At 31.3% G+C, this 72,089-nt stretch overlaps 4 protein-coding genes, 2 long non-coding RNA genes and 1 other non-coding gene across 13 annotated transcripts in view; 4 read left to right on the top strand and 3 right to left on the bottom strand.

Annotated features, from left to right (window-relative positions):
• LOC131660537 (uncharacterized) overlaps positions 1 to 2,101 on the top strand; it is an 18,867-nt gene extending 16,766 nt beyond the window's left edge. Inside the window, exon 4 of the long non-coding RNA XR_009300955.1 lies at positions 1,520 to 2,101. This is a non-coding gene — a long non-coding RNA (uncharacterized LOC131660537). The remainder of the gene's footprint in view (positions 1 to 1,519) is intronic.
• A 5,867-nt stretch (positions 2,102 to 7,968) lies between these two features.
• Positions 7,969 to 10,043, top strand: LOC131660534 (cinnamoyl-CoA reductase 2-like). Its single transcript, XM_058929789.1, has 4 exons — positions 7,969 to 8,362; positions 8,718 to 8,871; positions 8,968 to 9,154; positions 9,392 to 10,043. Exons 1-4 carry the CDS (start codon positions 8,285 to 8,287, stop codon positions 9,810 to 9,812), a joined length of 840 nt encoding a protein of 279 aa, XP_058785772.1. The 5' UTR covers positions 7,969 to 8,284; the 3' UTR covers positions 9,813 to 10,043.
• Positions 10,044 to 21,820: 11,777 nt separating this feature from the next.
• LOC131660531 (cinnamoyl-CoA reductase CAD2-like) lies at positions 21,821 to 23,878 on the top strand. Of its 3 annotated transcripts, none has more exons than XM_058929788.1 (3): positions 21,821 to 21,979; positions 22,123 to 23,057; positions 23,138 to 23,878. In XM_058929788.1, the coding sequence occupies exons 2-3, from the start codon at positions 22,917 to 22,919 to the stop codon at positions 23,426 to 23,428; spliced, it is 432 nt and encodes a 143-aa protein (XP_058785771.1). In that variant the 5' UTR covers positions 21,821 to 21,979; positions 22,123 to 22,916; the 3' UTR covers positions 23,429 to 23,878. The 3 variants fall into 3 exon arrangements, with proteins under 3 accessions (XP_058785771.1, XP_058785770.1, XP_058785769.1); XM_058929787.1 differs by having other exon boundaries at positions 21,821 to 22,289; positions 22,798 to 23,057; XM_058929786.1 differs by having other exon boundaries at positions 21,821 to 23,057.
• LOC131660530 (probable 2-oxoglutarate-dependent dioxygenase AOP1) lies at positions 23,552 to 54,907 on the bottom strand. Of its 2 annotated transcripts, none has more exons than XM_058929784.1 (4): positions 54,822 to 54,907; positions 24,455 to 24,872; positions 24,014 to 24,323; positions 23,552 to 23,924 (listed from the first exon to the last, which is right to left on the bottom strand). In XM_058929784.1, exons 2-4 carry the CDS (start codon positions 24,829 to 24,831, stop codon positions 23,682 to 23,684), a joined length of 930 nt encoding a protein of 309 aa, XP_058785767.1. In that variant the 5' UTR covers positions 24,832 to 24,872; positions 54,822 to 54,907; the 3' UTR covers positions 23,552 to 23,681. The 2 variants fall into 2 exon arrangements, with proteins under 2 accessions (XP_058785767.1, XP_058785768.1); XM_058929785.1 differs by lacking the exon at positions 54,822 to 54,907 and having other exon boundaries at positions 24,455 to 24,615; positions 24,708 to 24,834.
• On the bottom strand, positions 28,849 to 28,955 carry LOC131593693 (small nucleolar RNA R71). The gene has a single exon (XR_009281078.1). It is a non-coding gene; the product is annotated as a small nucleolar RNA R71 (small nucleolar RNA).
• Positions 41,335 to 41,837, top strand: LOC131660533 (uncharacterized). The gene is made up of 2 exons (XR_009300948.1): positions 41,335 to 41,463; positions 41,540 to 41,837. It is a non-coding gene; the product is annotated as an uncharacterized LOC131660533 (long non-coding RNA).
• Positions 54,908 to 65,239: 10,332 nt separating the features above from the next.
• On the bottom strand, positions 65,240 to 68,835 carry LOC131660529 (uncharacterized). 4 transcript variants are annotated; one of them, XR_009300947.1, is made up of 3 exons: positions 68,048 to 68,345; positions 66,824 to 67,243; positions 65,240 to 65,680 (listed from the first exon to the last, which is right to left on the bottom strand). XR_009300947.1 is itself a non-coding variant. In XM_058929783.1 (3 exons), the coding sequence occupies exons 2-3, from the start codon at positions 67,200 to 67,202 to the stop codon at positions 66,713 to 66,715; spliced, it is 393 nt and encodes a 130-aa protein (XP_058785766.1). In that variant the 5' UTR covers positions 67,203 to 67,243; positions 68,361 to 68,835; the 3' UTR covers positions 66,521 to 66,712. The 4 variants fall into 4 exon arrangements, 3 of the variants coding, with proteins under 3 accessions (XP_058785766.1, XP_058785764.1, XP_058785765.1); XM_058929783.1 differs by lacking the exons at positions 65,240 to 65,680; positions 68,048 to 68,345 and adding exons at positions 66,521 to 66,726; positions 68,361 to 68,835; XM_058929781.1 differs by lacking the exon at positions 65,240 to 65,680 and adding an exon at positions 66,521 to 66,726.
• Positions 68,836 to 72,089: the final 3,254 nt, after the last annotated feature.

Genomic DNA, 72,089 nt, shown 5'->3' with positions numbered 1-72,089 from the left:
AATAGATTATGTATATACAGTGAGGCATTAATTTCATTTAGCTCACAAGCACGTGAACTAAGCTCATGTATCCTAAAGATGATTATGGAGGGCTTTGGCCTTCCAGAAATTACATTTTTGAAGTTAACGAGTTGTGTAGAGGTAATGATACACGGCTGACAAAGTATCCACTTCCTAAAGAAGCAAATGATTCTGTGATTACTTTTGTGCCTCACACCGACAAATCCAATCTTTCCATTATATTAAAAATAAATAATAATAAGAATAATAAGAAGAAGAATAATATAAATACTATTAATCCACCACTATAACTAAATACAAAATAACACATAAATCTTTAAACTATACTTTTTTTTCTATTTCATAACTCATATTATTTAATTATGACTATTCACCTGCTTAATAAATTGATATACATTTTGATTAATAACTTAATTAGATATTATTTTTTATTTTTAATTATTTTTCTATGCATAATCACACCATATATATATATATATATATATATATATATATATATATATATATATATATATATATATATATATATATATATATATATATATATATATGTGTGATTTTAACTTATTATCATTTAATTTATATTTTTATATTTTATAGTAATAATATTGAATAGAATAAGAATGAATTGAAATTAATACATAAATAAAAATTTATGGAGAATAAATAGTGAAAGATAGTGAAGGGTTAAAAAATAAGAGTAAATAAAATATCACAAAAATTTATGGAGAGTTTATAAAATATAATGGTAATAAGATTTATAAAGTAATAAATTACTTAAAAGAGTGTTAATTGAAATATTAATTAGACCAAATAAATATTTAAACTACGTCTTACTAATTTGATTGGTTATTATTTTCTTATTTGTTATTGTTCTACTCATATTTATATGTTTGCATATTGCGTGCGTGCATGTGAGATTGAGTTAAGAGAGGTTTATAGGAAGTGATTTTTTTTTTCTATTTTTGGGTTACAAGTGATACCTCTCCAAAATCACCAAATTAGGTTTGATTTTCGTGTTATTTAGATGATTGAAAGGGTCAATGAGGGGTGGTTTTATTATATATTTGATGAGTCTAAAGTTTGTTTACTATTTATATATATTCTGAATCTTTTAATACAGAGCATAACAGGAGTTTATTATCTGCAGCTAACATAACGGCACAACTGGTATAACTAATCGCTAACTACTTTAATAACATGACTTGTTAGGTTACAAAGCTTATTCATAAATCTAATTCCCATCCACTGATACAAACTAGTATAAAACCTATATACTATATAAATTTTGAATTGTAGGTTTATAGATAGCATGTATATTATAGTTTTATTGGGGTTTTTTTTTTTTGATAAGCGACATATTATATTGAATACGAGTACTAGGAGTACTCAATGGGGCTTTTGATCCAACTAAAATCTAAGTTGCTTATGAGCATAATTATGTTTCATTAATGACTTGATTGGGTTGTTCTTTTTTTCTTCTTTCTTTCTAAAACAGTTTGATACGGCGTGAAAACCGTTCTCGGAAACTAAAGAAAAATGGACAGTGAGAGTGGAGTCCCAATTTTAGATTTTCGTAAGAGCACTGGAATTATTTTAGAAGAAGGAGGTCAAGGATGGAAAGAAATGAGTAAGAAAGTGAGAGAAGCACTTGAGAGTCATGGTATGTTTCTCTTAAGGTGTGATGAAATACCGAAAGAATTACAAAATAAAATGTTCCCGGCATTAAATCTTTGTTTGATCTACCTGAGGAGACAAAGACGAAGTTCATTGGCAAAAGAGCTTATAGGGGTTATTCGTCCAAGAACCCTACGCTTCCTAATAGTCAAACATTCGGTATTGATGATACTTTTGATCCAAATGAGGACCGAAGCTTCACTAACCTCATGTGGCCTGAAGGAAATCCTAATTTCTGGTATTTAATTATTTTACTTTGTTAATATTTTGGCTTACTTTAATAACTTTGCTTTAAAATATTTTATTATTTTGCAATGAGATGAGGCATAATAGATTATGTATATACAGTGAGGCATTAATTTCATTTAGCTCACAAGTAGGGGTGTGCAAAAAAACCGGTTATCCTTAACCAAATTGATATCCAAATTATATCACTTTTTAAAACTCAATCCAAATGCTAAAATATACAAACCGGTATCCATTTTGTTATTCAAATATAAACCGGTACCCATATCCAAATTGTCTTTCTTTTACCTTTTGCTACTGTTAACGTACTACTATCAATTAGTATTGTCAATTGTCATATTCAGTATCACTCAAACTAGAATAAAGTGAAAATTCCACAACTTCACTTTTTTTTTTATCTTCACATTTTTTGGTCATGTTTGTTTAAATAATTGGTTTTATTTTGTACGTAATTGTGTGCACTTTATGAAAAATATATTTGTTGTTGAATAATTTTGTAGTTAGCTTTATCACGAGAAAATAGTGATAGTACATGTGTTTAGAAACTAAAATGACAATTTAGATAATGAAATTCGTGAGTTAGAGACTATTAGTCACAAAGACAAATTAAAAATTAGAATGGATGTATTTGATGTCCAAGCAGCATAAAGAGAATTCAAAAGACCATTTGCTTGTGAATGAAGACATCACTTTTTGTTATATGCTATCCCATAAGAATCTTATCAAATCATGCATGTTGTTCCTTTGACACCGAAAGAGACACAAATAGTGGCAACATACATTCTTACATAACTCAAACCCTTTGTGATACTACATATTAATATTATTTTTAAAAATTATATATATATATATATATATATATATATATATATATATATATATATATATATATATATATATATATATATATATATATATATATATATGAGGATTATATTTACTCCAGGAGTAAATTACTATAACTTACTCCAAATCTAGACCATTGATTCTTTTCAATCTAGTGGTTAAAAATAATAAGTAATTAAATATGGAGAGAGAAAACTATTACTTATTATTTTTAACCTTTAGATTGAGAAGAATCAATGGTTTAGATTTGGAGTAAGTTATAATAACTTATTTCTGGAGTAAATATAACCCTCCTCATATATATATATATATATATATATATATATATATATATATATATATATATATATATATATATATATATATATATATATATATATATATATATATATATTCGTATTAATTATTGGTATTTATAAATAAATACTTTTTATGAAAAAAATTAAAAATTATTTCTCATTATTCTATAAAAGTGCAAGAGTTTTCAGTTAATTTAAAAAAATATTCGTTTTCTTCCACGTCTCTTATATATACTATAATTCAAAACTAACAATTTTATTGTTATTCCATCCGCTTATTAACAAAAGTTATGTTATTTTGAAACTAAATAATACATTTACACCGTATTTTTATACCATAAATACATGTTTCTTATTTTTTAAATAATTTTTTGACTTACCTAAAATACCGTGTAAGGCTAAACCATTATCTTACTTAGGTATAAATGGCTTTGTGTCAAAGTAGCATAACTCTATTAACAAACAAGCACTTAATTGCATATTCAAACTCAGGCATCTTATATCAAATGAGTCGCACATAATTATCAATTGAATTATCTAATTGAATAAAGATATTATATGGATCTCTTTTATCCTATTAATAAAATATTATATATATATATATATATATATATATATATATATATATATATATATATATATATATATATATATATATATATATATATATATATATATATATATATATGAGGAGGTTATATTTACTCCAAGAGTTAGTTATTATAGCTTACTGCACATCTTAACCATTTAGGCTCTTTTTGGTAAGCCATTTTTTCGAGCTTATAGCTTACGTCTTATGTCTTATAAGCTCATATGATAATTTAGACCTGTTTGGTAACGGTCTTTTCATCCCGAGCTTATAGCTTATTTTACTAACTTATAGCTTATTTTACAGACGCTATTTCAAATAGCGTTTTAGCTTATGTCTTATAACTTATCAATTTTTCTTCCTTTTTTATCCTTATTATTTTAATTAAAATCCATTTTTAACCCTTATAATTTATTTTAATTTAAAATAAAATAAATATATATTAAATATCTTTTATGTCATTTTACATTTATAAGTTAATTGAACCGTTAATTTTACCAAACACTTCAATTAGCTTATAAGCTATCGGTATCAACCATCCGCTATAAGCTATAAGTCATCACTCATCAGCCATCAGTCATAAGCTATAACTATCAGCTAGCTTATCAGTCAACTGCTATTTTTACCAAACAAACCCTTATTCTTTTTAATATAATGGTTAAAAATAATAAGTCATTAAATGTGGAAAGAGAAAACTATTCCTTATTGTTTTTAACCATTAGATTGAAAAGAATTAATGGTCAAGATGTAGAGTAAGTTATTATAACTTACTCTTGGAGTAATATAAAGTAATAAAGCTTTGCTAGTATTAATTAAACTAGTACTTTACCCCGTGTGATGCACATGTTTAGGCGATGCACATGTTTAGGCGGGATTTTGGTTTAAAGTTGACGCCTAAACATGTATCCTGTTTTAATATATTAAAGATGTTTGAATATAGAATGGTGGAAGTATTAATTAAATGTTTGAATATGGAAGTTGTATTTGAATTGAATTTTGTTCTTGACGGTGGTGGGGATAAAAGCTGAAGAGTACGTTTTGCATAAAGGCCTCTTGTATTGGGTATCTAAGTGATCATAATCTGAATTTAACCGTACACATGAAAATGACTTGCAATTCTTTTTTGTTTTTTTATTTTCTTATGTCAATTCTCAATTACCATCCATTGTTTGAAATTCCATTGATCCCAAGTTAGATTAGGTGGTGACTGTTATAGTTCCTTCTATTTGTTTTGCTCCTCCATTGTTTATTATTGTGAATTGTTAAATTCTTGGTATTAGTTTGCTAGTACTTTGATGGTAGGTAAACTCACTTGTAGCATTACTTCATCTAACATTAGAGAGCCTTATTTGAAAATGTAAATTCACTTTGCTAGTATTTTGATGACAAAATTTAATTCGAAAATGTATTTTTAAAATTTTTTAAGATTAGTTCAGAGATGTATCTCCGAAAAATACACCTCTTTCTCCCTCCTCTTTGATATTCCTCTTCCCCCCACCCCTCCTCTTATAGGTGACAATTGTTACATTTGTCTTGAAATTAAGATCTTTGTGTTTAGGAATATTTGAGGCTTGAATAAAAACTTGATAGGCGGGAGAATTCTTTATGGAAGAGAGAATTTTGTATTTTTGTTTGATACAAAAGTGTGAAATTACATCCCTATTTATAATATTCTAAGGAGAACTCTAGACACACTAATTCTAGAGAGTTCTCAACCCTAAAAATTCAAAGAGTATTATAGAAAATATTACAACAATAAAAAATATCTATACACTCCAAATACTACCAGATTTATCTAGAAATATTACCTAATCCCAAAATAACTATGCCCAAAAAACCAAATAATAAATTTAGGCCCAAATCAATATTAATATTTCAACATCCCCCGTTAAACTTGATTTATGACTCTTTAGCTTCACGAAAGTTTCTAAATTGAGTGGCTCGGTGAAAATGTCGGTAGATTATTCTTGAGACATCACATACTTCAACTTTACCTCATTCTTCTCGATGCATTCTCTTACGAAGTGGTAACAAGTGTCAACGTGCTTACTACTTTTATAAAAAACATGGTTTTTTGCCAAAGCAAGTGCTTATTTATTGTCAAACACATATTTAACAAGTGGTTTTAAAATATATTTTTGAATAATAATTGTGTGGTTGGTAAGAGTTGAATTCAAGAATAAAAAAAAAAAGAGGCTTAAATTTTATCAACTAAACTACAATTATATATGTGACTAACGTATCTTTATATATTTTTATAACTAAATAAAAAAAATTTAAGACCTTTTTTAAGTCTAGACTTTTGAGACCTAAAGTCGTAGCCTTGGTGGCTTGACTTTTGGGTCGACCCTATCATATACATACGGGTCATGTTAACGAGTGATCCAGGGATATTTTTTAAAAATTCTAAATAAAAAAAAGATTCTTTCAAAAAACAATTATTTATATTTTCAATGTATTAAATATAAGTATTTTCAAAAAATATATATATTTTTTCTTTAAAAAGTTAATTATTTCTGCATTGAATACAAATATTTTAAAATAAAACATATTTTTTTAAACTCTTATAAAATACTCCAAAAATACTCGTTAGTATTTTTCAATACATATTCAAACAATTATTTATACCGTCCGATGGGTATGTTTGTTTATTAAAAGAAAGGTACTACTGATATATTTGAAGCATCGAAGAAATTTTAGTGGGAATTGAAAAGTAATAAAGTTAAGAAAAAATGTTTACTTTTTTATTTTTATTCTTCAAAGAAATTTTAGTGGGAATTGAAAAGTAATAAAGTTAAGAAAAAATGTTTACTTTTTTATTTTTATTCTTCAAAGAAATTTTAGTGGGAATTGAAAAGTAATAAAGTTAAGAAAAAATGTTTACTTTTTTATTTTTATTCTTCAAAGAAATTTTAGTGGGAATTGAAAAGTAATAAAGTTAAGAAAAAATGTTTACTTTTTTACTTTTATTCTTCAAAGAAATTTTAGTGGGAATTGCAAAAATCATTGAAGTGAATAGTGGAAGTGCTTCATCTTTCACTTTCAAAGGCAAGGAATAATTTAGAGCAATGTTTGTTTTTTAAGCATTTGATATATAAAATCATCACATAGTTGATTTATGTAATTGAGAAACATATAAATAAAACATTTCATAGAGGAGTATATAAACTTTTCAACCACAAGTGGTGAAGGCATTTTTCACTTTGTGTTTACTTTGAATTACTAGTGAATACAAATCTAATCTTTACTCACGTACTATTCTGTCCTTGATTTCTAAAAGGCCAAGAATGTAATTCGGAGGCATAAATTAACAATAAGATCATCTTTAGGGCAAGGTGGACTACCCTCAAATTTATTACAGTCAAATCGTAATAAATTAAAATGTTTATAAAATATTTGTCACAATTACTTGGGATGTAATTTTTTACTCTCTCATCTGCAAGATAATAACTAGTGAATAAAATTTATCAAAAAATAATAATAACTAGTAAATAAAATTTATAAAATAAAGAGAATATAAGAGATAAAAGAGAGAATATTTTTTAAAAATTGGTAAATTTAATTAACGCAAAATATTATGTGCTATGTACTGGAAACATAATTGGTGTTGATTGGTGATAGGGGATCCTAAATCAGAGGGGATCCTAAATGTTATGTCTATGTCAATACAAGAAATTCTTTCTTAGATGAATCCAATTTCATTGATATAGAGAAAAATCAATGAAAAAAATTTGGCCAATTTCTTTGTACATATGTTGTAGAAGAGACAGACAACAATTTAATCCAAAGTCCAACTTCCAACCTAGCTCATTGTAAAAAATACCTATGTTCTTCAAAAAAAAAAATTCGTTAATTTTTTCAACTCATCATCCCTTATTCAAAATTGAGTTATCCTTTCTTTTATTCAAAGTTGTAATTATGTGTTTTGATTCCTCTATCTTTCAATTATGCTTTGTTCAATGTGGTTTGTATAAAGCATATTAAATATTATAAATCATATTAAACTTTGTTCAAAGTTTCAATATAATAGTAGTGTGATTGACATTATAAATTATATTAAACTTTGGTTCCTATAATGTTTCTTCCGCAACTTTCTTCAACTGGAAAATGAATTCAAGCCAGATGGGGTAATATGATTTGTTCATACAGTATTTTTATAAAAAGAAACCTATTTCATAAAGCCAAATGAATTCAAGCCATTACGTACCATATGACATCATCTATAAAGCAAAGACATCCAAAGAGAAAGTAAAATTTATTTCCCGTACTATAAATAATAGTGCTGCTCTCGTCTTTCTTCATTCAAACACAACACTACACACATTTGTTCATATATAAATATTTCTCTTTAACTCTCACCACCAATTTACAAAACAAAAGATAGAAATTGTCACCTTTTTCTCTCATTCAAGACATATGCTTATTATATGATTTATATGCTATATATGAATCTTAGAAAGCTATCTTCAAATTCTTCACTTACTTCATCATAAAATCAAGCCATATTTGAGGATTCCTTGTGAGAGCATTCACAACAGGTTCATACCAGTCTCTGGTACATCAATGATTTCTTCTGGTTCCCTACAACAATTATGATTCCCAAGCAATGAAACTCAAGAAGAGAAAAAAACTATATTCAAAAGGGAAGCTCCATACAACAATTATGATTTCCTTGATTAATAAGGTGAGAAGACTAAGTCTCTACCTTAAATCTGATTGATTATGTCTTGTTTTTTTATTCAGTTTGATTTTTGTTGGTCATGTATTTATTTTACCAATTTTGAGTTCATTGGTTGTTTAATTTCCTTCGTCAAACCATTGTTCCTTCTTTTCTGTTGATGCAATTGAGCATATAAACCATAAATTCACAATCTCTAGGTATTTGAATTCATCGCCTATTCTGTCCTATTAATAAAATTCTATTTTAGCCTTTTATTTAGTCAAATGTTGTTATTGATATAAGGTTGTTGAGATTTTATTTTTACATATAAAATAATTTTTATGTAAATAAATAAACCAATACGTTGCATATCTTTCAGAGGTGGTATTGCTATGCCAAGACAATGGCAGAAAAGAATGCCGTGGAAATTGCAAAAAGAGATGCCCTTGATCTAATTAGCATTTGCCTTACTCATGTTATGGGACCATTGTCAAAGTCACCCACTAATGCTAATGTTGCATATAGAATTTTTGGTACACTTTAACTTATGCCATATAACATTGCCTTTATATAAATAAAATCAAAATTTTTGTGTTATTTATCTTGGTTTTATTTGTTTAAATTTGAAGGTGGTCAAATGAAGGGTAAGTATTGGCCAATTGTGGACGTGAGGGACGTAGCAAATGCATTACTTTTGGCTTACGAGAATCCTATAGCTAAAGGGAGATACATATCCACGTCCCACACTATAACCGAAAAAGATCTGAGAGAGAAGATGAGGATTTTAAATCCCAACTTAAACTTACCCCTCACAATGTAAGTTTTGAATTAAAATTAATTTATAAATATTTGTTTGATTGGAATCTTATATATATATATATATATATATATATATATATATATATTAAAAATTTTAATAATTAAACTTTTAACTTTTATTTCACAAAAACTAAAATTTATAATAAAAAATTAATACAAAAACATTTTATGCTTAGTAACTGCGTTGCGCGGGTCCCAATCTAGTATATTTAAGTATATAAGTTTCATTGATAGGTGCGTTGAAGATGATGATATCTATGAGGAGGTGAATAGCTATGTTGATGAGGAGGATGTTAAACGGCAGCTGAGCTCTATGAAACTGCAGATAGATTTGGATTGGAGGTTCAAGCCGATCGAGGAGACATTGGCTGATAGTTTTAGAAATACTAACATAATGCGGCGCTATAAACCAGAGAGAGCGCTATGTCGTATATTTCATAACTTAATTTTTGTAATAAGGATTTATGTTTGGTTTCCAAACAGTGTCTGTCTGCTAGTGACAGGTGCTACAGCAGACCCATTCATGCTTACTTATGCTTGTACGCAATCCTCATATCTTAGGGTTAATATGATTGAATCCCATATATATTTCATGGTTATACATGCTATACATTTTCTTAAGCAAGTGTTTGCGCATATCAGATTAATTATGTAGCCAAATTTGGTATTACGAGTCGGAATTCTCTCAGAATTCAAAGCGAAGGTTGAAGAGTCGGAATTCTCTCAGAATTTAAAGCGAAGGTTGAAGATGTTGCTTGTATTTTGTATATTAAACTGTAAGTTACTGTTAGCTTGAGTCTACATAAACAAATTAAATTATTATAATATATGTAGCATTATGAAATATGAATATTGTGTTAAGAAAAGCATAGTGGGGTTTTGTTTCGTTTCTGTTCTCCTCTCTCCACTTTTGTAATTTAATCTTGCAATTTTTTCTTCAGTCTAATAGAAAATATTGCTCAATTATATTTGAGACAAGAATAAATTTAACTTAATCATTCAAGTAAAACATCTTTGGAATACATCATGCGAAATCAGAAATTTGAAACTACAACATCAAAACATCTTTAAAATTCAAACTAATCTTGAGTCAAGGCATTGTTGGATTGTCGAGATTTCATGAGCCACTTGATTCCCTTTTAGGAAAAAAAATCAAACAGTTTAAGCATAAAACAACAGTCATATTTCTTTAACAAATAGAAACATAAATTCAACATGAAAATAAAAAGAGAATAATATTGATATCATTTATCGCTTCTATTCCCATCTCAACCCCCTTGGTTAGCAGTTTTGTGAGTTGGTATATAGGATATTGAAGAATGTCGAAGAAATAATCAGCGCCATTTAAGTTGTTTCAGCTAATATAATTTTTAGATTTGCAGCTAATATGACTTTTAGATTTGTTGCGTGAAGTAGAAGATTGTGGGAACCTATCTACTCCATAGGGGTGTCTTAATAAATTAATTTTGTTGGTGGTCTCTTGTAGAATATATAATAGAATCAAAGAGATGTGTTATGATTTGCTCAATGATTATCAACAGATTAGACTTAGAGATGCACAACCTACCTCATCCATTGGTACAACTATTGTTGTTGATGACGAGGCTGAATTTGATGCATACGTTGAGACGGTTGCAGAAAATTCAAGTTCAAGTGTTAAGTATGAGTTGAATCACTATTTAAAGGAGTCAGTTATAAAAAAAACTCTAGATTTTGACATTTTGAATTGGTGGATAAATAGAGTTGTGTATCCAACACTTCAAACAATTGCAAGAGCTGTGTTAGATATTCCTATCTCTACAGTAGCTTCTGAATCGGCCTTCAGTAATAGTGATAGAATATTAAGTCCTCATCATAGCCAACTTAACTGGACTAATGTAGAAGCTTTGATGTGTGCTAGGAGTTGGCTATAAGCTGCTGAGAATAATGGTATATCATTGTCAAATAATCTTTACTTTCTAACTTGTTATATAATGTATTGCTATTTTTTGTTATTATATATAGATATATAAACCTCAAAAGTTGCAGAAGAAATTGCTACTGTGTTGAATAAAATGGAGTCTGACGATGAATGTATTTTGTACATTTAGTGTAAAAGTTTTAAGCTTTTGGTGTTTTATTTAACTTCAATTCACTTCTTAATACAACTGAATTGATGGAAAGTTCTTTGGGTTACCATTTTAAAGATTAGAAGTTTTTGTTTCTTGCTTTAACATGGTGAGCATTATTGTTTCTATCTTCCAAATTCACATCTTCCTCAACCGCATAGAAACATCTTATTATCAATTGTTGAGTGTTCTTTTAAATAATATTTCAATTGTTGGATGTTCTTTTAAATGAAAGATTTATATGAATTTTGTCACTTTAATTATGTGGCTTCAACATTGTTGGCATTAGGTAATAACAATTTAAGATCATAGATATGATAGAATTCAGAAAATGTTGTAATCTGGCGGTTCCTTTGGTAATTGATTAGGAGGAATGAAGGTTGTTGACGTCTAAAACATATAGACATGTTTGATAGAATGAAAAGAGTTTCGCTATTTGACAACACAGCACTCAGCACAATAATTATCTCGTAGAAAATACAGAGAAAGTTGGAGTAGTTCTGAATTCTGATATGGTGGAGTGACTATTAAGGCTAGGATTACAAGATAAAGTTATATATAATGTGACATCTAGCTTGTTTTATCTTCATAGTAATAAGGATTTTATAGATTTTGATATTACCTAACTGTAATATCTACATTATTTTTATTTTCAACGATTAATAATGATTTACTCGATGTTAACAAAACATACATGTCTATTTGAGAGAGCTTGTTTATGAAATGCTTGTGATTGAATTTCTTTGGAGACTATGTTACTTTGTTGTGGTTGGAAAGTTGTATTTTCATTGTAGACTTTAATTTTAATTGTAATGTTAAGATGTTGAAGACTATGTTAAGATGTTTGTGAATGAATTTCCTTGGAGGCTATGTTAAGACCTCAATTTTAATTGTAATTTCTTTGAGAGACCTTAAGGGAATTTGTGTTCCAAATTTCAATGTTGTTGTTGTATTTTTTTTTTTTTTTTGTGTTTTTTGTTGCGCACACTACCGTATCTGTTGTCCTCCTTATATATATCATTTGGAACTTGGAACTATTTTTATACCAATAATTTAATATGATCCACGTATAGATTTGAGAGTTAGTAGTGGAGATGGTATAATTGATTTAGTGGTTATTAATTGTCACCAAAGAGAGGAGTAGTTTCAAAATGATGGTAGTTAATGTCTGATAAATATTGAAATTACAAAATTACGGAGATGGAGAAATTTCAAAAAGTTAGTGTAAGATGGTTAGGGAGATAGAAGTTTTTAAAATTAGTAATATATATATATCTTTAAATTTGACGTTGAACAAATTAAGAAAAATTAGACTGAAATTTACGTAATAAAAAAAAGTTATAAGTGAGAGATTTTATACCTTTACACTATAAAATTGGCTTTCTCTTGAAATTGTGTAGACCAAATGCAACCAAAATTTGAAAAGAAATTTGTGGATGACATCTCAAATGGATAGTGGAAATTTGGAGATGATTTAGTAACTGCAAATATTTGAAACTACAAATTTAATGGTATTGAAAAAGAGATAGTATTAAAAAGAGATAGTATGAAAAATTAGATAATAGAAATATGGAGATGAAGAATTCTTCTATGAATTGCAAATATTTAAAGTTACAAATTCAATGATGTTGAAAAAGAGGTCGCATGAAGAAGTGGGTAGTGAAAATATGAGAAAATGGTGGAGCGGTTACAATTCTTCTCCTTTGTATAAGAAATATCCTTAGTACTCCCATCTTTATATAAGAAGTTACTTATTAAAAAAAAAAAACAATTCTTCTCCTTTGTTAACGGAAATATGGGAAAAAGTGGAGTGGTAAATTTTCTATATTTTTTTTTGCTTTAATGGTGAACGTGTAGCATTTTTTATAGAAAATAACTTTTTAAGGCTAATATGTGGAGGACAAAGATTTTGGATATTTAATAAATTATTTTATGTATGAGATTTTATTAAATAATTAAATAGTTAATTAATTGATCAAATAAAATATAAAGAGGTGGAGGTTTTGGAGGGAAATTTTCGTGGGAAGAAGTTATAAAATTATAATTTAGTATGATGATATGATGATTAGTGGAAATTTTTTAACCAATTATTGGATAATTATAAAAAAAAATTATTAATTAAAATAAAAAAATTGGTTAACAAATGACAGAATTACTATTAGTTTTAGCGAAAAAAGTTGGTTACCAAGCTTAAAAACTTTAATTGATAAGATTATTTGTTATGAATCTTAAAGACTTTAATTGATAAAGCTTAAAAACTTTAATTGATAAGATTATTTGTTATGAATCTTAAAGACTTTAATTGATAACTGATAAGATTATGGGCCAGTTTGTTTCATCTTTAAAAAAATAAATTTTTTCTTTGTATTTTTTAAAATAGATTTTTTTAAACCGTTTTTTTAAAATATTACAAGTTTTTTGGTATTTGTGTTTTCTAAAATGAAACATTAATTTTGATATCTATAACATAAACACACATTATTGAAGACCAAAACTTAGTCAAAATCGCAATTTTTTCAATAAGTTGTATTTTAAAAATGATTTTTATAAAAATCTATTTGAAATAACTTCAAAATTAAGTAATTTTTTGAAATTGGCGATGGGGGCTGAAGCCTTGGGTACCACATGCATGTGCATTTGTTAGAGTCGCATTTCATTTGTGTGATTATGAGTTTATGTGATTTGATGTGTGAACTTTTGTGAATTGTTGAGTAATCTGAATATAAATTTGTGTGAGATATTGTGACGTGTATTGTTTTGATTGAAACAGTGAAGTAAATTAGACTGTAATGATTATGCGGCACAGTGATGATTATTTTAACTTAAACCTGAATATACTGTTTATCATCACCTTGTTTATATTGTTTGATATCTCGCCCTTTTTATTTGTTTCGCTGTTACCTTTATACTGGTAACGTGCAGGTAGCTTTGATGAAAATTTAGACGCTGTGAGGCGAGTCGGTGGTCGCTCTGATACGTAGCACTCGGGGGGATAAACGCGTGTTTTAATTATTTGTTACTCGCTGAATTTTTAGTGATGCTTTATTGTTGAATTGTAGCTTGAAGCTATATTGCGAAGGTGTTATGATTAATTTGAAAATTGTGAAGTTTTGTGAATTCCGCTGCAAGTTGAAATAATTATTGTGATAAAGTGATTATTGAGAATTAATTAAATTATCCGTTTATGTTTACGTGCTATGTATCTATGATGAAGGCAAGTATGCCGTGAATGATTTTGAATGACGAAATGTAATATCCCAATGTGTATGTTTTGAATTTTATACTCTGATTTTCCGCATAAATTACCGGGTAGATTTGGGGTGTTACAATGAGCACGGTGTGAAATGTGTTAAACAACTTAATGAAATCACAATGACTCCATAATATATCTCAAAATGGTGACTTTATCCTCACAAATTGTCTACCTAGAAACATAGTCATCTTTATCCAAAAGCTTTAACAATTTTCACATCTAAGATCTTGGTCCTCTTACCGCCTTGTTGTCTCGAGCACGCACGTTGTTTATTTGCTTGATATTTGAAACATTTAGAGGTCTTTTCCATTTCAAATATGCAAGTATGTTTTTCGGAACTACCATGTTTAGTGTCATGTCCGAAACAAACTCCCCCCTCTGGAAATAAGGCGGCATATAATGGGATGACCGACTAGATTGTCAGTCAAACCATGATTATGTATACTGGACATCACGTTAAATTTTCATGTCTCATATGCCATATGGTATTTGTGCAATTTAAATGGGCACTCACATTTCCTCGATCATGTGTCATCTCGTTTCAACTTCCTAACCTATGGTTATTTTGCATATCATTATTACAAATGCTTGTCTTTTATCCGAACCATTGTCGAACCTTCCGACTGCAACACCAAACTCCAAATTTCCGGCCTCCCCACAGACCCATTTTAGCATATGTTTACGAAAAATAAACACTTATTTATTTATAAAATATGCACGAACATCTACTTCGACAACAATCGATTGAGCATCAGTTTAACATCATCATCCGCTTCATCCGATTTTACATCTTCATTCACTTCATTCGGTTCAACGTCATGCTTCACTTCTACTGGTTTAACATCCACAACCACAATAGTTTTGAGTAACATATCCGGATGCACCATACTAATACCAACAACAACAGAAAAACATTATTAAAACTCAAACTACTAGGATAATTCACATATACACATTTGGACCATACTAAACTTCGTCTGAAGATGCATATCCGAATTCAAGTTCATTTTTCAGTTTAAATACAAAATTAATGCAAGGAATGAGGGATGAAATGGATGAGCTTTACCTATAATTCCAGCTTGTTTTGCTCCATTTGAAGTGAAGAAATACAACAATGATGTTTTAGTGTGATTAATAATGAGATGATTTTTTTAAAGAGTTTTGTAATGGAGTATGTTTTTAGCATAAAGAAGAAGACCGTGCAAGATGGTGTTTTATCAAATTTCCAGCTCAACATTTTCGGAGATGCATCTCTGAAAATGTCACTGGCTTCTTAATTAAATTAGTTGAATGAATAACAAAACCCTATAAATGAGTGCATGAGATACCCAAAGATGAATATTCAAATAAATCAAAACAGTACACAAAGATGAATCTCTAAGCTTTTGTTTTTAAACTAGGGTGCATCTCAGAACAACTTAGATCCTCGACAGCCTTATAACTAGCAGTATTTTGTGCAGTCATTTAATGGTCGTTGGATGCATCAAATGAATTAATTCAGTTGATGCATCCAATGGCCATTAAATGAAATGATATCTAAATGATATCTAAAACATAGTATACTTGAAATGATATCTAAATGGAAGTATACTTGAAAATCCAAATCAATAAATTCACCTAAAACATAAAAATAGAAATTATTTAATGTATGGTCAAAGAAAATAAATATTGGATGTCACACATACACTGAACAAATCAGTGTTAAGTAACGTAATGGCAAAATAATATAAATTGAGGTCATTTGATTCTCTTTTCAGTTATTTGATCGTTTCTTAATCTACTGATATTTATCTGCTCATAGTTGCTGGAGTACTCATTCATTCATTTCCAACAATTTCATATTTTGCTCTAAAGTGAACGCACCACACCAGGTATGCGATTCATGATTTTCTTCTTTAACTAGTAACAAACCCGTGCATACACACGGGTTCTGTTCTGTTACGCACATTTGAATACATCGTTTATTTTAAATAAAATGTAAAAAAAATTATTTAGATAAATAATTGAATATTTTATACATAAAAATATTTAGATTAATAATAGATTTTTTCTCGTATATCATTTTTGAGTAAAAAATATTTGATCATAAATATAATTTCCCGTATATAAAAATATTTAGATTAATAATAGATTTTTTTCCGTATACAGACATCATTTACAAAAATATTTGGATCAATAGTAAATTTCGTATATAAAAATATTTAGATCAATAATAAATTTTTTTCCGTATACCATTTTTAAATAAAAAAAGTTTGAGTCATAAATACCATTTTCGTAAATAATAGATTTTTTTTCCGTATGCAAATATTATTTTTGTGTAGGTATCATTTACAAAAATATTTGGATCAATATTAAATTTTTTCGTATATTAAAATATTTAGATCAATAAGATATTTTTTCCCATATATCATTTTTTGATCAAAAATATTTGATCATAAATATAATTTTTCGTAAATAAAAATATTTAGGTCAATAATAAATTTTTTCTCGTATACAGACTTCATTTTTGTTTATGTTTTATAGCTTTCGTATATGCATCTACAGAAGGAAACAATGTTTTTCAAAATATAGAGTGCTTCCGGATGTGCATCTACAGAAACAAGGGATAAAATTAGAATTTTGCGTGGTGTATAAGAGACTCGTGGGATGGGTTGAGAAACTTTCTAATATATATCATATAGTATATTAGAAGTTAATATTACAAAATGAGAATATCAATTATGATTAAAATAAATGAAATAATAAAAACAAATAGATTAAACAAAGCAAAGAAATAATATTAAAAATAATAATTATCATATAACAACCTAAAATATCATACTAGTAAAAAATAAATAAGTATAAAAATATATAAATATGGTTCGGTTCGGTTTGAATCGGTTTTTAAAAATCAATTCGAAATTTGATCTGAATCAAGCGGTTTCCACATAATGACATTCAAACACATCTAATTAATTTTGATTTTTGTACGGTTTTTGAATATTTTTTAATTGATTTGTAATTTTTATTTGGATTGGTTTGAATTCAACACCTCTAATATATTCTAGTAATCATTTACAGAAAAAATAATATGGTAAATATTAGTGTAAGCTTTGTTAAAGTAAAAGTAGTTTTAGGCAGGATTTGTTAAAGCAAAAGTTATGCTGATCTATGTCAAGCAGGGAATAAAGAATTTTTTTTCCTTGGAGTCCAACTTCAAGAGAATATTTTTATAAAAATTTGAATTATTTTCTTATAATGATATTTGAAACCACAATGAAGGTGTTAAATCCAAAGCTAGCTTTGATCCAACTTCGTTGCAATCTCCTTATTAAGGGATTTGGGAAATGAAGAAAAAATGGATCAGTTGATCAATGATACGTTTAAAAAGAAATAAAAAAAAGTTAGGAATTTAATATAAAGTAATGATTCTATTCTATGCAAATGTTTGGATGAGTAAAATTAATGACACCAATCAGAAATTCTTTATTTCCTGCTTGACATACAACAGCAAAAGTTAGAAAAATTCTTTAGGCAGGATTTGTTAAAGAATAACTTAGAAAAATTCTTTAAGCAAAAGTTAGGCAGGATTTGTTAAAGCAAAAGTTATGTTGTTTTATGTAAACCATAAAAAAAATTTCTCACAAATTTGCACCAATCAGAACAAGACAAAATATAACACTCAAACATTTTCAACTAGTTATAACTTGACAACGTATGTCCTGTGTTAATCCAAGATTTTTTTTGTTCTCATTTTATTCGTGAGTCGTGACCCTTATTATTGGTGAGTATCATAGTTTTAAATTGTGGTCTACAATTACAACTGCAATTATAATATTGTTGATGCAGTTATCTTTCCAATCGCATCAGACCGTAATAATGATGTAATTTGAAATCACATGTCTTGTCATATTTGGAACAACTTCATACATTTTCATACATGTTTCTTCAAGTATTTTTGTAAGAACTAAAAATGTATAACTTCAAACCTCAATTTACATTTGAAAAATTCTAACATTAAGTATTTTTAAAGGTGTATTTAAAACTTTTCTCAATTAAAATTTATGATGCAATAATCACAATTGCAACGCCTACAACTGTAACTGCACACACAATCCCAACTACGATTTAAAACTATCGTGGTAATGAAGAGTAAGTGGTACTTAGCCCGTCGGATTATGTTTTCTCCGTTCAATCTATATTAAATGATGTGATTGAATAACCATTCCCCTTATGTACAAGGATATTTTGCAACTATAAATGAAATATCCTATTTTCTCAAAAGTTCATTTCTTTGGGGTTGTGTGTAGTAACTGCGAACTCGTATGCGACTGATGTGGTCGAGGTTCGGTACACATAAATTAAGGGGTGTTGATCGATACTTTTTAACGTCCTTTTATATTAATCAATTCCGCACATCACAAAGAAAATTAAGGGGGAAAGGGAACTAGACTTTGACCAAAGATGATCACAATGACATCTAATTAACTTCAAAAAAAGAATTTGTAAGTTTGCACAAGATCCAAAGTTTGCACTCAAGATCATAAAAGTATGCCTAAGACATGTAAAAACGTATTTCATTCCAAAAAAACATTAATGTGTATACATATGCTCCCATTACAAAGTACTCCATATGAAGTACATAAAAAAATTGTTCAACTGGATTACTTCTATATAGAAACGATCTTTCCATCATTGAGTATTTAATTTACCCATATTTTCTCTCTTGATACAACTAGAGGGCGATAAAATGATCCACTTACTGCAAAGCATTCTCTAACGACTATAAAACTGCCTCAAGGGTATAACTCTTTCTTCCCAATGAGTCGACTCTTTAAAGATACCCCTACTCTTATTTCCAAATGAGTAGACAATAAACTACCCCGAATATGAGTCAAAGTTTGGTTCTTTTTCACCACTATCTTCACTAGATGAGTTACCTAGTTGGAGAGAGAACCATTGAGATTGAAGGGAAACAAAGTATCTCTTACCCTAATAAGAGAGGTATAAGTTATCATTACTTTCTGCAAGTACTTATCTCGCTAAAGCTTTAGACTACAATCACTCTCCTCCAACTATTTCTTCTTAATATGGTTCGGGTCTGACAAAAGAGCTTCATAGTGGCCTACCAATGAGAAAAGTAATTGAGGCATGTCATGTATACCGAGCCAAAGTTGCCAGTACCTCCTATAGGGAAGGCCCATACAATTTTTCCAAATAGGCATTGTCCTCTTCCAGAGGAGGCGTCTGCTGTCTATAGATAAGTCTGAAAAAATCGCAAAAAATGCATTTGGTTCGGATGTGTTTGGGTCATATATTAACAAACCGCACGACTCAATTTGGTTTGCGATTTATATTTTATAAACGAAATCAAACCGCATTATGTTACAAACCCTAAACTTAATTAACTTATATTCAACCCAAACTCAAACCTACTAAGCCCGCTTAGCGCCCTCAACAGAAAGATAAAATCTTGTTTTTGGCATAACTTGAGAACCGTAACTGCGATTGGCGCCCGGTTCGAAGCGTTGGAAAACTTATTCCATGCTCTATCTAACAATGAATAAATGGCAACCAAATTGATAATTTTTATCATCACTTTTTTGAACCTTATCCGCCGATGAAATGCTCAAAATCATACGTTTGAAGTGGTGTCTTCGACACTTTATTGCTCATGCTCCAAATACGCATCAATACCTACAAAATGAATAGAAAACTATCAAATGGTACTTAAATTAATAAAAAATGCAAATAATATCTAATATGTACAAATATAACGAAAATGCACGCGTTCACGCATAAGTTGAAGAAAAGTGAGGATAAGTGTCGTAAAACTATATACACAAATAACTACAATTTGGCACTTATCACTAAACCATTATCATACATACGGTGTAAATGGCTTTGGGTAAAAGTAGCATAACTCTATCAACAAATATCCAAAAATCAATACCTATACTCAAACAACTAGAATCCGGTGACATGAACAAGCTAGCTGTGTCAGAGAAAAGTGAAACAACCACTTTCTGGCGGCACAAAACAGAGAGTAACCACGAGGAGAAAACACACGACGGCGGTCGCGTGAAAGTCATCGACGGAAAACTCCCAGGAAACACGGTAGTGCAGAGGAAGGACCTCATTGCACCACCGACCAACTTAGCTACATGCTGAAGTCGAAGATTCAAATTTTAAAAAGGAAATAGTGGTGGCAGCGGAAAGCTTTTGCTAGATGAGAGAGAAGAGAGCGTTTAGGATTTTTCAACACTTAAAGAGATTATACAAGAATTATAAATTCAATTTAATATTTAAATTAAAACTTAAGAAAATATATTTCTTTTAAATTTAGTTGATGCACGAACAAAAGTTTGCTAAATATATGATAATAAATATTGATAATATAAATAAAACTAAATACATAGTTGAAAAAGTAGAGAAAGTAGATAATTTAGTTTATTATTATTTGTTCTAACTTCTTAAATTTATTATAGTATATTTTATTAATTATAAAATAAAAAAAATTATAATTTCAAAGCTTAAGAAAATTTCCAACTTACAACCCTACGTTTTAAAATTACAACCTTGTAATTTTACTATAAGATTCATGATATTTACTATTTATAAGTATTCAATTCGATAACATCAAAAAAATTATAAAAACGTAACGATTATAATATATAAGTTTAAAAAAATTATTGAATACAATAAAATCTAACAAATATATTGCATTAGTTAAAAAGTAACATAAACACATAAAAAGTTTAATTAAAATTATAACAAGGATAAATATGTAAATATAATTAATATGAACGATCTTCTCTCCCCTCCGAATTCTCTCAAATTGGGGAAGCAAAAAGAGACTCAGGAGAGAATTTGATCCCCTCCATCTACCTCTCCTCCCCCTTTTAAAATTTGAACCAAAAACCTAAACTATTAAAAATTCCCTCCCTTCCCCTCCCCTTCATTTACCTCCAACCAAACGGACCTTAGAGTTCTTCTAATTAACAAGCAAAAACACACACATATGTTTTCAAAATTCAATATTGTCATGTTACAATACAATATTTATTAATGTTTTCAAATTCAATATTGTCATGTTTCAATACAATATTTATTAATGTTTTCAAATTCAATATTGTCATGTTACAATACAATATTTATTAATGAGTATTTTGGTAATATAAAATAATAGAAAAGAAATAAAAAAAGCAAAGAAAAGGATAGTAGTAGATGATGTAGAAAAACAACAAGAAAAAGAGGGGCATCGCATTCCTCTATAAAGCAAGGAAGTTGTAACCATGGTTAACAATAAAGAATCAACCCCAAGCTACTAGTGGTAAGTGGGGCATCGCATTCCTCTATAAAGCAAAAGAGAAAAGGTTCAAAGAAATAATCAAACAACTCCAATATCACTAACTAAACCTATCAACGAATTCTTCCAGTTCAATCCATGACCCACATCACAAATCCCCAAATCCTTTCTTTGTAAGTCTCAAAGTTTCCATTTTTTTTCTTCTAAACTATTCTGGGTCTTTCCAATTTTTTTTCTTTCCCATAGCTTCCATGAAATGGTAGATCCTATGTTAGTTTCTTTCTATGATTCCTTTATCTGTTACTTTGATCATTAGAAACCAAAGGAGATCCTTCAAACTCAACTCAATCGAAAGGAGATCTCTTCTCATTACAATTACTTTCTCCTCTCAATTCAAGCAATGAAACTCAAGAAGAGAAAAAAAACTCTATTCAAAAGGGAAGCTCCATACAACAATTATGATTTCCTTGATTAATAAATAAGGTGAGAATACTAAGTCTCTACCTTAAATGTGTAACTTAGGCGCACTAGTTTAAAAATTATGCTTGTTGGATTATGTTTTCATGTGCTATATGAATTGCCCTTTTTGATCTTCAATGTATAGTTTTCCATGTTATTGACAAAAATAGAAATAAGCTAGATTATGTTTTCATGTATGTGCTATATATATGCTATATATATGAATTGCCTTTTTGATCTTCAATGTATAGTTTTCCATGGTATTCACTAAAATAGAAATTAGCGAACTCACGAAAGTATTTTAAGACATATTCAACAAGTATTAATAATTTAATAGGGTTTTTAAAGTTCTAATTAAACTTTCATATGTTGTTATTTAAATTTAATTCTCCAAAAAAATCTTGTTTCAATCACTTGACAACATTCATAACGGAAAAACCATAATGGCCATTTTGCTTCCTTAATTTACGTAAATCATTTTGCTTCCTTAATCTAGGTATACACATAAATATTCTCTGTGTCATTGGCGCAGATGGATTTGTTGGTTCCTGGCTACTCAATTTATTGCTCTCGAAGGGATATTACGTACATGCGACCACTAAAGTACCACAACCAGACTGTCTTACTAAATATCCACTATTAGGCAAAATAATGACTACTTTTCCAAATCAGCTTCGACTCTTTAAGTCAAATATTTTGGATTATAGCTCTATTCTCCCGGCAGTTGTGGGATGCAGAGGTGTTTTCCACCTTGCTTGTCCTATTCCGTTTGGTCACGTTAAAAATCCTTTGGTAACCAAAACATATTTAAAATATTTTTTTCTTTTGCATACTAGTTTTATTGTAATTCTCATTTTTCTTTAATATTGTAGGAGGAAGTAATTGAACCGGCGACCCAAGGAACATGCAATGTACTTCAAGCTTGTAAAATTGCTAATGTCAAACGAATAGTGCATGTTTCATCGGGAGCTGCCATAAATGCAAAAATTCCACAAATTGGTCTCAGTCGAAACAGTAGACACTCCGAAACCACACCTGCAGAGAAAAACACTCCCGCAGCAGACAGCACTAGACTAACAGAAATAAACCGACACGGACCAAATCACCAATGCGCGAATCTGAGACTGATTGAGGACAACAACTTCTTGGACCATAAAATCTGACTATTGAACTTAACATTGATTAATCCAAGTCAGAGCATAAGAAATGCTAAGACAGGAAAAGGTTATTACATCATATAGTATTGAAACAGAACAAAACCACATACCAACTGCACCAAGGACAAATTACAACAGAAACAACTCCACATACAAACTGCACCAAGATTAAATTATAATTATACAAGCACAGACCTATGCAGTCCTAGGCAAACTATAGAACTGAAAAGGAGTATTGCCGATATCTCATAATGAGATATCAAATTCCAGCAAAGTCATCAAGTGCTCCCAATTTAGTGCCAACAGTTTTAATAAAATTGATGAAGTCTTCATACGTGAATGTCTTGTAACGGAGAGGATGATCTTCATCTACTAACTCAGAGGGCACCTTAATGAATGTTTCTTCCCTTGGAAATGAAAAAAGAATAAATACATATCTGTCTTTGTTTCCTCTTATTGCCACTCTATGTATTGGTGCTTTAAATCTTCCATTACTCCATGCCTATATATTAATCATTATAATCATAACAAATAACAAAAGTAACTTAATTTAATTACTTATGAAATAATGTATAGATAGTTATATATTACCTGTAATATGTCACCAACCATTACAGCAAAACCATTTGGAGGAACATTTAAGTTAACCCAATTACCCGATTTTTGTAGGAGCTGAAGACCTTGGACTTCATTCTGGCTTATAATGGTAAGATTTGATTTGTCGGTGTGAGGCACAAAAGTAATCACAGAATCATTTGTTTCTTTAGGAAGTGGATACTTTGTCAGCCGTGTATCATTACCTCTACACAACTCTTTAATTTCAGAAATGTAATTTTCTAGAAGACCAAAGCCCTCCATAATCATCTTTAGGATACATGAGCTTAGTTCCCGTGCTTGTGAGCTTAATGAAATTAATGCCTCACTGTATATACATAATCTATTATGCCTCATCTCATTACAAAATAATAAGATATTTTGAAGCAAAGTTATTAAAGTAAGCTAAAATATTAACAAAGTAAAATAATTAAATACCAGAAATTCGGATTTCCTTCAGGCCACATGAGGTTAGTGAAGCTTCGAGCCTCATTTGGATCAAAAGTATCATCAATACCGAATGTTTGACTATTAGGAAGGGTAGGGTTCTTGGACGAATAACCCCTATAAGCTCTTTTGCCAATGGACTTCGTCTTTGTCTCCTCAGGTAGATCAAACAAAGATTTAATGTCGGTGAACATTTTATTTTGTAATTCTTTCGGTATTTCATCACACCTTAAGAGAAACATACCATGACTCTCAAGTGCTACTCTCACTTTCTTACTCATTTCTTTCCATCCTTGACCTCCTTCTTCTAAAGTAATTTCAGTGCTCTTACGAAAATCTAAAATTGGGACTCCACTCTCACTGCCCATTTTTCTTTAGTTTCCGAGAACGGTTTTCACGCCGTATCAAACTGTTTTAGAAAGAAAGAAGAAAAAAACAACCCGATCAAGTCAATAATGGAACATAATTATGCTCATAAGCAACATAGATTTTTACCGCTTTGAAAATTTTTACCGCTTTGCAATCAGTGGGGGAGGGGGTGCCTCTCACAAATTTTGACTTTGCAATCAGTGAGGGGCTGCACCTCGCAAATGCTGACCAGTTGTCTCATCAATCATTTCTTGTGCAGTGGTCAGTTGTTCTTAAAAGATGTTTACAATTTGTGAGGGACTTCCCCCTCACCAATTGCACTATATAACTATCCACTTCTCTTCACTTTCTCCCATCCACTTCACTTTCTTCCATTTCTCTCTTCTTCATATCTCTTCTTCTCTATCTCTCCTATCTCATATCCTTTCTTCTCTCTATTGTCATTTCCTCCCCGCAAACACTTAAGGTAATAACTTTTTATTTAATTGTTTATCCAATTTATATATTTAGTATATAACATATTTATTAATAATACTTATCTTTTGTTTTTTGATTTCAGATACTATATATATATATATATATATATATATATATATATATATATATATATATATATATATATATATATATATATATATATATATATATATATATATATATATATATATATATATATATCAACCAAAGCAACCAAAAAATTCAAATCTATATTGTTGTGTGTTCATCCAAGGTACATATTTTCTCTATTTTTTGCTTTAAAATGTTTTCTCTTCTCTATTTTTTTTCTTTAAAAAATCAATATTATGTTTTTGTTCATAAGGGAAATGTTTATGTTTAAAAAAAACTATATTATGTTAATGTTTTATTGTAAAAAAGAAACAATATACTTTTTTTAACCGTATAGATTGTATGAAAAAAAAAATATGTCTTTAAGTGTATTCATAAGAAATTTATAAATTTATGTTTGTTGAAAAAATTTATGTATGTTTTATTAGAATAAATATTTATAAATTTATGTTTGTTGACCAATATGACCAATAAAAAAACATATTAATAAGATAAAAAAGTATATTTATAAATTTATTAGAATAAATATGACCAATAAAAATGTATATTTATAAATTTATGTTTGCTGAAAATATTTCTGTATGTTTTATTAGAATAAATATTTATAAGAATAAGTGATTATTTATGTAGAAAAATTCTTTTTTTTTTAATTTAGATTTACATTTTGCAAGGGACATAACTCCTAGCAAATAAAAATAGTCATAGCCATGTCAATTATGAAGTACTAGTACTCTTTTAGATGAAAATTAGAAAATGACCAAATAATTAGAAAACGAGAAATAATTGAAAATAATTAGTACTAGTATATTTTAAAAATAGTTAAATGATGTAGTATAATTTTATGTGTATACCTAGTATTTATTTGTTGGGGTTGTGACGTTTTGAAGGTTGTGAACATAAAAAGAAAAAGGAATCTCAAATAATGTGCTTTGTAATAGTAAAGCAAGAAACAATGATGCACGTACACAGGGCTATAAATTAAAGCAATCAGTTCCTTCAAACTCAACTCAATCGAAACCAAAGGAGATCTCTTCTCATTACAATTACTTTTTCCTCTAAATTGATAACACGATTTTATATCGTACATTTAGCCTAAAATCCATAGATATTTATAGCATTTTCCGTTTATTATGTTAATTTATTATGATATTACGCGTGTATTTGCTTTGTTTCAGGTTTTACACTTCAATTACGACTATTTGCGAAAAGGAAAGAAAATCGAGCTTAAATGACCAATATCTATGCTTAAAAGACGAAAAGGGGTGCTGAAACGAAAGAGGGGTGCAATTAGGACCCAAAAGGCCCAAAAGAGCAATCAAGCCCACGAAGGAAAGCAGCCCAGGCCACACTAGTAAGCAGAGACGCACGTCTCTGCCACCTCAGCAAAGGGGAGACGCACGTCTCCACCTCCCTAAAAGATCTCCACTTGAGACGCACGTCTCAAGTCAATCAGCTGCCTCCCTGAAGAATCGGAGACGCACGTCTCCACGTCCTGGTCTGCAAAAAGCTCCTCTTTTCACGCAAAGCAACTGCATACCTCCTCCTATAAATAGGACCTGTCACTTCACTTCAATCAGTCCGATTTCCTGCCAACGAAGTGCTGCCGAAATTGTACCGCGAACTGCTTTTCCTTATTCTGCTTTCATTTAACCGTCTATTTTCTCACAACGATTTCTACACTGGAAATTGTTGTGAACTTTTCATAGATCTAGCCTTACGTTAGGTTTATCGCTTTATTTTCCTTGTTTTTATTTTCTGCCATTTAAATTCCGAAGAACGATCCAGCCAACCTGTGGTGGAAGTTCGAGTACTTCAAGATTCAATTCAATCCAGATTTATTTTAATTCAGGTTTTTTATTTACCGCCTTATTTATATTATTTATTTGCATGATATATTATATGCCATTTAATATGCTTATTATTACGAACCGAACCGATTTATGCATGTTTAATCGTATTGATATGTCTGGCTAAAATATTAAAGGTGTCGGTATGTAGAGTAAGTTAACCGTAGGGATCCGAAATAAATTGGCTTAAATTATGTTTTATTAATTATCACTTATTTTTGGTTTATATGTCTAGTTTGATTAGTAAGTCTTAAAACCAATAGAGCGAAAGTTTGAGGGATTAGGACGGTCAAAGGTTAAAATCAATAGAGCGAAAGTTTGAGATCTTTAACTGGATAGTAGACATAGGACATTAGTTTTAAGGATGGCGAAAGCGTATTAAAACTAATTGGAACTTATTTATTTTCAAAAATTGTTTTTACACTCGAGCGGGATGGCGAAAGCGTACGTTAGGGATATTAGCATGTTCCGAGTCAACAGAGCGAAAGTTTGAGATTAGGAGATTTAAATAGATAACGACCTCGTAAAATAGGCATTTTATTAATTACATTGTTTCCAAAAAGCTCTTCTAAAATCTAATGGGATGGCGAAAGCGTACATTAGGATTAGGATAGTAGTCTGACTCAACAGAGCGAAAGTTTGAGACGAGGATTTTTAACCAATTGCAATTAGTAAAGATTTTTAATTTAATTATGCAAAAGCCAATAGACCTTCGGATTACCTTTAGTTAAACGAAATACATACTGATACCTGTCTTTTATTATTATTCTTTATTCTCTCACAATCACTTTCCCTTAGGAACAATCGAAATTTTAGTACTCCTAGCTTTACATAGTAACCTTAGATAACGGTAGATCGATTCATAGTCCCTGTGGATTCGATATCTTTTAAAACTACACGACACGACTGTGCACTTGCAGTTATCAGATTTATAGACACGTAAAGTCGCGATCAAGTTTTTGGCGCCGTTGCCGGGGACTATTTAAGTCGATATCGTAACTCACTGTTACACCGTAGAGACTAGGAAAATTCTTCCCTTTCTTTTTGAACGATTGTATGCCAAATACTCGTTCACAAGGAGGAGACTTAATACAACGAATTAACGAGATCGAACGTTTCATTAACGTTAAACGTCGAGCTCGCAACCTTCCCGAAGTAGCAGAAATTCCGATTAATCAGGAATTGATTTTTACTGATCAAATCAATCAAATCACCCCGAAGTTAGAGATGGCTGCTATTCGTCCTCTTAGAGACTATGCCGCTCCTTCGCGCGCTGAACCGCATTCAAGTATCGCACCACCTGCGATTGAAGCGAACAATTTCGAGCTGAAACCTTCACTGGTCCAAGCTGTTCAACAGAATCAATTCTCTGGAAGCCCTGTAGACGACCCCAATCTCCATTTATCTGTGTTCGTGCAATACGCCGACACTATCAAAGCCAACAACGTTAGTTCCGAAGCTATTCGATTACGCCTTTTTCCTTTCTCCTTGAGAGATAGAGCGAGAGCGTGGCTTCAATCCCTGCCTTCCAATTCCATAACTACGTGGGACGAATTGAAGAGAGTATTCTTAGCAAGATACTTTCCGCCTAGCAAAACTGCTATGCTTAGAGGTCAAATCAACGGATTTACCCAGAAAGATAACGAATCGCTTTTCGAAGCTTGGGAACGTTACAAGGACATTCTTAGAATATGCCCTCATCATGGACTCGAACCATGGCTGATCATCCATACCTTTTATGGTGGTCTCTTATATAACACTAAAATGACTATAGATGCCGCTGCTGGCGGAGCATTAATGGACAAACCCCATGATGAAGCATACAAACTCATAGAGAACATGGCACAAAACCATTACCAATGGGGAGGAGAACGCGCCGCTCTAGAGAAAGCCCAAACCAAAGGAGGAATGTACGAAATTAGTGGTATAGACCGCGTTAACGCTAAAGTAGACGCTTTAACTCAAAAGATCGAGAATTTGACCATCACTCCTTCAGCCACCGCTGCCGCTGTAGCACCTAACTGCGAGATTTGTGGATTGACTGGGCATGTAGTTGCTGAATGCCAACTCCTGACTGGAGTCCCATCTGATCAAGTAAATTACGCTCAAGGAAACCCTTATTCTAACACGTACAACCCTGGATGGAAAAACCACCCGAACTTTTCTTATAAGAACAACAATGCGTTGTACGCGCCTGGACAAGCACCTGCTGTACCACCTGGCTACCAAAAAGCGCCTGTAGCTGCTCAAAACACCCCTAGGAAGTCAAACCTAGAAATCATGATGGAGAACTTCATAGCTTCCCAACAACAAACCAATAAAGACTTCCTGAATCAAAACATCCACAATAGCGAGCAACTAAAACAACTATCGAACAAAGTAGATGCTTTAGCTACGCATAACAAAATGTTAGAAACTCAAATCTCACAAGTAGCTCAACAACAAGCACCTACTGCTGCCCCTGCTGGCACGTTTCCTGCTCAACCACAACCTAATCCTAAAGGACATGCGAACGCGATAACACTACGAAGTGGAACTAATTACGATGGACCCATAGATCCTAGAACCCAAAACGTACCCATGTCACAACAAGAGCCAAAGGAAACCCAAAAGAAAACAACCGACGAACAAACTGCTAAGACTGATGAGAACAATAACGAAGTGGAACCCGAAAAGGAGAAACCTTATGTTCCACCACCACCTTACAAGCCACCAATTCCTTACCCTCAAAGATTAGCCAAATCAAAAACCGAAGCGCAATTTAAAAGATTTGTAGAACTTCTGAAGCAATTAAACATAACCATACCATTCACAGAAGCCATAACTGAGATGCCTTCGTACGCTAAGTTCTTAAAAGAAATCTTATCAAACAAAAAGAAACTCGAGGATAACGAAACTATAACGCTTACCGCCGAATGTAGCGCTATCATCCAAAACAACATGCCTCCAAAACTGAAAGACCCTGGTAGTTTCTCTATACCCTGCGTAATTGGAAAAACCATCATAGAGAAAGCCTTGTGCGATTTAGGAGCTAGTGTTAGTTTGATGCCTCTTTCGACCTGTAAGAAACTCAATCTAGGTGAGCTTAAAGCAACAAGAATGTCTCTTCAACTAGCAGACCGTTCAGTCAAATATCCTGTAGGAATGTTAGAGAATATCCCTGTTCGTGTAGGTCAATTCTACATCCCGACTGACTTCATCATTATGGATATCCAAGAAGATTCTAACATCCCGATCATTTTAGGAAGACCATTTTTAGCGACCGCTGGTGCAATTATAGATGTAAAGCGAGGAAAGCTTACTTTCGAAGTAGGAGAAGAGAAAATAGAATTTATCCTTTCCCAATTCCTAAAAGCACCTTCTATAATTGACACATGCTGTTCTGCCGACATAATCGACGAGTGTGTCAAGGAAATAAAATCCGAACCAAATAAGGAAGCCGAAACCCTAAGAATTCCTATGCCGCCAATTTTTGAAGATGACAACTGGCGTGAGGAATATCAAGATAACCACCTGAGTGAATGCTTAGCTTTAACCCCTGATCCTATACCTGGACCAAAGAAACCTGCTATAGAGCTGAAGACACTTCCTACCGATCTTAGATACGAATTTCTAGACGAAGAACTAAACCGACCAGTTATAGTGAACGCCAACTTGGGACGAACCGAGACTGAAAAATTACTTAATGTCCTAAGAAAATACCCTACCGCTTTAGGATACAACATATCAGATCTGAAAGGTATAAGCCCTTCTCTGTGTATGCACCGCATTATGCTCGAAGACGATAGTAAAACCTCTAGGGAACATCAAAGGCGAATAAATCCTATTATGAGCGATGTGGTTAAAAAGGAAATCCAAAAACTGCTAGAAGCTGGAATAATATATCCTATATCTGATAGTAAGTGGGTTAGCCCTGTTCACGTCGTACCAAAGAAAGGAGGAGTCACTGTAATCACTAACGCAAAAGGAGAATCTGTAGCACAACGTACCCAAACTGGATGGAGGATGTGCATTGACTATAGAAAGCTAAATAAAGCTACCCGAAAAGACCATTTCCCTTTACCTTTCATAGATCAAATGCTCGAACGCCTAGCTAAACACTCACATTTTTGTTATCTGGATGGATACTCCGGATTTTTCCAAATTCCTATCCACCCTGACGACCAAGAGAAGACCACATTCACCTGTCCTTATGGTACATTCGCCTATAGACGAATGCCTTTTGGACTCTGCAATGCACCCGCGACCTTCCAAAGATGCATGATGGCAATATTTGCCGACTTCCTAGATGGAATAATGGAGGTCTTTATGGACGACTTCTCTGTCTGTGGAGGAAGTTTTGAAACATGTTTAGAAAACCTTGAAATGGTGCTTAAACGATGCGTAAGCGTAAACCTAGTCCTTAACTGGGAAAAATGCCATTTCATGGTTCGACAAGGAATTGTACTTGGACACATCGTATCCGATAGAGGAATCGAAGTTGATAAAGCAAAAATCGAAATTATCGAAAACCTTCAACCTCCCAAAACCGTTAGAGAAATAAGAAGTTTTCTGGGACATGCTGGTTTTTACCGACGCTTCATTAAGGATTTCTCTAAAATAACCAAACCCTTAACTGAACTACTCATGAAAGACGCCGAATTTGTTTTCACCGATAAATGCACTGAAGCATTTCAAACGCTTAAACAAGCATTGATCTCTGCGCCAATTATGCAACCTCCCGACTGGAATGAGCCTTTCGAAATAATGTGTGACGCAAGTGATTATGCTGTAGGAGCCGTTCTAGGACAAAGAAAGGATAAGAAACTACATGTCATATATTATGCGAGTAGAACCCTAGACGAAGCTCAGATGAATTATGCCACGACAGAAAAAGAATTATTAGCTGTCGTATTCGCATTAGACAAATTCCGTTCTTACCTGGTAGGAGCCAAAATAATCATATACACTGACCACGCCGCCATTAGGTACCTCCTAACCAAAAAGGACGCTAAACCAAGACTTTTGAGATGGATCTTGTTACTACAAGAATTCGACCTGGAAATTAAAGATAAGAAAGGCACTGAAAATATCGTAGCAGATCACCTCTCTCGATTGGAAAATCTGAAACCCGAACAAGTACCAATTAACGATGATTTCCCTTATGAAAGACTCATCGCCCAATTAGAAGCAAATGAATTCGAACCATACCATCCAAACTCTGAAACCGAGAAATTAGCTGAAATAGCTTTAGCCCGATCTGACGCACCTTGGTATGCAGATTTCGTAAATTACCTAGCTGCTGGTGTGCTTCCTCCTGATCTAAGCTACCAACAGAAAAAGAAATTCTTCCATGACCTAAAACATTACTATTGGGACGACCCACTCCTTTTCAAAAGAGGCCCCGATGGAATCTTTAGACGTTGTGTACCCGAGGAAGAGATAAGAAGCATAATAACACACTGTCATTCTGCACCGTGTGGAGGACACCATAGCACATCTAGAACCTGCGCCAAAATCCTTCAATCTGGACTTTTCTGGCCCAACCTGTGGAAAGACGTCTATTTTGCTGTACTAAGCTGTGATAGATGCCAACGAACTGGAAACATTTCAAGACGCGATGAAATGCCTCAAAAAGGCATTCTAGAAGTAGAAATATTTGACGTCTGGGGAATAGACTTCATGGGACCGTTTCCGTCATCGTTTGGAAATCAATATATACTCGTAGCCGTCGACTATGTTTCAAAATGGATAGAAGCTATCGCCTCTCCTACAAACGATACACGAGTAGTTATTAAACTTTTCAAAAACGTCATCTTTCCTAGGTTCGGTGTGCCAAGATTGGTAATTAGCGATGGTGGTTCCCATTTCATTTCAAGAATACTTGAGAAACTCCTTCGAAAATATGGAGTAAATCATCGAATAGCCACACCATATCATCCACAAACAAGCGGTCAAGTAGAAGTATCTAACCGTGAAATAAAACAAATATTAGAGAAAACTGTTGCTATATCGAGGAAAGATTGGTCAACCAAGCTAAATGAAGCTTTATGGGCTTATAGAACAGCTTTCAAAACTCCAATAGGAACTACCCCATTCAAACTCGTTTATGGAAAATCATGCCACCTACCAGTAGAGCTAGAACATAAAGCCTATTGGGCCATTAAGAACTTAAACCTAAACTACACTGCCGCTGGTGAGAAACGACTTCTAGACATAAACGAATTAGAAGAACTTAGACAAGACGCTTACGAAAACGCCAAAATCTATAAAGAGCGAACGAAAAAATGGCACGACAAGCGTATATCTAGGAAAAATTTTAGCATAGGCGATAAAGTGCTCTTATTTAATTCTAGGCTAAAATTATTTCCTGGTAAGTTACGATCTAGATGGTCTGGTCCTTTCGAAGTAACTAACATATTTCCGAGTGGAGCGATAGAAATCAAAGGCGAAACCGTCAAACCTTTTGTCGTAAATGGGCAACGTCTTAAGTATTACCATCATCTCGAATACGATGAAAACATCGAAGTTTTTAAACTTGACGAACTGCCCGTTTTTTCGAAAAAATAGTTTTCTATTTTTAAATCGTCGAGCTTACGACATTAAACAAAGCGCTTGGTGGGAGACAACCCACATTTATTTATTCTTCTATTTTATTTTATTAGAACTTTAATTTTTCTATATTTTTTATTTTATTTTTATTTTTCATTTTTAAAACTTTATTCTATTTTTAATTTTAATTTTAATCAATTTTGATTTTTCATACATCTTATAATAATTATTATAATTATAACTACTATCTTGATTTGAGAAAATATTTCCGTTATAATTATATCTATTATTATAACTTGTTACCTAAGCTTAATTTTAATTTTTTTTTTATTTTAAATTAACACTAGCCTAATTCTAACTTATCCTAATATTTTCAACTTCTAGGTTTTTTCATTTAATTACTAACTACGATGCAAGGAGTTGACAATATGGAAGTTGTGTTCCGTGGTAGAGGACAAGAAGCAAGATTTAACAAGCTGGCTGAAAGACACATGGAATTGACTTGCTATCCTCACCAACCAACTATGGTGAAGCTTGGTATCGAAGAAAGCATCCTACACCTGCTTAACCAAATCGGTTGGACTGGTTCTCACTTGTTCCGCAAGTTTAGCACTTATCGGAAGCTCACTCTGGAATTCCTGAGCTCCCTGACCTATCTTCCAAACTGTGGACAAGGGCTGAAAAAAGGAGTTATTCTCTTTAGACTCTTTGGTATGGAGTTTAATTTCTGCATCCGAGATTTTGCTGAAATGTTAGAACTACCTCATGGACCTGATGCATACGCCCAAGTAGCTGAAGAAAATCTTCCATACTGGGAGTTGGAAAAATACTGGGGCAAGATCACTGGAAACGACAACCCTGAAGAGAATGAATTTCAATCTGAGAACATCCACAATCCTGCTTTCCGCTACTTTCACAAGATCCTTGCTCACTATATTTTTGGCAAACCAGATAATGTCACTGAAGTTACTAGAGAAGAGTTGTTCATCATGTTTTGTACATCTCAGAATCGTCCGGTCAATGCCATCGCATTCATGCTAACAAACTTCGAGCGCATCACGCAAGACGAAGTTTCACCCATTAGGATTGGCGGATTTGTCACTATGATCGCTAATGCCATAGGAATGAGAGTGCCTTTGCTTAGATTGACACCTTTTGGTACCCATACCTCTATGGACATCAATTTCTGCTTTAATCGAGGTATCATCGGTAATCTTGGACCTGATCGTTTTGAATTGCTCATTGATAACAAAGTTTGGTATCAGTTCACCTTACCGAATCCTAGGACAAGTGTGCACAACCCTACCAACTGGCTTTACTATGGTCAGATTCCTGAGAGAGAGCCATCACCTGAGACTCCTCAAGCTTATGAACATTTTGATGAGGAAATGCCTGCATCTGAATCTGAACCTGAAACACCTCCTGGTTATTATGAACCTCTTCCTGTTGATGAACCCATTCCTGATTATGAACCTCTTCCTATTGACGAGCCTGTATCTGAGTATGAGCCTGAAACTCGTTCTGAAGATTCCGTTGAAGACTACACTGTTGATATGACTGATGTCGAGGTCGAGCAACAACAACCCGCTACATCCACCGCATCGGTGAATCAAAGAATGCCTAATCTGAATACGCACGAACAAGCAATCAATGCGCTACAACAAGATGTACAACATGTGCGCAACGAGCTTCACACTTTGCAAATGCATTTCTTCGATTTCATCGACACCGTCAATGCTCAGTTCGACGAAGTTTTCAAACACATTCAGTCTAATCAGAACAACAATAGACGTGGCTAGATGTTACCGTATTAGATTATTAGATTTTTATTTCTAGTTTTAGTAATTTCTATTTCTAGTTTAGATTTTCATTTTTTCTGCACTTTTCCATTCTGCTATTGTTAACACTCAGTACTGATTTAATTTTAAAATGCAATATTTTATTCACTACTGCTGTTGTGTTATATTACACTGCTATTAACTGCTATATATATTTGCCTGGCTATCACTTTTTGCTGTTAATGGTATTGAAATTCGACACTGTTCTGAACTGATGGACACCTTTTTGCTATTAATGGTATCTGTCAGCACTGTCTGGTCACCTGCATGCGTGACCCACCTGCCTACAACAGGAGACGCACGTCTCCATCTGTGTGGGGCCAGCTGACACGAACCAAAGGAACAGGAGACGCACGTCTCCATGCTCTGCCCCAGCAGACTGGCTGCCTGAGACGCACGTCTCCCAAGGCCAGCAGTCTGTTTGACCACGCAGACCACTCTCTTTCCCTCTTGAATTTTGAATTTGAATTTCAAAATTCATCTTTCAATTCTCCTCATTCTTCCCCTATTTATTCCATTTAAACTCCATTAACCTCATTCATCCTCCATCATTCACCTCTTAAACTCCATTCATTTCCCATTTCTCTATTCTATTCAAAATTCAAACACCACCATTAATCCATACTTAATTCTCCATTTACCACACCATCTTCAAACCTCACTATAAAACCACACCACCACCACTCTTATTCTTCACAACCTTCTTACCATTTCTTTTCTACCATTCTAATACCATCTTTATTTTTCATCTTCAAACTCATCATGCCTCCACGTTCAATCATCCGTAGTGTGCGTCCTGAGAGACCACCCCCTAACCTTAACAATATCATATTCCGCGAAGACGACAATGATGCTCAAAGAACCAAATACCTCGCTTTCTACGAACGTTCGGTTGTTCCCACAAAATTTGTGAACACCGAATGTCTAGAAACTCTAGGCCTCATTGATGGTGTTACCCGTTTACTCACTAAATCTAGCCTACACCATCTCTGTACCGAACTCGTACCCACTTATGAGCCGCTCGTCTTAGAATTCTTGAGTTCTTTCAGTTACGACACTCCTTCTGATCAACCACTCTCAACCGGTAGCATCCAATTTAGGATGTTCAACCGTGAATATACACTGGATCAAGAAGTTGTGGCTACGTACTTGAATTTCAATACATCACCGAATGCTCTCCGCAATATCTTTCAAGAACTCAATGGTCGTTCATGGGAACAACATGCCTTCGACCTATGGTTTCACCTCACTGGCGAAGTTCAAACTGGTTGGAGGGCCCTACATGCTTCTCACATTCAAAACCCCGCTATACGCTATTTTCAACGTGTTTTGGGGCATACTGTTTTTGCGCGATCCAACAACCACAAGGTAAATCAACATGAACTATTCTTCCTTTACTGTGCGCTAAACAACATCCGTTTTAATGCCGCACCGTTTATGCTCCAACACATCCAAGGCTGTGTCAACGCCCCCGCTACAAATCCCTTTTTGTTTGGCGGAATTATTACTTCCTTGGCCTGTGCTTTAGGTCTTGGTGACGAGCTCCTTTCACTCTCTCATCTCATGATGCCTGCTCAATCACTTGACCTCACCTATTGCCGTGACTCCCACTTGGTTTCGCCACGCCATGATGGCCGATACACCTTGGTCGTCAACAAAGTTCTGATTCCTTATGTCATCCTTCCATGTCCTGAAAGAATCAACATCCGTTATGTTCAGCGTTGGAGACTTATTGAAGACAATCCTCAAGATAATCAACCTGATCATCCTAATGAACCTATGGATGCAAATGAAGAAGAGCTCAACCAAGGACAAGCTGATGTCAACCAACCTCCTCCAAACAACCCTCCGCCTATCACTCTTGAAGCCATGTATGCTGCTATTCAACGCCAAGATCAACTCGTTCAAGCTATGCAGACAAACCAAACTGAAACAATTAGGCTCATCCGAGAGATGCAACAGGAGCACCGTGACTATGCTATTAGGAACGAAAGTCAATACGCTGAAATTGCCACATATTTGCATGATCTTGACATTCGTGTTAATGACTCTCCTGTTAGACATCGCCGTGTTCGTACAAGAGGCGCGAGCAGTTCTCGAAACCGCAACAATGAGGAGTAGTTCTTATGCACTGAGGACATTGCATCATCTAAGTCTGGGGGAGTCGTATTATTTATATTTCCTTTAGTTTTATTTCCCTTCAGTTTATTTCCCTTCCTTGTAATGTTTTTCTAATTCAATAAAAGAATATTTATGGAATTTAAGTCTTATATGTATAATTCCGTAGTTATTTCAATTTCTTCCATTTTCTTGAACCATAACAAAATTTTTTGCTCCTAAACGATAAACGCAAACCCCACACGTTCAAGAAATACGAAGCTACTCAATCACTCAACGAACCGAAACTGAATTAGTCAATATCCTTATTGTCGCAACACTCTAAAACCCCCGAGTATGCGTAACCGATTTGAATACCCGTTATACCAAAACCATCGACTTTAAGTTTTGAAATAACCCTTAGTAGTTTATTCTAGCAGTCGGCACCGTCTTAGATACAAACTACGCAGAGAGTCGATGAATATAAGTGTATGATCCTCATAATAATTATGTGTTCAGCTATAAGAAGAAATGTGCCTACTAAGTAAGGTGATCCTCACAAGATCATTTAACCTAACGGTCGCAAATCTCGTATACAAAGAATCTAAAAACTCACTGTCGATTGGTTCAGAAGTCATCTGGTAATGAACTTGGTAGGAAGGACTATTGTCCGATTCCCCACAATCTACAAGTGAATGCTAAGGAGTATACCACATATTGTGCCAGAACTCCATGAGAAGGATCATAGTCACTAACCGACTACTCTGCTATGTGCGTGTCAAGATAATGGGCTTAATGTGATTGCGCGCGAATGAAAAGGGTGAAACATGATGACAAGTCAAATAGGTCGAGCTATAATGGCATGATTCGGATTGGTATGCATACTGGGAGTTGTTTAGTGTTGTTACTATAGGTTTATTGCTAAGATTCGTTATTTCCGAATAAGAACACTATGTAGCTAAGTATGACTGAACGACGTGGTGGAAGTGTGTTTCATTTATCTTTATCTTCTTATTTTGCTTGAGGACAAGCAAAGGTTCAAGTCTGGGGGAATTTGATAACACGATTTTATATCGTACATTTAGCCTAAAATCCATAGATATTTATAGCATTTTCCGTTTATTATGTTAATTTATTATGATATTACGCGTGTATTTGCTTTGTTTCAGGTTTTACACTTCAATTACGACTATTTGCGAAAAGGAAAGAAAATCGAGCTTAAATGACCAATATCTATGCTTAAAAGACGAAAAGGGGTGCTGAAACGAAAGAGGGGTGCAATTAGGACCCAAAAGGCCCAAAAGAGCAATCAAGCCCACGAAGGAAAGCAGCCCAGGCCACACTAGTAAGCAGAGACGCACGTCTCTGCCACCTCAGCAAAGGGGAGACGCACGTCTCCACCTCCCTAAAAGATCTCCACTTGAGACGCACGTCTCAAGTCAATCAGCTGCCTCCCTGAAGAATCGGAGACGCACGTCTCCACGTCCTGGTCTGCAAAAAGCTCCTCTTTTCACGCAAAGCAACTGCATACCTCCTCCTATAAATAGGACCTGTCACTTCACTTCAATCAGTCCGATTTCCTGCCAACGAAGTGCTGCCGAAATTGTACCGCGAACTGCTTTTCCTTATTCTGCTTTCATTTAACCGTCTATTTTCTCACAACGATTTCTACACTGGAAATTGTTGTGAACTTTTCATAGATCTAGCCTTACGTTAGGTTTATCGCTTTATTTTCCTTGTTTTTATTTTCTGCCATTTAAATTCCGAAGAACGATCCAGCCAACCTGTGGTGGAAGTTCGAGTACTTCAAGATTCAATTCAATCCAGATTTATTTTAATTCAGGTTTTTTATTTACCGCCTTATTTATATTATTTATTTGCATGATATATTATATGCCATTTAATATGCTTATTATTATGAACCGAACCGATTTATGCATGTTTAATCGTATTGATATGTCTGGCTAAAATATTAAAGGTGTCGGTATGTAGAGTAAGTTAACCGTAGGGATCCGAAATAAATTGGCTTAAATTATGTTTTATTAATTATCACTTATTTTTGGTTTATATGTCTAGTTTGATTAGTAAGTCTTAAAACCAATAGAGCGAAAGTTTGAGGGATTAGGACGGTCAAAGGTTAAAATCAATAGAGCGAAAGTTTGAGATCTTTAACTGGATAGTAGACATAGGACATTAGTTTTAAGGATGGCGAAAGCGTATTAAAACTAATTGGAACTTATTTATTTTCAAAAATTGTTTTTACACTCGAGCGGGATGGCGAAAGCGTACGTTAGGGATATTAGCATGTTCCGAGTCAACAGAGCGAAAGTTTGAGATTAGGAGATTTAAATAGATAACGACCTCGTAAAATAGGCATTTTATTAATTACATTGTTTCCAAAAAGATCTTCTAAAATCTAATGGGATGGCGAAAGCGTACATTAGGATTAGGATAGTAGTCTGACTCAACAGAGCGAAAGTTTGAGACGAGGATTTTTAACCAATTGCAATTAGTAAAGATTTTTAATTTAATTATGCAAAAGCCAATAGACCTTCGGATTACCTTTAGTTAAACGAAATACATACTGATACCTGTCTTTTATTATTATTCTTTATTCTCTCACAATCACTTTCCCTTAGGAACAATCGAAATTTTAGTACTCCTAGCTTTACATAGTAACCTTAGATAACGGTAGATCGATTCATAGTCCCTGTGGATTCGATATCTTTTAAAACTACACGACACGACTGTGCACTTGCAGTTATCAGATTTATAGACACGTAAAGTCGCGATCATAAATTCAAGCAATGAAACTCAAGAAGAGGAAAAAAAAAACTCTATTCAAAAGGGAAGCTCCATATAACAATTATGATTTCCTTGATTAATAAATAAGGTGAGAATACTAAGTCTCTACATTAAATGTGTAAAAATGATGCTTGTTGAATTATGTTTTCATGTGCTATATGAATTGCCCTTTTGATCTTCAATGTATAGTTTTCCATGTTATTGACCAAAATAGAAATAAGCTAGATTATGTTTTCATGTATGTGCTATATATATGAATTGCCCTTTTGACCTTCAATGTATAGTTTTCCATGGTATTCACCAAAATAGAAATAAGCTAACTCACGAAAGTATTTTAAGATATATTCAACAAGTATTAATAATTTAATAATGTTTTTAAAGTTCTAATTAAATTTTCATATTCTCTGTGTCATTGGCGCAGATGGATTTATTGGTTCCTGGCTACTCAATTTATTGCTCTCGAAGGGATATTACGTACATCCGACCACTAAAATACCACAACCAGATTGTCTTACTAAATGTCCACTATTAGGAAAAATAACGACTACTTTTCCAAATCAACTTCGACTCTTTAAGTCAAATATTTTGGATTATAGCTCTATTCTCACGGCAGTTGTGGGATGCGGAGGTGTTTTCCACCTTGCTTGTCCTATTCCGTTTGGTCACGTTAAAAATCCTTTGGTAACCAAAAAAATATTTAAAATGTTTTTTCTCTTGCATACTAGTTTTATTGTAAATCTCATTTTTCTTTAATATTGTAGCAGGAAGTAATTGAACATGCGATCCAAGGAACATCCAATGTACTTCAAGCTTGTAAAATTGCTAATGTCAAACGAATAGTGTATGTTTCATCGGGGGCTGTCATAACAAAAATTCCTATTTTCCAAAACCTGGACCCATTAATGAGTTAAGTTGGTCTAATGGAGATTTCTGCCTAAAATATAAGGTTGCTGAGATTTTATTTTTACATATAAAGTGATTTTTATGTAAATAAATAAACTAATACGTTGCATATCTTTCAGAGGTGGTATTGCTACGCCAAGACAATGGCAGAAAAGAATGCAGTGGAAATTGCAAAAAGAGATGTGCTTGATTTAATTAGCATTTGCCCTACTCATGTTATGGGATCATTGTCAGAGTCACCCACTAATGCTAATGTTGCATATAGAATTTTTGGTACTAGGCCTAGAGTTTGTTTTCTTTATAGTGAGTGAAAATGAAATAAAGTGGCGTATCAGAGGAACGTATTTTGTAGTTTGTGGACATAGGTCACACATAGTTGACCATCATATATACATCTCTGACATAGTTCTCACATAATTTACAAATACAGTGTTTTTTTAAAAATTCCATAAGTTTGGCTGCCGCAATAAAAATAAAGGCGATTTACATTTAAATTGATAGTTTTTGTTTGAAAATAGTGGCGGTTCCAAATCCCGTTTAATTCACATAATAAGCAAATGTATTCAAATTTTACATTGTTGTAATATACTAAAAAAAAATACGTCATTTTAAAGCGTCCTAATATACTTATGATATTAGCCAAAATAGCATTGTCTTAACCAACACAATTTTCAAATTGATTTGAAAAGTATCTCTTTGAAATATGCTAAACTAATTTTAAATTTTTTTCAAATTTTAAAATATCTATAAAAATTAACATTTATTCTTTATTGTAAAAAAATTAAAAAAAAACATATATTAAAAGGCCCACAAATTATATATATATATATATATATATATATATATATATATATATATATATATATATATAATTTGTGGGCCTATGTAGAGCGGTATGTTTGTGAATTATATTGAGTTTAGCGCATTTCCCGTCCTCTGGTGACTGGTGTACAATAAAAAACAGTTCTTTCATAAGTCTAATTATTCTGACAGCTAATAATTTTTCATCTACACCTATATATGCAAAAGTTTGAGCATCCACATTAAATAAAAAGTTCCTTGTTCATCTAATATTGGTAATTAGAGCATCCACATTAAATAAAAAGTTTGAGTGTCTTCCCTCTTACCAATATTATTGTACTTTTCTCTTTTTCAAACTTTTGGATGAACATATGTATATTTAAAAAATATGGATGAATGGTTTAAGCCTTTAAGGTATTGGAAAATGTGGACCTCTTATTCCATATGTTCTCTTTTCTATTTTAAATTTCAAATTATTTTTCACTTTAGAAAATTATGTGATACTTATTTTTCCAATAATTTATTTTTATTTATTGTATTTTTATTTTTGTAACTGCTCGACTGCATTGTTAAAAAAATTATATTAATAAATAACCTATATTTTATCATTGAAATTGACCTAACTAATTATTATTTTAAAAAATTGAAAAATCTATTAAAAAAAAAAAGAAGAAGAAAGACACTTAATATGTATGAAACACATGAAACATTTTAAACTGAATTTTGTATCACTCAAATGTAGACAATAGATTAATATTATTGTGAATGAGTTTAATCAAATTGTTCTCTTTTGTTTCTTAATAACTCATAAAATGAAAAATACATCTTATGAAAATGCATCACCGAAGAATTTGCTTTTATTCAAGAACATATTCTTTAATGTTTTCTTATGCATATTGTAGCCTAATAAAAGAAAGGCAACAATAAATAGTAAACACACCCAACATAACGATAAGGAAATTATTCGATAAAGATTATTCATTGTGAAAGTTGTAATCTAGTACTGAGTTTACTTTAAAACTTTATTTATATGTGGTTGTTTTTTCAAAACCTTATCAACAAGTACTAGGCCTAGAGTTTGTTTTCTTTATAGTGTGTGAAAATGAAATAAAGTGGCATTTCACCACTTGGAGAGAATCCAAAAATATTTTAAATTTGTTTTCTTTTGCATACAAGTTTGATTGAGTTATTCTCATTTTTCTTTAATATTGCGGAAGGAAGTAATTGAACCTAAGGTCCAAGGAACACGTAATGTACTTAATGCTTGTAAAAATACTAATGTCAAACGAGTTGTGTGTATCGTCGGTAGCTGCCATAGTAAAAAATCTCTTTTTTTCCAAAATCTGAACCTATTGATGAGTTATGTTGGTCTATTAAAGATTTCTGCCTAAAAAATAAGGTTGTTAAGATTTTATTTTTACACGCGCATGCACGCGCGCAACATGCAGACATGTGAATATGAGTAGAACAATAACAAATAAGAAAATAATAACCAATCAAATTAGTAAGACGTAGTTTAAATATTTATTTGGTCTAATTAATATTCCAATTAACACTCTTTAAAGTAATTTATTACTTTTTAAACTCCTATTACCATTATATTTTATAAACTTTCCATAAAATTTAGAATATTTTATAATTTTTGTGATATTTTATTGGGGACAACTTCTCTACCCATCACAAAAAGTTGGGTAATGTACTTTCAACCAATCACATGATACCATCTAATCTTAACACATTTATCTATTTATTAAATATTACAATTGTTTATTATTTTCACATGTTGTTGTAGTTTTTAATAGTTCTCTACTATAGTTCAACCTAAATTTTGTTAGCGGTCAATTATTCTCTTGTCAATATTTCAATTCATATCTTCTCCCTCTGCATTTCAATTAATTTGTTTTTTTAATCATATTTGAAACGATTATGCTTTTTAGTTGATCTTTGGAAAGTTAAAAAAATGTATTTTTTAGCCAAATATGTTGTTGTTATTCAATTGTATATGTAGGATAATGGCATCAAGATTCAACGTCACATCTGGCAGTAGCACTACATATATACTCTACGCCATTGGAGTAGATGGTTTTATTGATTCGTGGCTACTCAATTTATTATTGTCCAAAGTATTTTTTGTACATGCACTCCGTATTAATAGATGTACGCTATTGACAAAAATAAGGATTACTTTTCAGAATCTTCAACTCCTTGAGGCAACCAATTTGAATTATAGCTCTCTTCTCCATGCAAATAAGGGGTGCATAGGTATTTTTCCACCTTGCTTGACCTTATACCATTTGGTCAGGTTTATAATCCTACAGTAACAACAAAAGTATTTCAAATTTGTTTTCTTTTGCATACAAGTTTGATTGAGTTATTCTCATTTTTCCTTAATATTGCAGAAGGAAGTAATTGAACCTGAGGTCCAAGGAACACGTAATGTACTTAATGCTTGTAAAAATACTAATGTCAAACGAGTTGTGTGTATCGTCGGTAGCTGCCATAGTAAAAACTCTCTTTTTTCCAAAATCTGAACCTATTGATGAGTTATGTTGGTCTAATAAAGATTTCTGCCTAAAAAATAAGGTTGTTAAGATTTTATTTTTACACGCGCATGCACACACGCAACGTGCAGACATGTGAATATAAGTAGAACAATAAAAAATAAGAAAATAATAACCAATCAAATTAGTAAGACGTAGTTTAAATATTTATTAGGTCTAATTAATATTTCAATTAACACTCTTTAAGTTAATTTATAACTTTTTAAACTCTCCATAAATTTTAGCATATTTTATAATTTTTGTGATATTTTATTTTACTCTTATTTTTTAACCCTTCACTATCTTTTACTATTTATTCTCCATAAATTTCTATTTATGTATTAGTTTCAATTCATTCATATTCTATTCAATATTATTACTATAAAATATAAGAATATAAATTAAATGATAATAAGTTAAAATCATATATATATATATATATATATATATATATATATATATATATATGGTGTGATTATGCATAGAAAAATAATAAAAAATAAAAAATAATACCTAATTAAGTTATTAACCAAAATGTATATCAATTTATTAAGCAGGTGAATAGTCATAATTAAATAATATGAATTATGAAATAGAAAAAAAGTATAGTTTAAATATTTATGTGTTATTTTGTATTCATTTATAGTGGTGGATTAATAGTATTTATATTATTATTATTATTCTTATTATTCTTATTATTATTATTATTTATTTTTAATAAAAGGTCAAATTAGTAAATGATATATTGGGGGTTATTAGTAAATAATATATTTGGGGTTTTGGCATCATGATGATATGTGCCTAGGGTTGCCATCATGACAACCTTGGATTTATTTTAAGTAGATAGATAGATTAGGGTTTGGGGGTGCAACTGAGTTTGTAAGAGAGGGGATGAGAAGAGTTGACCAAATGAATGACTTTAACCTAAACGTAAAATGATGATTTTGCGGGTGTAACCGGTTGTGTGTTGGGTGTAATCAATTACATGTCCTGACTTTAAAGCATTTTTCAAAAAATTTCGAGGTGTAACCGATTGGCAAAGATTCAACATGGACAATGCGAAACCAGTTAGCACACCTTTAGCTAGTCATGTTCACTTATCAAAGGACCAGACCCAGAGACGAAGGAAGAAAAAGACCTGATGGCTAAGATTTTGTATGCTTCAACCATTGAAAGTTTGATGTATGTGATGGTATACACGAGGCCATATAATGACCATGCAATGGGAGTTTTAAGCAAGTTTGTGTCAAATTCAGGTAAAGCTCATTGGGAAGCTGTGAAATGGATTTTTAGGTATGTACGAGGCACTAAGGAAAAGTCTTTGTGCTTTAGTAAAGGTGAATTAAAAGTATTGCGCTATGTAGATGTGGACTTTGCTGATGAAGTTGATCACAGAAGAAGTACCGCCAGTTACATATTTACTGTTAGTACTATAGTTGTTAGTTGGATGTCGAGGATACGAAAGATCGTTGCTCTATCTGGTACAGAGGCTGAGTATGTAGCAGTAACATAAGCTAAAAAAGAGTTGATATGGCTTCAAGGATTGTTGACAAAGTTGAGATTCATCCAAAAGAGGAGTGTTTTGCATAGCGACAGTCAAAGTACAATACATCTGGCTAAGAATTCACCTATATTATGCAAAAGTTAAAAATGTTCTTTGTTGATCGAATCTTGGTAATTGAGCTATATATGTAGAGCATCCACATCAATAAAAAAATTTGAGTATCTTCCCTACCAATACCATTGTTCTATTTTTAATTTCAAATTATTTGTCACCTTAGAAAATCATGTGATTCTTAATATTATTTCTCTAATAATTTATTTTTATTCATTGTATTTTAATTTTTGTAACTATTCGACAACATTGTTAATAAAATTATTTCGGTAAATAACATATATTTTATCATAGATATCGACCTAATTAATTTATATTTTAAAAATGCAAAAAATATAAAAAATTATGTATGAACAAGAATTAGGCCTGAACAATCCAAATTTAATGCTTATTGTGAAGTGAGGTGAAAATCCAACCATAAGAACTTAATATGTGGTGGTAGTTTTAAGATAAAAGAATAATTGAAATAAAGCTATGGCCTATGGCAACTAGCACATAACAAAGTATGATTTTACAAGAAATATAGTCATTTTTCTTATTTAATAGTTATGGATGTTTAATCTTTTATGGTTAGAGCTTTATAGTCATTTTGGGTGTAACTTGTGTTATAGCGGGTAACTTTGGTTGTTTTTATGCCTTTTGGGTGTAACTTGTGTTATAACCGATAACATTGGCAGCTGATTTCTCGTAGTTAAGATGTTGGTCATCAAGGCCGGTCCTTTAAATTTGGGTGCCTTGGGCGAATCAAAAGAGTGGTGCCCCTATAAACTTATTTTAACAATAAATACATAAGGATAAAAGAAATAATTTCATAAAAAACACATTTTCATTTGACATTGTGCAAAAAGAATACAAGTATGGATCTTTAAATAAATGTTTATACTACATCAAAACATAAACCACTATAAAGACACTTCTTTTTCTTCTTCTTCTTCTCAACAGATGCAACACTGATATGAATAGTTAATATAATTTTGTAAGCTATGCATGCATTAGGAAAACAATTAAAAGTCTTTAAAGAAGTTAATATCATATAGCTTGATTTGATTCAAATCTTAAAACTTCTCTGATAACTTTCAATTCTTCATACAAAATTTCACCCTCAATATCAAGAGAATCGTCATGTTTTAAACAAATTTCAAGATGTTTACAACATGCTTTCAAGTCCCTATCAGATAATGATCTAGGCCTTTCAATACTAAACAAGAATCCAAAAATATTTTCATATGTGCAATACTGCTCAAATCTTTTATCAAGTGAGTCAATTGTTTGATCTACAATACATAAGAAATAGTGATTTTGAAAAGACTCTTCAGCAGACTCAAGATTCAATTGTGGGGGTTGAGATGGATTTTCATCATAGTGTTGTTTTTTATGAATTTAACGTTTTTGAATAAACACACATTCAATCTCTATTTCATTACCAATCTTTTTAGCACTAGCCTTAGCATTTACAAATTCAAATTCTCTATATTCTTTTATTCCCTGTATATTTGTTAGCCAGTATTTTTCAAAAAAATAAATTTTAGCAAATATTTTTATAATAGAAAATTCTATTTTAATAAATATAGAGATAAAAAAATTTGGTGCCCCTAAAATTATGGGGCCCTGGGCTCCCGCCCCACGAGCCGTGCTCAGGGCCACCCCTGTTGGTCATGATATATGTTTGCTTCTATCTTTGCCTCTTTGCTTTTCTTTTCACATGTTGTTGTAGTTTTTAATAGCTTTTCTATTTTGTGTTCCCTACTATAGTTCAACCTAAATTTTGTTAGCGGTCAATTATTTCCTTGTCAAATATTTCAATTCATATCTTCTCCCTTTGCATTTCAATTAATTTGTTTTTTAATCGTATTTGAAACTATTATGTTTTTAGTTGATCGTTGGAAAGTTGAAAAAAATGTGTTTTTTAGCCAAATATGATGTTGTTATTCAATTGTATCGGTAGGATAATGGAATCAAGATTCAATGTTGCATTTGGCAGTAGCATTACATATATACTCTACGTCTTGGAGTTATTGATTCGCGGCTACTCAAGTTATTGTTGTCCAAAGGATATTCTGTACAAGCACTTCGTATCAATAGATGTACGCTATTGACAAAAATAAGGATTACTTTTCAGAATCTTCAACTCCTTGAGGCAACCAATTTGGATTATAGCTCTCTTCTCCCTGCAATTACGGGATGCATAGGTATTTTTCCACCTTGCTTGACCTTATACCATTTGGTCAGGTTTAAAATCCTATGGTAACAACAAAATATTTCAAATTTGTTTTCTTTTTCATACTAGTTTTATTGAGTAATTCTCATTTTTTCCTTAATATTGCAAAAGGAAGTAATTGAACCTGATGTCAAAGGAACACGTAATGTACTTAATGCTTATAAAAATACTAATGTCAAACGAGTTGTGTGTATCATCGGTAGCTGCCATAGTAAAAAATCTCTTTTTTCCAAAATTTGAACCTATTGATGAGTTAAGTTGGTCTAATAAAGATTTTTGCCTAAAAAAATAAGGTTGTTAAGATTTTATTTTTAAACACGCGCATTCACGCACGCAACGTGCAGACATGTGAATATGAGAAGAACAATAATAAATAAGAAAATAATAACCGATCAAATTAGTAATTAATATTTATATCAATATAATAAGTGAGTGAATTGCAATAATTAAATAATAGGAGTTACAAAATATAAAAAGACGTAGTTTAAATATTTATTTGGTCTAATTAATATTCCAATTAACATTCTTTAAAGTAATTTATTACTTTTTAAACTCTGATTACCAATATATTTTATAAACTCTCCATAAATTTTAGCATATTTATAATTTTTGTGATATTTTATTTACTCTTATTCTTTAACCCTTAACTATCTTTTAGTATTTATTCTCCATAAATTTCTATTTATGTATTATTTTCAATTCATTCATATTCTATTGATTTTTTTTTTAGAATAAAATAGACTTTCATTAGAATTCAAAAAACAAGGATTATAAAGCGATCAATCGATCCAGTTATCAAGAGTAGGGGTGGCAAAACGGGACGTGGCCCGCAGGGCCGGCCCGCCACCCGCCAAAAAATGGCGGGTTGGGTTTGAATTTTAGGTCCGTCGCTCGCCAAAACTCGCCCCGCAAAAACCCGCCGCCCGCCATACCCGCCCCGCCAAAATTCGCCGCCCGCCAAAACCCGCCTCTCCTCCAAAACTCACTCTTTTTTTAGTTAATTCTAGTAATTATAATTTTTTATGGTTTATTTTATACATTTATTTATAAATATATGTAATATTTTTTTAAGTAAATTTGTTAAAAAGTTGCTTTTATAAAAAATTGTTTTAAATAATAAGTGAAAAAATTAATTAAAAGGTAAAAAAAGCCTATTATTTATTAAAAAAATATAAATAAAAATAGGCGGGTAAGCCCGCCGCCCGCCAACCCGCCATCTTGGCAGGGCGGGCATGATTTTTATGCCCATTTTACTTGGCGGGCATGCCCGCCCCGCTCGTTTTTTGGCGGGCATAAGGCGGGGCGGGCGGCGGGCGGGGCGGGCGGCCCGTTTTGCCACCCCTAATCAAGAGGACTAACAATCAACAAAAAGGGGAAATTAAAAAGCCATATATTCATGATGAAAAATTTGTATTCCTTTTTGGGAAACATTCCATATTCGGGATGAAAAATTTATATTCCTTTCGGGAAACATTCTTGCAAAATATTTATTATATAAGAAGGTTCCACACTACAAGAAAAAGCTTGATTAGCTAGGGGATTTAGTGAGGTGATAAACCCATCACTAAATTTTGACGTTGCTTGGGGTAAACCCCCTCGCAAATGACAAAATAAAAAGAATTTTTTTAAAAAAAAATTGGTCATGGACTACCCCTCGCAAATAAAATAGGGGGAATTTTTGAATTTTGGAAATTTTACCGCTCTGCATTTTGCGAGGGACTCCACCTCACAAAAAAATTGGTGAAGGGCTACACCTCACAAATTGCATTTGAATGACATGTCTCTGAAAAGGGTGCAGAGTTCTGAAAAGCGTGTTAACATTTTTCCAGGGGTTACCCCTAACTAATTGTCCTATTTAAAAAAAAATCTCCACTTTCCAAATTCATTTGTGCCTCTTCTTCTTATTCTTTTTTCTCTTTCTTTTTTTTCAGGTTCTCGTCTTCTTCTACATTCATCTCTCATTCTTACTCATTATTAAAGGTATAGTTCTTTTAAATTATATTTCATTTAATGTTTAATTTATGTACTTTAGTTTATATAAGATAATAATTTCTAATATTTAATTTTTGTTTTCTGTTTTGAGATATATTTTTATCATTGAAGACAATCAATGAATTCAAATCTAAATTGGGTGTTCATCAAACCTACGTATTTTTTCTTTAATTTTTTTAAATTTACTTAAATAGTTGTAAATGGGTGTTGTTTGTTATTATAGCTGTAAATGGGTGTTGTTTGTTCTTATTTCTTATTATAAAGAATATGAGTGTTATTATAATAAATATGGGTGTTGTTTGCATAAATAATTGTTGTTTAAAAATTATTTATTTATAATGATAAGTATGTTAGAAACTAGTTAAAAATATTTGTAAAAAAAATAGTATTATGTAAAACGATTTTATAGTTATAATATTTTCACAAATGGTAAGGCAATAAATATATTATCATTAAAAAAAAAACTCCATAAATTTGTAGTTTGTGGACTTAGGTCACACATAATTGACCATCATCTATACATCTCTGACATAGTTCTCACATAATTTACAAATACAGCGTTTTTTAAAAACTCCATAAATTTGGCTGCCGCAGTAAAAATAAAGGTGATTTACATTTAAATTGATAGTTTTTGTTTGAAAATAGTGGCGATTCCAAATCCCGTTTAATTCACATAATAAGCAAATGTATTCAAATTTTACATTGTTGTAATATACTAAAAAAATACGTCATTTTAAAGCGTCCTAATATACTTATGATATTAGCCAAAATAGCATTGTGTTAACCAACACAATTTTCAAATTCATTTGAAAAATATCTCTTTGAAATATGCTACAATAATTTTAAATTTTTTTTCAAAATTCCAAACTTAGTTCCAGAATATTGTAAGCTTACAAGTTCAAGCTCCAGACTAACTTACAAGTTCCAGCTCCAAACTTAGTTCCAGAATATTGTAAGCTTGGTTGACTCTTGTCTTTTCAATTATTTCTTTTTGGTTAATATTTCAATACATATCTTCTCCCTCTGCATTGCAATTAATCCAATTAATCTGTTTTCTTTTCTAGTTTTTTAAATCACATTTGAAATGCTATTATTCAATTGTATTTGCAGGATAATTGCCTCATCATCCAACGCCCCATCTGGTAGTAGCACTACCAATATACTCTGTGTCATCACTATATCTCCATTTTAGATTGGTATCAAATCAACAATCTTTTTTAAAAATAAACAGAAGTTGATACGAAATGGCAATTACGGTTCAACATGTAAGTTTAGACAAACTGCCGATTTTATTGGTTTCAGTCCGGTTTTTCGGCTTATTGGCCGGTTCTGAAGCATATAGGTTTTCAACACTATTGGGATCGAACTCAGTCCGGTTCCCGGTCCATCCGGTTGAACCGGGCGGCCGACTCGGTTTATTATATTTGGAAACATTACATATTCGGGATGAAAAATTTGTATTCATTTTAGGAAACATTAGTTCAAAATATTATTATATAAGAAGGTTCATCATCAAACCACAATAGTGCAAATACAAGTTACAGCTCCAAACTAACTTACAAGTTACAGCTTCAAACCATTATAAAAGAAGGTAATTGAATACTAACTTTCAATATAGATATTGTAAGTTTTGTTAACTCTTGTCTTTATAAGCATTTGGTTTCAGCAGGCTCTTTGATAGGGCATGTGTTGTGTCTTCTAGTTTTGGAGTGCCTTAGTGTGGCTTTCTCCTGGCTACTTAATGTGTTGGTTTGTTGCATGATTTTTCTTCTGTTTAATGTTTTTTCCGTAGTATAGAAGGTGAGTGTCTGTTTGGCTTTTGACAGCTGGTTGTTGGGTCTTTGGGTGTAACTTGTGTTATAGCCAGTAACTTTGGCATGTCTTATGTCTTTTTAATATATCTATTTTTCCGTTTCAAAAAAACAAAAACTCTTGATTTATCTTAGTTAAGATGTTGGTCGTGATATATGTTTGCTTCTATTTTTGCCTCTTTGCTTGTTTGCTTCTATTTTTGCCTCTTTCCTTTTCTTTTCATAGGTTGTTGTAGTTTTTAATAGCTTTTCTATTTTGTGTTCTCTGTTATAGTTCAACCTAAATTTGTTAGCGGTCAATTATCTCTTTTCAAATATTTCAATTCATATCTGCTCCCTCTGCATTTTAATTATTCTGTTTTTTTAATCATATTTGAAACGATAATGTTTTTAGTTGATCTTTGGAAAGTAGAAAAAATTGTGTTTTCTAGCCAAATATGTTGCTGTTATTCAATTGTATCCGCAGGATAATGGCATGAAGATCCAATGTCGGCATGTCGCATTTGAGGTTTTATTGAGTTGTGGCTACTCAAACTATTGTTGTCCAAAGGATATTCTGAACATGCATTTCGTATTAATAGAAGTTCACTATTGGCAAAAATAAGGATTACTTTTCAGAATCTTCAACTCCTTGAGGCAATTAATTTGGATTATAGTTCTCTTCTCCCAATAATTTCTGGATGCATAGGTATTTTTTCACCTTGCTTAACCTATACCATTTGGTCATGTTTATAGTCCTATGGTAACAACAAAAATATTTCAATTTGTTTTTCTTTTGCATAATAGTTTGATTGAGTAATTCTCGTTTTTCTTTATTATTGCAGAAGGAAGTAATTGAACGAGTTGTCAAAGGATTACGTAATGTACTTAAAGCTTCTAAAAATACTAATGTCAAACGAGTTGTGTGTATCATCAATAGCTGCTATTGTAAAAAATCTCGTTTTCCAAAAATCGGACCTATTGATGAGTTTTGTTGGTCTAATAAAGATTTCTGCCTAGAAAATAAGGTTGTTAAGATTTTATTTTTACACACGCGCATGCACGCACGCCCGCGTGCGCATTCACACATGTGAATAAGAATAGAACAAAAATAATAACCGATCAAATTTGTAATTAATATTTATATCAATATAATAAGTGAGTGACTTGCAATAATTAAATAATACGAGTTACAAAATATAAAAAGACTAGTTTAAATATTTATTGGGTCTAAATAATATTTCAATTAACATTCTTTAATGTAATTTATTACTTTTTAAACTCTTATTACCATTATATTTTATAAACTCTCAATAACTTTTAGCATATTTTATAATTTTTGTGATATTTAATTATTATTATTATTAATAATAATAATAATAATAATAATAATAATAATAATAATAATAATAATAATAATAATAATAATAATAATAATACGGTGAAGCACATAAATAAACATACATATTTTTTTACGATGAGACACCGATAACATACATGTTTTTTTATTAGTTTTTTTGCATTGTTAAGTATAGCAACAGAAAGTGAACAAAAGCACATCAAAAGATATCTTTTTCTTCTATTTTTGCTTAGATTTGGAATGTTTTTAGAGAATATGACAAAACATAGATGCACCGAACAAAATGATTCTCTTTTTTTTTTTATATTTTATGGCTATGAGGTATCACTTGTAACACAAAAACAGAAAAGAAAAAAATCACTTCCTATAAACCTCTCTTAACTCAATCTCACAGGCACAAATCTGCAAAAATCAAGAATACATACACTAAAAGCAACTAGAGAGGAAGATAAGAGAATGTGATACTTCTCTTGCTTAAGATAAGAGAATGTGATACCTCTCTTGCTTGGATACTTTATGGTTATGAGGTATCGCTTGTAACCCAAAAATAGAAAAAAAATCACTTCCTATAAACCTCTCTTAACTCAATCTCACAGGCACAAATCTGCAAAAATCAAGAATGCATACACTAAAAGCAACTAGAGAGGAAGATAAGAGAATGTGATACTTCTCTTGCTTAAGATAAGAGAATGTGATACCTCTTTTGCTTGGATACTTTATGGCTATGAGGTATCACTTGTAACACAAAAACAGAAAAGAAAAAAAATCACTTCCTATAAACCTCTCTTAACTCAATCTCACAGGCACAAATCTGCAAAAATCAAGAATACATACACTAAAAGCAACTAGAGAGGAAGATAAGAAAATGTGATACTTCTCTTGCTTAAGATAAGAGAATGTGATACCTCTCTTGCTTGGATACTTTATGGCTATGAGGTATCACTTGTAACACAAAAACAGAAAAGAAAAAAAATCACTTCCTATAAACCTCTCTTAACTCAATCTCACAGGCACAAATTTGCAAAAATCAAAAATACATAAACTAAAAGCAACTAGAGAGATGGAATTAAAAAACAAAAACTAACCTTCTGCGCCCTTATCTTCAACACGCCTGGTATGTGTGACAGAACCAGCATAAACAGAAGGAAAAAGGAAAACTCAGAAACTTAGACACTAACAATACTCTAAAATCTACAGTGTGAATATATTAAATACTCTTCACCTACCTAACTAAGAATCAACTACCTAATTATCAATTATCAACTACCTAATATGCCACCAAACCGTCTAAATTACCCTTCCTTGTATTTTAATTAACATAAAAATTCCAATTAACACTCTTTAAAGTAATTTATTACTTTTTAAACTCTTATTACCATTATATTTTATAAACTCTCCATAAATTTTAGCATATTTTATAATTTTTGTGATATTTTATTTACTCTTATTTTTTAACCCTTCACTATCTTTTACTATTTATTCTCCATAAATTTCTATTTATGTATTAATTTCAATTCATTCTTATTCTATGCAATATTATTACTATAAAATGTAAAAATATAAATTAAATGATAATAAGTTAAAATCATATATATATATATATATATAGTGTGATTATGCATAGAAAAATAATTAAAAATAAAAAATAATACCTAATTAAGTTATTAATCAAAATGTATATCAATTTATTAAGCAGGTGAATAGTCATAATTAAATAATATGAGTTATGAAATAAAAAAAAAAAGTATAGTTTAAAGATTTATGTGTTATTTTTTATTTATTTATAGTGGTGGATTTATAGTATTTATATTATTCTTATTCTTATTATTATTTATTTTTAATATAAGATCAAATTAGTAAATGATATATTTGGGGTTATTAGTAAATAATATATTTGGGATTTTGGCATCATGATGATATGTGTAGGGGTGGCAAAACGGGACGGGGCCCGCCGGGCCGCCCGCGCACCCGCCAAAAGTTGGCGGGTTGGGTTGGGATTTTAGCCTCGCCGCTCGCCAAATCCTGCCCCGCCAAAACCTGTCGCCCGCCATACCCGCCTCGCCAAAGTCCGCCGCTCGCCAAAACCCGCTCCTCCTCCAAAACTCACTCTTTTTTTAGTTAATTCTAGTAATTGCAATTCTTGATGGTTTATTTTATACATTTATTTATAAATATATGTAATATTTTTTAGGGTAAATTTGTTAAAAAAACTACTTTTATAAAAAACTGTTTTGAAAAATAAGTGAAAAGTTTAATTAAAAAGGTAAAAAAAACATATTAATCTATTAAAAAAATATAAATAAAAATAGGCGGGTAAGCCCGCCATCCGCCAACCCGCCATCTTGGCGGGGCGGGCATGATTTTGATGCCCATTTTACTTGGCGGGCATGCCGCCTCACTCGTTTTTTGGAGGGCATAAGGCGGGGCGGGGGCCCGTTTTGCCACCCCTAGATATGTGCCTAGGATTGCCATCATGACAACCTTGGATTTATTTTAAGTAGATAGATAGATTAGGGTTTGGGGGTGCAACTGAGTTTGTAAGAGAGGGGATGAGAAGAGTTGACCAAATGAATGACTTTAACCGAAACGTAAAATGATGTTTTTGTGGGTGTAACCGGTTGTGTGTTGGGTGTAATCAATTACATGTCCAGACTTTAAAACATTTTTCAAAAACTTTCGAGGTGTATCCGATTGGCAAAGATTCAACATGGACAATGCCAAACCAGTTAGAACGCCTTTAGCTAGGCATTTTCACTTATCAACGGACTAAACCCAGAGACGAAGGAAGAAAAAGAGCTGATGGCTAAGATTTCGTATGCTTCAACCATTGAAAGTTTGATGTATTTGATGGTATACACGAGGCCATATAATGACCATGCAATGGGAGTTTTAAGCAGGTTTGTGTCAAATTCAGGTAAAGCTCATTGGGAAGCTGTGAAATGGATTTTGAGGTATGTAGGAGGCACTAAGGAAAAGTTTTTGTGCTTTAGTAAAGGTGAATTAAAAGTACTGGGCTATGTTGATGTGGACTTTGCTGATGAAGTTGATCACAGAAGAAGTACCGCCAGTTACATATTTACTGTTAGTACTATAGTTGTTAGTTGGATGTCGAGGATACGAAAGATTGTTGCTCTATCTAGTACAGAGGCTGAGTATGTAGCAGTAACATAAGCTAAAACAGAGTTGATATGGCTTCAAGGATTATTGACAGAGTTGAGATTCATCCAAAAGAGGAGTGTTTTGTATAGCGACAGTCAAAGTACAATACATCTGGCTAAGAATTCACCTATATTATGCAAAAGTTAAAAATCTTCATTGTTGATCGAATCTTGGTAATTGAGCTATATATGTAGGGCATCCACATCAATAAAAAAATTTGAGTATCTTCCCTACCAATACCATTGTATGTGTCTTAACTTTTTCTTTTCCTTTTTTCAAACTTTTGTATGATCATATAAGGATATTTAGAAAATATGGTTAATGGTTTAATTTATTGGAAAATATGAATTGATATAAAAAAAAAAAAGTTAAATTGGATCCATTTGAGATTAAAAAAATGAGTGTGATGGATGTATAGGCTCTCTTCTATTTTTAATTTCAAATTATTTGTCACCTTAGAAAATCATGTGATTCTTAATATTATTTCTCTAATAATTTATTTATATTTATTGTATTTTAATTTTTGTAACTATTCGACAACATTGTTAATAAAATTATTTCAGTAAATAACATATTTTATCATAGAAATCGACCTAATTAATTAATATTTTAAAAAATGCAAAAAATATAAAAAATTATGTATGAACAAGAATTAGGCCTGAACAATCCAAATTTAATGCTTATCGTGAAGTGAGGTGAAAACCCAACCATAAGAACTTAATATGTGGTGATAGTTTTAAGATAAAAGAATAATTGAAATAAAGCTATGGCCTATGGCAACTAGCACATGACAAAGTATGATTTTACAAGAACTATAGTCATTTTTATTAGGGATAATAGCTATTTTGCCCCCTGCCATATGGGCGAGGTTTGAAAAACGCCCCTGTAAAAAAAAAAGTTTAAATTCGCCCCCTAACATATGAAGATTTCCCTGTTTTGCCCCTTCAAGAAATTTAATCATCAAAATTAATGACATGGCAGACTTACTTGGAATTTTTATTTTTTAAATTATTTTTAATGACGTGGCAGGCTTAGTTGGAACTTTTATTTATTTTTTTATTTATTTTAATTCCATGTGGCATGTTTTATTATTATTTTATTATTTTGTCTCCCATGGGTATTGAACCCATGTTTTAGTAATTGCAAGGGGACACCACCAACCACTAGGCTATTTTATCTTTGTTGTTCTAATCATGCATTAAAGTATATATATTATAACAATTTCTGAAAACATGTTTATTAAGTATTTACTTAGGTCCTTATGTTTTAATATTTTTGTTAATCAATGGTAATGTTTTATTAATCAATATATTAACGTTAATATATTTATTTAGGTTATGAATTTTTAATATATGTTTTATTATTATTATTATTAACTAATATATTAAAATTATTATATTACATGAATTGCATATTTACCGTTAATATTTAAAATATTGTACATAAATATTTAAAAAATATTAAATATCATTGATATTTAAAAACGTTAATATTTAAATAACTTTAAATATTTAAATTATTAATTAAAAATAACGTTAATAAATTAGTTTAAAAGCTACATTGTTTTTTTTAAACATAGCCTATGAAACATGACTAATAGTATATTTTAAAACATAGCTTATAAAATATAACTATATTAATTTGGTTCAGTATTTTTTAAATTAGTTTATAAAACATGACTAAATTAAATTTGTTTATGTAATTAAAAATAAACCAAATTAAAATAATTTAAATTAAAACTAAATTAATTTATATTTTATAATTTAATTAATTTTAACAATAAAATAAATATTAATTATAACAATATTAATTAAAAATAATGTTAACTAATATTAACTAATAACTATAATATAATTATTATATTTTAACTGATATATTTTATAATTTATTTAACTAATATATTAACTAATTTATTAAAAAATATTTTAGTAGATAAATATATTAACGTTAATATTTTACAAAAGTAAAATAGAACAACAAAAGTAACTAATATTTGACAAAAGTAAAGTAGATAAATACAACTTAATGTAAGAATATGACAAGAAAAGTAAAATTGCCTAGTGGTTGGTAGTGCCCCCTTGCAATTACTAAGACTTGGGTTCAATACCCATGGGAGACAAAATTTTAGCTTAAATATTTGACATTTTAACAACTAAACAATAAAATAATAATAAAACATGCCACATGGAATTAAAATAAATAAAAAAATAAATAAAAGTTCCAACTAAGTCTGCCACGTCATTAAAAATAATTTAAAAAATAAAAATTTCAATATTTGACATTTTAACAACTAAACAATAAAATAATAATAAAACATGCCACATGGAATTAAAATAAATAAAAAAATAAATAAAAGTTCCAACTAAGCCTGCCACGTCATTAAAAATAATTTAAAAAATAAAAATTTCAAGTAAGTCTGTCACGTCATTAAAAGTTATAAAAAATAAAAAAAACGTCATTAAAAATAATTTAAAAAATAAAAATTTCAATATTTGACATTTTAACAACTAAACAATAAAATAAAAATAAAACATGCCACATGGAATTAAAATAAATAAAAAAATAAATAAAAGTTCCAACTAAGCCTGCCACGTCATTAAAAATAATTTAAAAAATAAAAATTTCAAGTAAGTCTGTCACGTCATTAAAAGTTATAAAAAATAAAAAAAAATCCAACTAAGCCGGCCACGTCATTAAAAATAATTTAAAAAAATAAAAAAAAGGTTGCCACGACATTAATTTTGATGATTAAATTTCTTGAAGGGGCAAAACAGGGGAATCTTCATATGTTAGGGGGCGAATCCAAACTTTTTTTTTTACAGGGGCGTTTTTCAAACCTCGCCCATATGGCAGGGGGCAAAATAGCTATTATCCCTTTTTATTATTTAATAGTGATGGATGTTTAATCTTTTATGGGTAGAGCTTTATAGTCATTTTGGGTGTAAATTGTGTTATAGCGGGTAACTTTGGTTGTTTTTATGCCTTTTGGGTGTAACTTGTGTTATAACCGATAACATTGGCAGCTGATTTCTCTTAGTTAAGATGTTGGTCAATGGTCATGATATATGTTTGCTTCTATCTTTGCCTCTTTGCTTTTCTTTTCACATGTTGTTGTAGTTTTTAATAGCTTTTCTATTTTGTGTTATCTACTACAGTTGAACCTAAATTTTTTTAGCGGTCAATTATTTCCTTGTCAAATATTTCAATTCATATCTTCTCCCTTTGCATTTCAATTAATTTGTATTTTAATCGTATTTGAATCTATTATGTTTTTAGTTGATCTTTGGAAAGTTGAAAAAATTGTGTTTTTTAGCCAAATATGTTGTTGTTATTCAATTGTATCGGTAGGATAATGGCATCAAGATTCAATGTTGCATTTGGCAGTAGCATTACATATATACTCTACGTCTTGGAGTGGATGGTTTTATTGATTCGTGGCTACTCCAATTATTATTGTCCAAAGGATATTATGTATAAGCACTTCGTATCAATAGATGTACGCTATTGGCAAAAATAAGGATTACTTTTCAGAATCTTCAACTCCTTGAGGCAACCAATTTGGATTATAGCTCTCTTCTCCCTGCAATTACAGGATGCATAGGTATTTTTCCACCTTGCTTGACCTTATACCATTTGGTCAGGTTTAAAATCCTGTGGTAACAACAAAATATTTCAAATTTGATTTCTTTTGCATACTAGTTTTATTGAGTAATTCTCATTTTTCCTTAATATTGCAAAAGGAAGTAATTGAATCTGATGTCAAAGGAACACGTAATGTACTTAATGCTTATAAAAATACTAATGTCAAACGAGTTGTGTGTATCGTCGGTAGCTGTCATAGTGAAAAATCTCTTTTTTCCAAAATTTGAACCTATTGATGAGTTAAGTTCTAATAAAGATTTTTGCCTAAAAAATAAGGTTGTTAAGATTTTATTTTTAAACACGCGCATTCACGCACGCAACGTGCAGACATGTGAATATGAGTAGAAAAATAATAAATAAGAAAATAATAACCGATCAAATTAGTAATTAATATTTATATCAATATAATAAGTGAGTGAATTGCAATAATTAAATAATAGGAGTTACAAAATATAAAAAGACGTAGTTTAAATATTTATTTGGTCTAATTAATATTCCAATTAACATTCTTTAAAGTAATTTATTACTTTTTAAACTCTGATTACCATTATATTTTATAAACTCTCCATAAATTTTAGCATATTTATAATTTTTGTGATATTTTATTTACTCTTATTCTTTAACCCTTAGCTATCTTTTAGTATTTATTCTCCATAAATTTTTATTAATGTATTATTTTCAATTCATTCATATTCTATTGAATTTTTTTTTTGGAATAGGGATTAAAGCGATCAATCGATCCAGCTATCAAGAGGACTAACAATCAACAAAAAGGGGAAATTAAAAAGCCATATATTCAGGATGAAAATTTTGTATTTCTTTCGGGAAACATTCCATATTCGGGATGAAAAATTTGTATTCCTTTCCGGAAACATTCTTGCAAAATATTTATTATATAAGAAGGTTCCACGCTACAAGAAAAAGCTTGATTAGCTATTTAGTGAGGTGATAAACCTATCACTAAATTTTGACATTGCTTGGGGTAAACCCCCTCGCAAATTACAAAATAAAAACTTTTTTTTAACAAAATTGGTCATGGACTACCCCACGCAAATAAAATAGGGGGAATTTTTGAATTTTTGAAATTTTACCGCTCTGCATTTTGCGAGGGGCTCCACCTCACAAAAAAATTGGTGAAGGGCTACCACTCACGAATTATATTTGATTTTTCCCATGCACTACTTTGAATGACATGTCTCTGAAAAGTGTGCAGAGTTCTGAAAAGCGTGTTAACATTTTGCCAGGGGTTACCCCTCACTAATTGTCCTATTTAAAAAAATATATCCACTTTCCAGATTCATTTGTGCCTCTTATTCTCATTCTTTTCTCTCATTCTTTTTTTCAGGTTCTCATCTTCTTCTACATTCATCTCTCATTCTTACTAATTATTAAAGGTATAGTTCTTTTAAATTATATTATATTTAATGTTTAATTTATGTACTTTAGTTTATATAAGATAATAATTTCTAATATTTAATTTTTGTTTTCTGTTTTTAGATATATTTTTATCATTCAAGACAATCAAAGAATTCAAATCTAAATTGGGTGTTCATCAAACCTACATATTTTTTCTTTAATTTTTTAAAATTTACTTAAATAGTTGTAAATGGGTGTTCTTTGTTATTATAGTTGTAAATGGGTGTTGTTTGTTCTTATTTCTTATTATAAATAATATGAGTGTTATTATAATAAATATGGGTGTTGTTTTCATAAATATTTGTTGTTTAAAATTATTTATTTATAATGATATGTTAGAAACTAGTTAAAAATATTTGAAAAAAAATATAGTATTTTGTAAAACGATTTTATAGTTATAATATTTTCACAAATGGTAAGGCAATAAATATATTATCATAAAAAAAAACTCCATAAATTTGTAGTCTGTGGACATAGGTCACACATAGTTGACCATCATCTATACATCTCTGACATAGTTCTCACATAATTTACAAATACAGCATTTTTTAAAAACTCCATAAATTTGGCTGCCGCAATAAAAATAAAGGTGATTTACATTTAAATTGATAGTTTTAGTTTGAAAATAGTGGCGGTTCCAAATCCCATTTAATTCACATAATAAGCAAATGTATTCAAATTTTACATTGTTGAAATATACTAAAAAAATACGTCATTTTAAAGCGTCCTAATATACTTATGATATTAGCCAAAATAGCATTGTGTTAACCAACACAATTTTCAAATTCATTTGAAAAATATCTCTTTGAAATATGCTAAAATAATTTTAATTTTTTTTCAAAATTCCAAACTTAGTTCCAGAATATTGTAAGCTTACAAGTTCAAGCTCCAGACTAACTTACAAGTTCCAGCTCCAAACTTAGTTCCAGAATATTGTAAGCTTGGTTAACTCTTGTCTTTTCAATTATTTCTTTTTGGTTAATATTTCAATACATATCTTCTCCCTCTGCATTGCAATTAATCCAATTAATTTGTTTTCTTTTCTAGTTTTTTAAATCATATTTGAAATGCTATTATTCAATTATATTTGCAGGATAATGGCCTGATCATCCAACGCCCCATATGGTAGTAGCACTACCAATATACTCTATGTCATCACTATATCTCCATTTTAGATTGGTATCAAATCAACAATCTTTTTAAAAAATACATAGAAGTTGATACGAAATGGCAATTACGGTTCAACATGTAAGTTTAGACAAACCGCCGGTTTTATTGGTTTCAGTCCGGTTTTTCAGTTTATTGGCCGGTTCTGAAGCATATAGTTTTCAGCACTATTGGGATCGAACTCAGTCCGGTTCCCGGTCCATCCGGTTGAACCAGGCGGCCGACTCGGTTTATTATATTTGGAAACATTACATATTCGGGATGAAAAATTTGTATTCCTTTTAGGAAACATTAGTTCAAAATATTATTATATAAGAAGGTTCATCATCAAACCACAATAGTGCAAATACAGGTTACAGCTCCAAACTAACTTACAAGTTACAGCTTCAAACCATTATAAAAGAAGGTACTTGAATACTAACTTTCCATATAGATATTGTAAGTTTTGTTAACTCTTGTCTTTATAGCATTTGGTTTCAGCAGGCTCTTCGATAGGGCATGTGTTGTGTCTTCTAGTTTTGGAGTGCCTTAGTGTGGCTTTCTCCTTGCTAATTAATGTGTTGGTTTGTTGCATGATTTTTGTTCTGTTTAATGTTTTTTTCGTAGTATAGGAGGTGAGTGTCTGTTTGGCTTTTGACAGCTGGTTGTTGGATCTTTGGGTGTAACTTGTGTTATAGCTAGTAACTTTGGCATGTCTTATGTCTTTTTAATATATCTATTTTTCCGTTTCAAAAAAACAAAACTCTTGATTTATCTTAGTTAAGATGTTGGTCATGATATATGTTTGCTTCTATTTTTGCCTCTTTGCTTGTTTGCTTCTATTTTTGCCTATTTCCTTTTCTTTTCATAGGTTGTTGTATAGCTTTTCTATTTTGTGTTCTCTGCTATAGTTCAACCTAAATTTGTTAGCGGTCAATTATCTCTTTTCAAATATTTCAATTCATATCTGCTCCCTCTGTATTTTAAGTATCCTGTTTTTTTAATCATATTTGAAACGATAATGTTTTTAGTTGATCTTTGGAAAGTTGAAAAAAAAATTTAGCCAAATATGTTGTTGTTATTCAATTGTATCCGCAGGATAATGGCATGAAGATCCAATGTCGGCATGTCGTATCTGAGGTTTTATTGAGTTGTGGCTACTCAAACTATTGTTGTCCAAAGGATATTCTGAACATGCATTCCGTATTAATAGAAGTTCACTATTGGCAAAAATAAGGATTACTTTTCAGAATCTTCAACTCCTTGAGGCAAACAATTTGGATTATAGCTCTCTTATCCCAGTAATTACTGGATGCAAAGGTATTTTTTCACCTTGCTTTGACCTATATCATTTGGTCATGTTTATAATCCTATGGTAACAACAAAAGTATTTCAATTTGTTTTTCTTTTGCATAATAGTTTGATTAAGTAATTCTCGTTTTTCTTTATTATTGCAGAAGGAAGTAATTGAACGAGTTGTCAAAGGATTACGTAATGTACTTAAAGCTTCTAAAAATATTAATGCCAAACGAGTTGTGTGTATCATCGGTAGCTGCTATTGTAAAAAATCTTGTTTTCCAAACATTGGACCTATTGATGAGTTTTGTTGGTCTAATAAAGATTTCTTCCTAGAAAATAAGGTTGTTAAGATTTTATTTTTACACACGCGCATGCACGCACGCCCGCGTGCGCACTCACACATGTGAATAAGAATAGAACAAAAATAATAACCGATCAAATTTGTAATTAATATTTATATCAATATAATAAGTGAGTGACTTGCAATAATTAAATAATACGAGTTACAAAATACTGAAACATATACCGAACCGACACCAAAACTCCCCAAAACAAGATTCTCTCGAAAGCCCATATACCAAACCGATTGATAAATGCAAAAATTCCACAAACTGGTATCAGTCGAAACAGCAGACACTCCGAAAAAGCTGCTCCAGGCACATACCGAACCGATTTATAAATGCAAAAATTCCACAAATCGGTCTCAGTTGAAACAGTAGACACTCTGAAACCACAGCTGGGCAGAAAAACACTCCCGCAGCAGACAGCACTAGACTAACAGAAATAAGCTGACACGGACCAAATCACCAATGCGCGAATCTGAGGGATTGAGGACAACAGCTTCTTGGACCATAAAATCTGACTGTTGAACTTAACATTGATTAATCCAAGTCAGAGCATAAGAAATGCTAAGACAGGAAAAGGTTATTACATCATATAGTACTGAAACAGAACAAAACCACATACCAACTGCACCAAGGACCAATTACAACAGAAACAACTCCACATACAAACTGCACCAAGATTAAATTATAATTATACAAGCACATAGCTATGCAGTCCTAGGCAAACTACAGAACTGAAAATGAGTATTGCCGATATCTCATAATGAGATATCTAATTCTAGCAAAGTCATCAAGTGCTCCCAATTTAGTGCCAACAGTTTTAATAAAATTGATGAAGTCTTCATACGTGAATGTCTTGTAACGGAGAGGATGATCTTCATCTACTAACTCAGAGGGCACCTTAATGAATGTTTCTTCCCTTGGTCATGTTTATAATCCTATGGTAACAACAAAAATATTTCAATTTGTTTTTCTTTTGCATAATAGTTTGATTGAGTAATTCTCGTTTTTCTTTATTATTGCAGAAGGAAGTAATTGAACGAGTTGTCAAAGGATTGCGTAATGTACTTAAAGCTTCTAAAAATATTAATGCCAAACGAGTTGTGTGTATCATCGGTAGCTGCTATTGTAAAAAATCTCGTTTTCCAAAAATTGGACCTATTGATGAGTTTTGTTGGTCTAATAAAGATTTCTGCCTAGAAAATAAGGTTGTTAAGATTTTATTTTTACACACGCGCATGCACACACGCCCGCGTGCGCACTCACACATGTGAATAAGAATACAACAAAAATAATAACCGATCAAATTTGTAATTAATATTTATATCAATATAATAAGTGAGTGACTTGCAATAATTAAATAATACGAGTTACAAAATATAAAAAGACTAGTTTAAATATTTATTTGGTCTAATTAATATTTCAACTAACATTCTTTAATGTAATTTATTACTTTTTAAACTCTTATTACCATTAAATTTTATAAACTCTTAATAACTTTTAGCATATTTTATAATTTTTGTGATATTTAATTATTATTATTATTAATAATAATAATAATAATAATAATAATAATAATAATAATAATAATAATAATAATAATAATAATAATAATAATAATAATAGTAATAATAATAATACGATGAAGCACATAAATAAACATACATGTTTTTTTACGATGAGACACAGATAACATACATATTTTTTTTATTAGTTTTTTTTTTTTTTTGCATTGTTAAGTATAGCAACAGAAAGTGAATAAAAAGCACATCAAAAGATATCTCTTTCTTCTATTTTTGCTTAGATTTGGAATGTTTTTAGAGAATATGACAAAACATAGATGCACCAAACAAAATGATTCTCTTTTTTTTTCCGATACTTTATGGCACTTTATGGCTATGAGGTATCACTTGTAACACAAAAATAGAAAAGAAAAAAATCACTTCTTATAAACCTCTCTTAACTCAATCTCACAGGCACAAATCTGCAAAAATCAAAAATACATTACAAAATAATAAAATATTTTAAAGCAAAGTTATTAAAGTAAGCTAAAATATTAACAAAGTAAAATAATTAAATACCAGAAATTCGGATTTCCTTCCGGCCACATGAGGTTAGTGAAGCTTCGAGCCTCATTTGGATCAAAAGTATCATCAATACCGAATGTCTGACTATTAGGAAGGGTAGGGTTCTTGGACGAATAACCCCTATAAGCTCTTTTGCCAATATGGACTTCGTCTTTGTCTCCTCGGGTAGATCAAACAAAGATTTAATGCCGGTGAACATTTTATTTTGTAATTCTTTCGGTATTTCATCACACCTTAAGAGAAACATACCATGACTCTCAAGTGCTTCTCTCACTTTCTTACTCATTTCTTTCCATCCTTGACCTCCTTCTTCTAAAATAATTCCAGTGCTCTTACGAAAATCTAAAATTGGGACTCCACTTTCACTGTCCATTTTTCTTTAGTTTCCGAGAACGGTTTTCACGCCGTATCAAACTGTTTTAGAAAGAAAGAAGAAAAAAAAACAACCCAATCAAGTCAATAATGGAACATAATTATGCTCATAAGCAACATAGATTTTAGTTGGGTCAAAAGCCCCAATACAACTATAATATACATGCTATCTATAAACCTACAATTCAAAATTTATATAGTATATAGGTTTTATACTAGTTTGTATCAGTGGATGGGAATTAGATTTATCAATAAGCTTTGTAACCTAACAAGTCATATTATTAAAGTAGTTAACAATTAGTTATACCAGTTGTGCCGTTATGTTAGCTGCAGATAATAAACTCCTGTTATGCTCTGTATTAAAAGATTCAGAATATATACAAATAGTAAACAAACTTCAGACTCACCACATATATAATAAAACTACCCCTCATTGACCCTTTCAATCATCTAAATAAAACGAAAATCAAACCTAATTTGGTGATTTTGGAGAGGTATCACTTGTAACCCAAAAATAGAAAAAAAAATCACTTCCTATAAACCTCTCTTAACTCAATCTCACAGGCACAAATCTGCAAAAATCAAGAATACATACACTAAAAGCAACTAGAGAGGAAGAATAGAGAATGTGATACTTCTCTTGCTTAAGATAAGAGAATGTGATACGTCTCTTGCTTGGATACTTTATGGCTATGAGGTATCACTTGTAACACAAAAACAGAAAAGAAAAAAAATCACTTCCTATAAACCTCTCTTAACTCAATCTCACAGGCACAAATCTGCAAAAATCAAAAATACATAAACTAAAAGAAACTAGAGAGATGGAATCAAAAAACAAAAACTAACCTTCTGCGCCCTTATCTTCAACACGCCTGGTATGTGTGACAGAACCAGCATAAACAGAAGGAAAAAGGAAAACTCAGAAACTAGGGTCTGTTTGAAATAGTTTTTGTTTTTAGTTTTTAAAAACTGAAAAGCAAAAATTAAAACACGATTTAGCCATTTCAGTTTTTTGCTTTTAAAAACTGAAAAATTGTGAAGAGTTTTTAAAAACACATTTGTAAAATATTATATTCAAACAAGTTTTTAGTTTTTAAATTTTCAAAAACTAAAATAGAGTTTTTAAAAAGCCTTTCAAACAGGCCCTAAGTATTCTCACCTTATTAATCATGGAAATCATAATTGTTGTATGGAGCTTCCCTTTTGAATAGAGTTTTTTTCTCTTCTTGAGTTCCATTGCTTGAATTGAGAGGAGAAAGTAATTGTAATTAGAAGAGATCTCCTTTGGTTTCGATTGAGTTGAGTTTGAAGGATCTCCTTTGGTTTCTAATGATCAAAGTAACAGATAAAGGAATCATAGAAAGAAACTAACATAGGATCTACCATTTCATGGAAGCTATGGGAAAGAAAAAAAATTGGAAAGACCCAGAATAGTTTATAAGAAAAAAAATGGAAACTTTGATACTTACAAAGAAAGGATTTGGGGATTTGTGATGTGGGTCATGGATTGAACTGGAAGAATTCGTTGATAGGTTTAGTTAGTGATATTGGAGTTGTTTGATTATTTCTTTGAACCTTTTCTCTTTTGCTTTATAGAGGAATGCGATGCCCCACTTAACACTAGTAGCTTGGGGTTGATTCCTTATTGTTAACCATGGTTACAACTTTCTTGCTTTATAGAGGAATGTGATGCCCCTCTTTTTCTTGTTGTTTTTCTCAGTGTTTTAAAAATCGGACCGGTCATCGAACCGGTGAGGGTACTGGGTCACTGGTTTATCGGTCGAACCACTGGGTCACTAGTCGAATCGCACGATCAAAGCGGATTAAACCGGATAACTCGGTTAAATATACCTGTCATTATATAGGTATAAAACCGGTCGAACCAGATGTTTTAGTCTCTAAAAAAATATAAGTAGCTTATAAATTTTTTAAAAATATCATATCATGAATTCACAATTTCATAACTTAAATTCAAATTTTAAACAAAGGTATCACACATAACAAAATAGTAAAAAATTACAAAGTCTAATTGCAAACAAAGTCTAACTACTTGTGTTTAATTTAACTCTTGTTTTGAATCCCATGGTTGTTTTAAATTTTGAATTTGGGATGACATCAAAACTTAGTATCCAACTATTATTAGTGGCACTACAAAAAAAACTTACTTTTGACCTTAATGTTAATTTGCTTGTAATTAATTAGATTCTAATCATCAATATTATTGTTAATTAATTAATTATATATATATATATATATATATATATATATATATATGTAATGATACAGAAATAAACCATGGCAAGATAAATGGTTTAGAATGCATAACATATAACAACGATTTTAAATTTGTGGTCATAACCAAACTGTGGCTATATCTTGAACCAAAACTGTATGGTAAACGTTAAATTGAAACCGTGGCTTTACCATATAGCCACAGTTCTGTAATCATGGCAAATACAAACCGCGGCCTTAATCAAGCTACCTAAACCGTGGCCTAAAAAAGCCACGGTTGTCAAAAAGGCGTGGTCTATACCAAAAAACCGTGGACTATACTTTAGGCCACGGCCGCATATCCCACAGTTGGATTTTCGTGGCAAAACCGTGGCCTCAGCGTTACGCCACGGTTATTTTGCATATAGCCTCGGTTTCTTGGGTGTGGCAAGAGACCTTTTTTTGTAGTGGTTTTTGTGCTTTAGTAAAGGTGAATTAAAAGTACTAGGCTATGTTGATGTGGACTTTGCTGATGAAGTTGATCACAGAAGAAGTACCGCCAGTTACATATTTACTGTTAGTACTATAGTTGTTAGTTGGATGTCGAGGATACGAAAGATTGTTGCTCTATCTAGTACAGAGGCTGAGTATGTAGCAGTAACATAAGCTAAAACAGAGTTGATATGGCTTCAAGGATTATTGACAGAGTTGAGATTCATCCAAAAGAGGAGTGTTTTGTATAGCGACAGTCAAAGTACAATACATCTGGCTAAGAATTCACCTATATTATGCAAAAGTTAAAAATCTTCATTGTTGATCGAATCTTGGTAATTGAGCTATATATGTAGGGCATCCACATCAATAAAAAAATTTGAGTATCTTCCCTACCAATACCATTGTATGTGTCTTAACTTTTTCTTTTCCTTTTTTCAAACTTTTGTATGATCATATAAGGATATTTAGAAAATATGGTTAATGGTTTAATTTATTGGAAAATATGAATTGATATAAAAAAAAAAATTAAATTGGATCCATTTGAGATTAAAAAAATGAGTGTGATGGATGTATAGGCTCTCTTCTATTTTTAATTTCAAATTATTTGTCACCTTAGAAAATCATGTGATTCTTAATATTATTTCTCTAATAATTTATTTATATTTATTGTATTTTAATTTTTGTAACTATTCGACAACATTGTTAATAAAATTATTTCATTAAATAACATATTTTATCATAGAAATCGACCTAATTAATTAATATTTTAAAAAATGCAAAAAATATAAAAAATTATGTATGAACAAGAATTAGGCCTGAACAATCCAAATTTAATGCTTATCGTGAAGTGAGGTGAAAACCCAACCATAAGAACTTAATATGTGGTGATAGTTTTAAGATAAAAGAATAATTGAAATAAAGCTATGGCCTATGGCAACTAGCACATGACAAAGTATGATTTTACAAGAACTATAGTCATTTTTATTATTTAATAGTGATGGATGTTTAATCTTTTATGGGTAGAGCTTTATAGTCATTTTGGGTGTAAATTGTGTTATAGCGGGTAACTTTGGTTGTTTTTATGCCTTTTGGGTGTAACTTGTGTTATAACCGATCAAATTAGTAATTAATATTTATATAAATATAATAAGTGAGTGAATTGCAATAATTAAATAATAGGAGTTACAAAATATAAAAAGACGTAGTTTAAATATTTATTTGGTCTAATTAATATTCCAATTAACATTTTTTAAAGTAATTTATTACTTTTTAAACTCTCATTACCATTATATTTTATAAACTCTCCATAAATTTTAGCATATTTATAATTTTTGTGATATTTTATTTACTCTTATTCTTTAACCCTTAGCTATCTTTTAGTATTTATTCTCCATAAATTTCTATTTATGTATTATTTTCAATTCATTCATATTCTATTGATTTTTTTTTGGAATAAAATAGACTTTCATTAGAATTCCAAAAATAGGGATTACAAAGCGATCAATCGATCCAGCTATCAAGAGGACTAACAATCAACAAAAAGGGGAAATTAAAAAGCCATATAATTCACAATGTGGCCTTTTAAGTCTTTGCACCCCCAGCTTCTAAAAACAATTTTTATCCATAATATGCTCCAAGACTTTATCTCTGTGCAAGGCCTTGCCAAAACAATTGCCATTTCGGTAAACCCAGGCCCCATATATTGTTTCAGTAATGGCAAGTCTGAAGAGTTTTGCCCTCCATCCTTTACCTTTTCCTTGCCTTTGAATACAAACAATCTCTTCTTCCCATCTTTTAGAAGAATGACGAATGTTCAACCAATGAAGAACTGAATTCCAAATGCTCCTGATTTCATCACACTCAAAAAACAGATGACTCACAGTCTCCTCCTTATCACAAAAGCCACATTTGTTGTCATTAATCAATCCAAATTTACACAGTCTGCTCCTTGTAGAGATTTTCCCATGACATACTAGCCTAAAAATAAACACAGCACGAGGAGAAGCATGATTAAACAAAAGAAGTTGACTCCAAGAAACTGGGGGAGAATCCTGGCCACGCATCATCACTTCATCTATGTCTGTGAAGGATCTGAATCTGAGAAGGAAATACCCTTCCTCATGGTATTACATGTCCGGAAGTTGAACGAAGTTCCAATGCTTTGTCATGTAAGTTTTCACAG

Source organism: Vicia villosa, linkage group LG3 (genome assembly GCF_029867415.1).
Source record: "Vicia villosa cultivar HV-30 ecotype Madison, WI linkage group LG3, Vvil1.0, whole genome shotgun sequence".
Classification (NCBI taxonomy): Eukaryota; Viridiplantae; Streptophyta; class Magnoliopsida; order Fabales; family Fabaceae; genus Vicia; species Vicia villosa.
This window is presented reverse-complemented; position numbering and strand designations above follow the sequence as displayed.

What these genes read in the sequence shown, in the direction of transcription:
- LOC131660530 (XM_058929784.1), bottom strand. Translation starts at nt 24,831, where the DNA reads ATGGGCAGTGAGAGTGGAGTCCCAATTTTAGATTTTCGTAAGAGCACT. An exon ending in GAAGGAAATCCGAATTTCTG is followed by an intron (nt 24,324 to 24,454) that starts GTATTTAATTAT and finishes AATTTCATTAAG; the next exon opens with CTCACAAGCACGGGAACTAA. An exon ending in TGGTTGGTGACATATTACAG is followed by an intron (nt 23,925 to 24,013) that starts GTAATATATAAC and finishes ATTAATATATAG; the next exon opens with GCATGGAGTAATGGAAGATT.
- LOC131660531 (XM_058929788.1), top strand. Translation starts at nt 22,917, where the DNA reads ATGACTACTTTTCCAAATCAGCTTCGACTCTTTAAGTCAAATATTTTG. An exon ending in GTCACGTTAAAAATCCTTTG is followed by an intron (nt 23,058 to 23,137) that starts GTAACCAAAACA and finishes TTAATATTGTAG; the next exon opens with GAGGAAGTAATTGAACCGGC.
- LOC131660534 (XM_058929789.1), top strand. Translation starts at nt 8,285, where the DNA reads ATGAAACTCAAGAAGAGAAAAAAACTATATTCAAAAGGGAAGCTCCAT. An exon ending in TGATTTCCTTGATTAATAAG is followed by an intron (nt 8,363 to 8,717) that starts GTGAGAAGACTA and finishes CATATCTTTCAG; the next exon opens with AGGTGGTATTGCTATGCCAA. An exon ending in TTAAACTTACCCCTCACAAT is followed by an intron (nt 9,155 to 9,391) that starts GTAAGTTTTGAA and finishes TTTCATTGATAG; the next exon opens with GTGCGTTGAAGATGATGATA.
- LOC131660529 (XM_058929783.1), bottom strand. Translation starts at nt 67,202, where the DNA reads ATGGACAGTGAAAGTGGAGTCCCAATTTTAGATTTTCGTAAGAGCACT.